Below are 72,089 nucleotides of genomic sequence, written 5' to 3'. Positions count from 1 at the left end.
AGGCTTCATTCATTGCAGTCATGCAACACGGTGGGGCAAAACAAGTTACGAAAACTGGAACTTATAAAACGAGGTTGAACTATTCACCCGTTTCTCTAACGCAGCGGGGTCCCAGAGTGGAGCCTGGGATCGTTGGAGAGGGTGCAAGGAGTCACTCGGCAAAATTAAGAATAATTTCATTTCATTGTCTTGTCAGGACAGTGACAATTATGATTGCCTATGGCTTCACTTCCTATACATATATAGATATATAGATATATAGGACATTGATATGAATCCTGTTATGGGACTCAAAGTCCAGCTCTTAATCCAATAGGTCTAATATCAGAAACATCAAAATTATAGCTCACAGAACTTGGGCAGGGATATGATTACCGTGGACTGAAAACTTTGTTTCTCTTCTTAGTGCATATGTCATATTTCTGCTGCAGTGATATGACACATTGTTATTGACAAATCAGTGTGAAATACTGTCTATGTGGTTCTGATGGACACATTGCTGGTTATAGTGAGGGCCTTTTCACTCTAGGTGACATGCTGTTGTTCTTGTGGGTCGGCAGGTGAAGGGAAACTCACTTCTGAGCAGTGTTACAGATATATGACTGCACTGAGGATTACTTGGCAGTGCAGACTAACTTAAGTGCAATGTAATGCACCTGTATAAACCTGAAGTCCACATCTACATTTCTAAATAAACACCTGCCACTGTATTCAGCATCTAAAGTGATTCTGATTCACACTGTTCAAACTTCATTGCGTTTTCAGGTGTTGTTTGCTGAGTGGGATTGTGCTCCCCATGGGTGAAATTGAACCTGATTAAAGATGATCGTGACTGTGATTGTGTTGACCGCCTGAAGCGAGAGCTGCATTCTCAGTGAGTGCTCAGGCTGCAGGAGTTTGTGTCAGATCACAACGGGTGAGCAGCATTCACAGCTTGAGACGGAGCAACTGTAAATGTCACACGGCCTGGGCTGAGAACTGTACCTCACATTTTAAATTCACATTCGGGGTACTCAGCAACTAATCTTCTCATCAGCCAATCCAGCCAAAGTCAATTTCTAGATAACTAACCTGACTCAAGCAACAAAAAAAGGCAGGTCAAAGAACAGAAAAAAAAAGTCTGATAGGGATTCTTTCTTTCTAGATAAACTAGGGGAGCAGAAGAAAAAGGATGTAGAAGCCCGGATGTGAGTCAGTGGGGAGATTCTGTGGTGAGGTAGTCTACTAACTTCTTAAAACGATTAAAGAGATTACAGGCTACTACAGGAAGCAAAGAGCAGTGCTACTGTATAGATCCAAAGCCTTGTGTGGAGTTGACCACAGGTAAAGCAGTGGCGGGTCATGTCAGGATGCACAGGATGAGCTGGAATGCGGAGCTGGGCACTGGCCTGGAGGTGTGTGGTGTTAGTGTTTGCCCATGTCCATTTCACAGAACTGAGAAGGAAAAAAAAAAAAAAAAAAAAAAAAACAGGAAAAAAATGTTTTGCCCTGAGCCATATACCTCTTAAAGAATTCTTGGACATAAAAGCTGGTGTAATGACTGTGAAGGTTGTTAGTTTCTACTCACGCAAAGGCTGTCACGCACCTTCAGAGCAGGTGTGTTCCTCCACTCCAGTGTGTGAATATCTTTCTTTGCATACCGGTGCTGTCAGGAGCTTGTTTTTTTTCTTTGTGGTGGTTTTCATGATTTAGAATCAGATGAAGAATGAATGCACCTTTATGGTTGTCATAAAGCTATGAAATCTTTTCACAATATTTAGATAGAATTCAAAAACGTACTGTGGCCAAACCAAAAAGCCAAAAGATGCTCACAGTATGTTGTAGCATTTTACATAGCCAGTGTTCCGCCTTTAATGCTTAAACACATATCCGTACTTTCGATGTATCTTTTTAGGAAATCAAAAAATAAAGAACTATCTAGATGTAAATGTACTCTTAATCCAGCTCAACATAGGGGTTTCTTCAAACTAACTTCAAGCAATACTTCTTTAAAACCCCAGAGCCTGGCCTAGAGCTCTGATAAACAGCCACCCTGTTGAAATGTTCCAGAACAAGACAGTTAGATTTTTATTTTTTTCCAGCACTGATGAGCTGTGAACTTCAAGGAAGTGGTTAAAAAAAAATTTTTTTAAAAAAAAGTAATTTCCCTTTTAATGATCTGTCACATATCGCATTAAATTCTCACATTGCTCCTCCAACTTGGACCAGTGTCTGTTGTAAGAAATGGCAACAAGCCACGTGGCTTTACTGTTGGTTACCTGTAACTTGGATGACATAGGAATTAATGGGGTACTCCAGCAAATTAGTATTACTCGATAAAAATGGGGGACTAACGAGCAGTGTTGAGCAAGTTACTCAAATATGTAAACCAATGACTAATTGAAAAAGTAATTACAGTACTCTCCTGAGTACTCAAAAGGTAAAAATAATGAATTACATTACTTGTGACTTTACTTCCGTTACTCAGCATGTCAAAGTTGCCTTCAAACAACTTCAAACCCGCACGGAGTATAAAAGCTCCAAACCTTGTCTCGCCATGACTCCGCATCAACTCATGCCCTTGTGACCGTTTCTGCACAAAGCATAATCGTTCCTCCACTGGGATTAGTAACTGTAACGTAATTGCTGAATTTCAAATTGTAATCCCAATTACTGCCAAACACTGCTCACTAAAGCCAGTTAAAAAACGATTTGTCAAACCTGAAGCAGCAAAGGCTGAGATATCCTAACTCTTAGTCCTTACTAGGGGTCAAGCTCTCGGGCCCTACATTTCCGATAATGCAGCTCAGTATATTCTTTAACAAAACCCTGCCTGCTTCACCACCAGGGCTATTTTTCAAACTTTGGAAAGCTCCCTCCAGAGCCCCAGGAGACATTATACAGCTGTTGTCACAGTAGTACTCCTCGTGATGAATAAACTGAGCCTGTGTAAAATCAGTGGAGTGCCCCCTCAGCGCTTACTCTACTATTACATGAACTGTAAATTCAAAAGCTAAACCTTTCTGTAACATAAATGTAATGACACATACAGTTGGTTTACTATCAAAGAGAACAATGGCTTAACTAGTAGGACATCAGTGAACAGGCTCCTGCCCTTGCGTGTGCTCGATCGAGCAAACTTTAATAGGATTATTTTGGACTGCAGGTCATGACACCTCACATGAATGTTGCCTGTGACCTAATACAAACTTACAGAATATCCAATTCACTGCTTTATGGGGAAGAAATAATATGGAGCTCAAATGGGTATGACTGTGTTGGACATTCAAACGATGCACATCGGTTAAGTTTTGACATTATCTCACACTCTGCTAAACTACATTTTGCTGCTTTCTAGTACGCATTGTTATGTTATGTGCTGCATGCAATATGTTCTCAATAATGTTCAATAAGTACTCAGTTTGACAGTAAAAGAATATTCAACTCCTTACTGAATGCAGGTTGTAACAGTTCTTGTTTCATTAGGTCGTGGCTACAGCTTACAGCGCACCACTATTCAAGTGCTGTCTGGTGCTTGAATACCTGTCGAGTGATGTACACGGTTTATGCGTGCAGTAATACTGATTAAATCTTACCTTATAGCTTAGCTACAGTCTTGACATAATTCTCTTTCTTCTGTTCAAAATCTCTCTCTTTTTAGTCTTAACCCCAGGTTGCTGTGAAACATTTCAGTGTGATTTTCCATCTTATTTTAAGGGGAAGTGTATCATAAAACCTGTGACTGGACCAGTGATTGGAAAAGTATTCAATGGGAATCATTCACATAAGTAAAAATAGCAAAACCACATTGTAAAAACACACCTTTATAGCTACAAGTCCTGCATAAAAATTTTACTTAAGAAAATGTACTACTGGAGCTACTTTTAACTGCTCGATTTACTGTTGTGAAGTTTAATCTTAAACAATGCATCATGTTTCATGAGATGATCATTTATTTTGCAAATGAAATCTTAATCTGAAAAAGAACCATTTACTATAGCTGTTAAAAATGTAGTGAAGCTAAAAAGTAGGTATTTCCCTCTGAAATGTAGTGCGGTAGAAGTATAAGGCAGGATATAATGTACTTGGTTACTTTCCACCACTGGAAGAGTCAAGTTTGGTCACCAAGCCTTCAAAGAGCAGTCATTCCTGGAAATACCTGGAAGATGCTTTTCGTTCTCCTGTCGTACTCCATCATTAACAAATGATGGTGGGTTTCTTGTAATAGGAGAAATTGGACTCAAACAACGCCAAATAACATCATTACCTTTGTCACCAGTTGAACTGTGAATCAATAAACTGAAATAAACAGGTCAGCGAGGGAATAGTGGCGGTGAAGCCATCCACTGTCATTGCGGGATACATTGAGTAATACACTGTGGAGCACATGGTGCACACGCAGAAGCTGTCGATACTATCTTGTCATTACAAAAAAGTCCATTTGAGAATGGCATATGCGTTCCCTGCTGCTGCAGAATCAAGCTTTCATCCAGTGATGCCTGAAAAACCTGTATACATAATGCTGAATTTGAACTTTTTTGTGCAATGTCACGGTCTTTTAAGGTGCACAACTGGGGCTCTTGATGTTGTGATATTGTCCTTTTAATTTTTATTTTGCTGTGTGGAAATAATCTGATATTACAGTAAAGGTTACTCATGATGAGTAACCTTTACTGTTGTTTTTTTTTCAAGCTAATCAGTAATGGTTGCTAATGATGAAGTTATAAGGTTCAGTGTTTTAAGAATCAAAAAGAAATAAAGAGAAATTTTTCTGTAAACATTTGGTGGGCTACTAGATGTTCATTCTCTTTTGAACCGATCTCAGGATAAATAAGACACGACAAGACTGTGGTTTATCAGCAGAGCAATGGCAACAGGTGACTGCACTTGTTTAGAGGACAGAGTCAAATGGGTCTCACATCAGTTTAGGCCAGAAACAGAAGTCGCAGTCAAAAGATAACAGGGTCACGGTGGGTCGCCACGTAAGCGCCGAAATCAGCTGAATGTGCTGGCTCGTCTTTACACGCAAACGTGAACGCAACACGTAGGCGGCGCAGCGTACTCCCTTGGGAGAAAAAAGAAAAAGAAACTTCACATAGTGTGTGTGCTCGCACGGCGGGGGAGAGGACGACTTCGTGTGTGTGAGTGTATGGGTGGGGGGTGCTGGATCACCTTCCCTTCCTGACCAGGCGTGAATACCAGATTAGTAACTGAGCTAATGCCCCCCCCTCCCTCGTCTGTCCTAACGCCAGTAGTAGCCCGCCGCGGCAATAACAATAGTTGCGTGCGGGAATATCTCGGTCATCCATCTTTCTGTCACCTCTCCCTCTCTGGAGAAGCACGAAGGTGTCATAGCTGAGCGTAAATAGGCAGGGCCAAGGAGGGCGAGGTCATCGAGGGGAACCCCTGAAGTTGCGTGTCTCTGGAGAGTCATGACCCACACTGCAAAAAAAAAAAAAAAAAAGAAAGAAAGAAAGAAAGAAAGAAAAAGACCAAAAAACGTACAAACACACACACACACACACACACACACACACACATATATACAGAGACAAGTCCCAGAGGACTTTACCACTCACCTGGAAAAGACGTGTCAGACTTTTCGAGCCCACTAAAAAAATATATATAAATATATATATATATATATACACACACACACACACACACACACACACACACACACACACACATATATACACACACACACACACACACATATATATATATATATATATATATATATATATATATATATATATATATATATATATATATATTCTCATATATATATATATATATATATATTCTCATATATATATATTCTCATGCCCTCTAGTGGCTAAATGATGACTAATGCAGTTTTAAAGGTGCCTTGTGAGGTGTTCTTGTAAACAAACAAAAGTTATATTTACATTAAGTTTTACCCACCAAAATGAAGTGTGTTCATCGTTGAGGTCCAACTAATGTGTTGAATGTGTTTACTTCTTCATAAACCATTTGCAGAGCTAATTTTCCAGGTATTTTAAATCCTGTATTGTTTACAAACCTGTTTCGATAGCTTGCAGGCTTCTTCTTCCGGCCTTTACCGACACATCCTGGCATGTTACCGCCACCTGTAGATTAGGGAAATTGTTTGAAATCTTGGCAGGAGTGTGCACCTAATCACCCGCATGCATGCATATGCATGCGCACCGGACAAATAAACTGCTGACCCTCTTATTGGAAAAACCGCTCCATAGTGCTACTAAAAGTCAAGACCTTCACAGGTAACCTTTAAACATATGTACGATTCAAAATGTAAAAACATCTCGAAAAAGCAGTTCCACGTGGATATGGGCATTCATTTTATTTGTAGTTTCGAAGTTTATTTCCCTCTGTTATCAACAGGCTAGCTGCACTTCCTCTATAATATTAGCAGGGAATCACTACTGACTGCGTCAGTTGCGTAATTTCCTATGTATTATCTATAGGATACTATACTATACTAGTGTATACTTTTGCTCATTTCCTATTGGGAAATTAGATATGGATAAGCTTGGCACGCAAAACAAGTCATGCATGACACATATTAACCCCTCCTGCCCCCTACACACATGCACACACACACACACACACACACACACACACACACACACACACACACACACACACACACACACACACACACATTGCCCCCACCACAACCTTCATTCTCTTTGCTATGCAAACCAGCGGGCCGTCAACCAGCCTATCATCTACGGGTTAATCCACAGAGACTGATATCAGAAAGGAGGTCTTACTTTGACCCGTTATTTGGGAACTATAAGGAATGGGCCAAGGTAATTGCTTGCACTGGATTGCCACCAATGGGAAAATTAGCATAATCGGTTGTTGTAGATAGCCTCCATTGAAATCCTCCCAAACTGTCATTTTGGGTTTCAAGATAGAAGACTGTTGGCAAGATGACATAGAGTGAAAGATACTCTAAGAAAATGCTAAATCTAAAGCCACAGATGGTAGATTCAGCAACAGCATAAACCATGAATAAATGCTAGAAAAAATAAGCAGCAGTTTTGAAACACATTTCTACCCACTCATAGGAACAAACTTTAACATTCACATGCACATTTTTGGTACTTTGAAGAAACATCAAACACCTGATTTGCATTTATTTTTCCCAGTGTGGTCAGAAATGAAAACAAACATGGACACAATAAAACAAAATGTTCACACCAAATACACAGCACTCTGTTCTCTGTTGGAGAACTGCTTGTTGGCCTGTAAAGCCAACTACAAGTGTGATGGATGTGTTAATTTAGCTTGCAAATTGTTTCTACCACCAACCGACCAAGTGATACTGTTGTCAGGTGTAGTTGCACTGGCAACATGTACAATCCCATTTTCCCGGTAAAATCCATGTCGAGATTTCTTGGAAGCGCTTTTAAATGGTAGGCTACTTCCTGTTGGGAAAATATTAGAGACAACTGTATGCACAAATGAACAGCGAGACAGGAATTCAGTGTGCATGATGTGGCCAGACATCTGGGCCAATTTTTTCGCCTGCCGAGTGACGCCTCCCGCCATAGACGATCTGCGGGTTAATCATTGTGCATTGCGTGCAGACTGTGTTTGCTCGGACAGAGCCAAGGGTCGGGAGGTTGTGTACAGAAAGAGCTGAGGGAGGTATCGGTCACCCTTTTCTATCAAAACAATCAGCGGCCGTTTTTTTAGACAGCACGCTAAGTTGTGTAAAAAAAAAAAAAAAAAAAAAAAAAAGAAAAAGAAAGAAAAATTGCATTTATGCATTTCTAGGCCAACTGTGCATTTGTACTGTATCAGCTGGGCCGGTTGGATGTGCTTCACAGCCTACAGCTTTTCTCTAGATGAGTCCCTCACAAGTTAAAGAAGCAGGTTTCCAGGCTGACTTGTGTTTTTCTATCGTCAGTTTTCTGGGATAATGCACGACACTTCAAAGAAAAAAAAAAAAGCTTGAAACAAAGCTATGGAATAAGTGAAAGCCTCTCACTCTACATACATCAGGTGCTCATAGGGAAATGTCTAAGCAAGCTGTAGCTTATTAGTGCAAAATATAACGACCCATATCGACATTTTCTGAGGTGCCACCCCATTATTAAGGAATGAGGTTTTAGGAAACAAAACAATCGGTGAAGGTTCAGGAACAGTTGTGGACATGACGAAACAAACCAGAGTCGACTGGATCCGCAGCACCCAGTCCTGCTTTCCCAGTCGAAAATGAACGCTGTACACCCATCCAATATATTTGCTGTACTGTAAGAACTTCATACTACTTCCTGCATTTGAACTGAGCGGATCATAGGTTCTTTTAGACTGCTGGAACAAACAACTAATACAAAAACCGAAAGAAACTAAAGAAAAAGGAAGTTTCCTGACAGACAAACGGAAGGTAACTATTTTGTTGTTCAGACTACAGAGAGCTTGATGAGATTGAAGTCTTGCTATGCTCACATTAGCCAAAACCAACAGAGAACAGTGGTGTGCACAAAGACTTTCGGGGTCAGGGGGGGGAAAAAGGGAAAAACAAAGGCTCTCTGGTGCGAACTTGTGAATATGAGAGGAATTACATTATGTGCACGAATGTACCCTGGTTATCTTGGTTTCAGAAACCTAGAAAAGCCTTCACAATGGTTTTGAGAGTCCCAAATCTGCTAGCTGGAGTTTTCCAACAGAAAGCAGGATTGCGTGGCATGTTTGTTCATGTCTACGAGTGCTGTCTGCTATTTGTGTGTTTTCAGCCTTAATAAGTAGAAAAAAAATGCACCGATGATCTATACATTCAACTGACAGCCGAAGACCGGACTGGATTCATCCGCCTCTGCTGTCAAGGACAGATGTGCATGCAGTGACGCAGTGATCAGAAACCTGGACAGTGTTAGAATCATGTTTACAGGGAGATGATTAACCATCTTACTTATATTCTAGTATATACACTATAAAATTTTGGGGGCCAGAGTATACCTGGAATAGAGACATTTGTCCCTCTCTTTTGGACGTCTGAAGGAACAGTATCCTTTTGTAGTAGCCACTGAGTCTCTCAGGAGAGGGCACCTGTTTGCAATGGAGACATCACAACCGACTTCCTCACCACTCTGGTTAACAAGAGCAAAACCAGCAAGCATTGCAGTTGTAGATTTACGTCCATCCAATCTATTAGAATACAGGGACTTTGCCAAATCTGATAGTACTATCAGAGGCTGTGCTGCCAACTGTGGGGACAGACACTAGAAAAGCACTAGTATACTTTCTTAGATGTGTTGTACACAGTACGTCCTTTTCCTTGCAAGAAAGATGATGCCTCACTGGTTGGAACGGGAGATCGAGGCTCCGAAGTCTCCCTCTGGTCACATTTGACTCCCCAGGGGATCTTTCGTGCCTTTTTTCGGGAAGATAGCCTTAGCATTCAACCACCACCAAGCTGTAATACGCACCATCATATTTAGCCTGCTGTATAATGATACTGGTGACTCTGCAACATAATAATGAAGGAATATTATTCCATATCAAAAGAAGCTGGTCTGGACTCTCCTCTCTGTTACCAAACTTACTTTGTGCAACAGAGAGCTCAGCTTTTTGAGGAGATGAGAGAAGCCCGTGTGAATGTCAGTGATTATTACCAGGCGAGAACAGGCCCACTGATAATATATGGTAATGGATTCCTCCGAAACCTACCTCGTTTCCATGTGGCCCTCAGGTGCACAATACATCTCAAGCCACAGAACTACTAGAAGTGGGCTGCACATTGTTGCAGTCCACTTGACTGCGGTTTATGCCCTGTCCCTTGAGTCACCAAAGTCACTTTTTACTGGCATTCCCAGGTTTGGTCTGAAGTACTTACAGTGAGCGCAGATGTATGCATGGCATATCACAGCGCAGAGTTTTTATTGCTTTTACTACTTCTTTGCCAAAGAATTTCAACTTTTAACTTTCTGCAACTCTCAGTCTCCTTCAATAGTTTAATTTTCCCTCCGGGTGACCTAAACTTTTCCCTGACTTGCTGCAGATTATAGTTAGTTCCCTACTGTCATTGAATTCTAAGGTAACAAACGATCACAGGACTCAAGATGCGACATTGTAAAGTTAGTAAAGATTTATATACTTTTTCTGTCTTCTCCATTCAACAAACTTGGGTATAGAGGGTGTAAGAATCCAAAAGAATGATTGGCAGAGATGAATAATTCCCTCGCGTGAGGAAGCTCTGGTTATGCAGGTACACGTGGAGCACTGAGGCTTTTGTGTGCCAAGCTTTATCTCCTTAATCAGTTCTCTTTGCCACCAGTTAATCATTTGTGCATGCCAGGGCTCAGACACATTGGATTCATTACAGGCAGTGGGAGAACAGAGGCAGGATGACGACACCGTGGCTGATAATGCTGACTTAGCTGCCGGACAGTGGTGTAAATTACACAGTCACCGGTCCTCCTTTTGTACGAGTGGGAGTCGATTTAATCGTGTGCATTGTGAAGCACTCCAACATCTGATCCCTCTGTGTCTCAACATGCTCTTTTATGCAACACAGTGAGTGACACTGAGGAAAAAAACGTACGAGGGCTAGCAAATCTTGCCACTAGACTTGTGTGTGTGTGTGTGTGCGTGTGTGTCTGTGTGCAAGGATGCATGCGTGTCTTTGGATTTTTGTGTGTGTGTGACAGGGCCTACGTTTACTTTCGCTTGTGTATTTTTTTGCAGTTTCGGCTTATTATTAGATGACACATGTCCCTATTTGAGCAATAGCAAAACATAAAGGAAAAGGAAAAGTGAGCTACACGCTTCAGCAAAACACTTTTATGTACTTATAAACGCATGTAATATAAAGCATATCCAGGCAGAGGCAGATAAAAAGTGAAGGATTCAGTTAACACTGCTGGCTGCTGTGTGCCGTGCTGGCATGTGTGATAAGCAAAGGCAGTAATCCAGAAGCTTGTTAGCTCGCAGGCCCTCACACAGCAGGAGATTAAAGATGGTGATCATGATACAGGAATGTTAAAGAGACACGACACAAGCCGCTGATGGAACTGCCACACCTTACAAACGTATATGTTGCAATGCTACCCGGTGTGTGTGCATGTTCGCTGCTGTAGGTCTGTGTAGAGGTATGAGTATGTGTAAGCAGTAGACATGAGTGTGACAGAGAGGAGAGTCTAGTTGTTTGTTTCCAATGGGTGTGACCTGTCTTAAATAAATTTTGATCCCTGCAGGGCAGCACTGCTTGTCATCCGCCCATCTCTGGGATGTGAGCATCTTGCAAACATCACAGCAAATATTTCTCCTTGTCTCCCTTTCTACTCCTTCTCCTTTGCGTTTACAGAGACACACAACACCCTCGTCCGTCCACGCTCTGGGGGTATTCTGCATTCAAACGAGCAGGCTTCATATAAACTGAGAGCTGATGAGCGAGGTGGAAATCCCCTTTGATGACACAGTTTAAATTGAGGAAGAAAAGACCACTTCACGAGGGAAAGCTGCTGATGTCATGTCACATGCGGTGACAGGACGCAGCGTTCACCCTGTCTGCCCTCCAGTGCCACATCAAATGAGGTTACAAACAGAGCTGCCAACAGTCCATTACCCTGCCTGTCAAGTGGGAAATTATTCTGATCTGATCTCAAGCCAGTTCTCAGCTTCCAAATTATAATTTATGAGCAATCATAATTGTAGCAGTTACAAAAAAAAATGTTACTGCTTGGCCTCAGGTGAATGTACCGTAGCTTTTTAATGGCGGACTCAGTGTCTTTGATGTTTATATTCTCTACTCAGTAATACTCCGAGATCATTCCGGATACCTCCACAAGCTCCCTTGCTACCTTTAAATGATACAGTACATCATCTAAACTCTTACATATAGTACTTAGGTTTGCTCGGAGATCATTAGTCGACTTTCACTTCGATCAATGCTTTCCTTGTGATGTTATATAAATCATTTAATTCGTAAAGAGGTTTTAGTATCAGCTGTTGAGCGTCATTTAATGTGTCAAATAAACACCCTGGCCTGTAATTGTAAAGTTAGCAGGTACGTAGATAAGTCACCAGCACCAGTCTCTGTAAATATTTGCTTGAAGTCGAGACTGCGTATCCTGTTTTGGTGCAAGCTCCTAGCCATTTCTGGCAAACTTGACGGTCAAAATTCACCTTTCTTCAAATGACCTCAGTCAGCAAATAGGAGTAATATTGTCCTGGTGCATCTTGTGTTTGGAAATGCAGAAGTCATTATTTTAAGAGCATGCCATCTCCCAGTTTCGTTCAATATTACACTACCAGACTACATACACAGCATTTATCTCTCACATGGAAGCCAGGGCATCAACTCCATTTCACGCTGAGGGCAGGACAATTTCTGTTACAGTGAAGGTGTCATTTTCCAGACAGATTTTGTTCACGAAAGTGAATAAGTTACCAAAATTTCGAGCTATACCTCGAAAGGATAATTTTGGTTCTGCCATGCTTCCAAATCGCAGCAATTACTTTGGTGATCACAGTGTTATCATAACTGAAACGATGGCCAGAGCTACGAAAATAAGACCTACGTTGTACTAAACTGGAATAATCCCCTTAAGTTTGTATGTTGATAACATATTAAATGGCTTGGAGATAGGTAAACTAGGCTTTGACACCTGTAAAAGAGTTATCCTTAAAATCATATGAAATATTTGTGATTGGAATACAAAATATCCCAAAAACAGGCTTGTAAATATATGCAGTGTGTATAAACAGGGAAGTAAAGGAAGGGAATAAAGAGGAAAGATGTTCATGCACGGGTGTGGCACCAACTATGTCCTTGCTAGGCATATGACTCAGTTTCTTGTACAGTGTGTATGCACAGGCAAGTGAGTAAATGTGCAGGTACCCCTCTTTGCATTCCAGTTGCGACAGCGTGACTCATACGTTTGCTTTTGAGCAATCAGCATAAATGCTCCAGATTTGCATATGGTGTTTTCATGTCAGGGAGATACTTTTTTGTGAAGAGAGGTGGTAGTGGCGGAACAATAATTCTGTTAGATACTGCATGATAATCTGCATAGAGACAAATGATCTAGCTAACACAGATGGCAGACGTAGACCTGGAAAAATGGCCAATATGTTATCTCTGTTCATCGTATAAGTATTAAAATTGAATCAGATGCACAATATCAAAGTAAGAATTGAACAGAACGATCTGTGATCTGCAGTTTTGGTTTTGCAGGCTCCACAGTGAGCATGTAAACAGTCTTGGAGACGCTCCCAGGAACAGATGAATGAAAAAGTTTTTTGTGAATGACAGCAGCTGCTTGACAAAGAGTTCTCTCTGTCTGTCATTCAAGATCTTTCATACTGCGAACAGCCTGTTTTCTTTGGCAGTTGTAGGGCAGAGGAGAACTCTGGCAGCAAAGGCATGGGAGCTGTTTACCACTATTATTGTGTTAACCACTCCAGTGGCACAGTTCGACTGATTGTCTTGCACAAATAACAATAAAACCTGAGATGCCTGGGCTGCTCTTGGGAATGATGTAGTACCAATATCCTCAGATAAATGTCCATTTTGCTGATTATCAGAAGAGAATAGAAAGTGGTAACACTTTAAAATACAGCCTGCAATTCGCCGTGTAACTATGTTTTACATAGTTACACATAGTTATAAACATTACTATAGGGATCAACAATTGGTCATTTTAGAGGAAAGGAGAAATAAATTACACTTTAAGTATTTTTTGTAAATGATGAGTACCTAAGGGGTAACAGTACTGGGCAACAAGACTGAAGTCTGGGGAAAATGGTGTTTTAAAAAAAAAAAAAAAGGTGTATTGAAACAGACAATGACCCTCGACGAGTGGTAACTAATGTAATTTGCTGACATTCTGTTTATGTTAGTGTTGAGGTACGTGCACTACGAAGCCTAAACACTAAACATACAGAGAACAGCTGACAGGCAATCAAAACGGAGACACCGAATAGGCCAAAAATAATCGAATGCATTATTTCACATAAGACATATTGACGTTTCAGCACCAGGATTCTAATTGCCTTACTGATTTACAACTTCTCTTCATTTTAGACTTTGGCAATCTGTAAAAACATCTGCCCGAAGTTCTTTCTGAACCTTTTACTGCAGTTGTTTGCACAACAGTGTTGTCCCTGCTTTTATCATTGTGAATTCACCCAGCAAATACTGAGTGTTTGCATGTTTGCCACGCACTGTGGCAACAAAAACACAATCTCTTATGGGCTTGCCACCCATAAAAACCTCCAGTTCTGCTCAGTGGAGCCGGAGGCACTGCAGACAGGACTGAACCCAGATCTTGCACAGCATTTTAAAAAAGTAACTCTAACACACTTGATTGAACAAGTCATGTCTATTCGGTGTGATTATCAGATGGGAAAAGTACAAGTGTGATCAAGAAGTGAGATCAATTTTCACTACAGGATTCAGATCTGGAAATTGATTGAAAGTTGACTGAGCCTGACAGATAAGGGTAATGAAAAATTGTTATACAATATTTCCAAAACAACTGCTCTGGTTTTCAGTGTTAAAATCAGAGGTGAATATCTGTGCTGTGAAGGAGAGAACTGAATATTTTGTACAGCTGTATTGAAGTATCGTCTGCCCCTATAAATGACTGTGTATGTATGTATGAATATTGCAAAAGGGAGAGGTGACACCCTTGTCAGAATCCAGTACCCATCCTCCACATGCACGACTTCCTGCCAAGAATGTAAACATACAGTAGCTCTTACTTCCAGCATACAGGAAATGAATGTCTTGCTGCAGCAACCCCCGCATACGCCAGTAGATCCCACCCTTCCACCACTGAAATATCTCAAAGATAGATGATTTAATATGATGATTTTCATGGCAATAGATGTATTGCCATGAAATTAGGTATGGATCTTTGTGTTGCCCAGAGGATGAATCCCAATGACCTTGGTGATCCCTTAACTTTTTATTCAGTGCCACCAGCACAGTTTCACAGTTAGTACTTGTCCTGTGAAATATCCTAACATCTACTGGATGGATTGGCACACATTTTGTTTTCTCTGTGCCCAACAAGCAAAACAGTCAACAGCAAGTGAATGAGTGTGTATGATTCACAGTTATGCAAGAGAGAAATGTGCGCACAATGATGAACGTAACCTATACAACAGTAACTGAAGGTTAAGTACAAAACATTAATACCATTGAGAGCAGTGCCAGGCTTAATTACATGGTCTTGTTTTATTAACAAACTTTCAAGACCCAGCAGGTACTGCTCTGTAGTTACCTTAACTATTATCAACAGAAAAACATGCTCTGTGTGTGTGTGTGTGCCTGTCTGTCTGTCATAGGCTACTTTTGGGGACAAGTTTCAGACTAAAGACCACTTAATCGGGGACAGCTTGTCCAACTGGAGACAAAAGCCATGTCCCCAATTGGGAAAAAGCCAATTTGTGGTCAGCGGTTATCGTTAGGGTTCGGGCAAGTCTCCAGAAGATTAATGCAAATCTATGTAATGTCTCCAAAAGTGACCAAGGTCAAAATAAGTGTGTGTGTGTGATTTTCTTTCTGAGTATGTGTGAATCCATACGTGAATAAATACTAATTCTGTAGACAGAGTCAGATGTATATTTGGCCTAGTATTAACAAGAAAGACAGAAAGAAAGAAAAGGAAGAAAGAAAGAAGGAAAGAAAGAAAGTCCCTAGCTGTCTTGGAAACAACCTCTTTGGTATTGCTGTAGCAAAAACATTAACATCTAATAGAATGACAGCATTGATTTACTTTCGTTTACTCGTTTACTTTAAATTTGTTTCATGAGTCAAACATTTCATTGATCAAACTGCAGAGGAAATGCCAATGTGCCCCCAGGAAGAATCCATCAAAGAGACACGATGAGACCCGCAGCCTGTTGATGCTGCCTGATTTCCATGATGGACTGTAAATCAAAAGTCCTTTTCAACTGTCTGTCAAACGTTTTTATAAGAGGAAAGTGTCCTGCCTTACTCTCCACCTAGACGAGCTGTGTTCCACCTTCATTCTGCACACTTGTTGATGGACGCACTTTAGCACCCATGCACACATACCGGCACATATACACATTACAAATTCACATAAAGAAAACAAGGAGTGTTTGCCTCACATTAGTAGATCTTAGGCTCATGGTACTTTCACCTGAACATGAAAGAACTGAGGCTGTCATCTTAATAGACTATGCCTTTTTTTTTTTTTTTTTTTTTTTTAGCTTCTCCAGGGCTGAGTGAATAAAGTGTTATGTTTTTATTTTCAATATCATGAATTAATGATCTATATATTTTTTCCTTTTTTGTGTTCTTTAGTCAGCCCAGACTGTGATACAGTGGTTTTTAGCCTGTTGAGCTATATCTTAAATTTATATTAAAAATTTATATTGAAAAAAAACCATGGCATTTTATTATTAGTATATGTAAAACTAATGCTATAGTTATTTACCTTTTGTATGATATGATGCAAATATTTGTGTTTTTTTTGTTTATTATTTAATTAGTGGTCTCACTTAGGTTTAGTTTTCTGTCTAGATTGGCTTGTTGCTCAGTTTGGATACTAATAGAAAAGAGAACCAACCAGAGTAGTCCATGAACCTGCTCCATATGTTAGCATACATTCTCCTGAGTGTAGGAAAGCTAAACTGAAATGCAGGACAGAAGTGTTAAAAATATTTTTTTTCTTTTGTTGAGTCATGCATTTCAAGAAAAGTGCTTCCCATTACATCTAAAAAGTTAAAAGAATTTCAGTTAAGCATCACAATTTCCGCTTGACTCTGATTTTCTGCTGTATACAATAAAACATTATCAATTTTAAAAATATTGAAAAAACCCTCATACAGATGCTCATCTTGCACATGTAGATTCCTATCGAAGCCACATGGTGCTGGCGACTTGTCTGGAGCCCTCGGAGTTGGTTGTGGAGAGGAGGATGCTGCATAAACTGTTGAATAGCGGGACTCTTTGAGTCGGAGACTTCTTCAGCTCGACTGTGACAAGGATCTATCTGTCCTATAGTAGCTGGTTGAGTTGGCTGTTACATATTTGGTGTTCTTTCCGGTCAATAGACTGTGAAATTGTAAGAAATAATAAAAAATTGTAAGAAAAAAAAAATTGTAGTAGTGTTGATAACAATTTAACAGTGCCTGACATGTAACCAGATACCATTTGGGCTTTTCAAAACATGCTGTTAGTAATGCATTGTCTATATTTGTAGACACAGAAATGTGTTGGCATATATTTAGATAAAACTGGAGGTGAGTATGTTGAATTTTTTTGCCTCTCTTACTGATGGCATTTTGTTGCCATTAAATGGTTATGGTGGTCTCTGTTAATCACATGACAGCACTGCTTTTTTCTCCAAGGAGCTGTCAAATTTACATTATCCCCCAGTTGTGTGAATGCCTGCTGCTGGATAAATAACAGTTCACGAAAGGGCACTAGCCAGTCTCCATGCCCCTCTCCAGCCAGTTCCAGGCAACTGCTGTCTAAGCAAGACCTTTGTTATGGTGGGAGTCATTTCGTAATGCCACTGGTGTCTGCACATTGTTTGCCAAGCTCAAATTGAATTATCAGCCTGTTTTCCAAAGGAGGCCACTTGGAAATTCCACTATTATAGATACCATTATCATGCCAGAAACCTCAGTCCTGGGCCAAAAACAACAGTTTGTGATGCTGCACTGTGCGTGTGTGTCTGTATGTGTGCGTTTGTGCCCATTTGTCTGCACTGGTGTCAACAGAATAAGTGGCTGTGCATGTATCAGGCTTGACAATCAAAGCGATTTGTACCAAGATTGAATGCTTCAGGTGTCTTAAACAGATTTTTTTGCCCACATGAGTGCCATCGGTTGATTTAGTGGTTCGCTGGCATGCCATCACACTTATCCAGCTGTGGTTTGGCCCAAAAATATCAACAAGTCCTCATTTTCACACAACAAGTCACTGGGAAGCAGACATAGAAGATTAACTGCCATTTGAAAGCCAAACACTATTGACAGGAGATGTTACAACTTGCATCTGTTTTGAAGAATGTGAAAACTGTAGGAACACACGTCATTAAAGTAATATTGTTATTTACTTCAATCATAAAAGCTAGTGTAAAATACTCTTATTATACTGCTGACAGGGAAATGACTGACAGAGTGACATTGTGCAAAGAGTGGCTGCTGTGAGAACAAAGTCAATTTCCAAATATAAATAAGTGTTCATCATGTGCACATGCCGCAGGTGACATTGTGAAATAGGCTAAAAGATGTTTTGATGACTTGAAGTGGAAGCACAGCAAGTATTCAAGTAACTAATTTACCAATAGCTGATATTTGAATATAGGAAATTACATTTATCTGCATCTAACATACACGAGAAAACAGTTAATCGAAGAGTGCTAATGTGAACTAGGTAAAGGCCTCCCTCATAGGAAGCATTCGTTTAGTGACCTTCAGATTGCATTATGTAACAATCTCTCTATCCAAGAGGCCACATATAGCCACAGTCGCTCAAGTCAGGTCCTGACCTAATGAACCCTCTATCCCCAGTTACCTCCCTCTATTTGTGTACTGTATGTACAATGTTGCCTCCAAACTCCCAAATTCTTGGGATTTTTGGTGCCCCCCTTCGGCACCTGGGGCAGTAGCCTATTTGCCCAGTTGGTAATCCAACCCTGCAGCACAGAACACATACAGTATGTACTGAGGACTAGTGCTGTCTAAATCAACAACATTACACAATGAAGAACATCTAATAGACTGGCAGCATTGATTTACTTTCGTTTACTCAAATTTGTTTCATGAGTCAAACATTTCATTGATCAAACTGTAGAGGAAATGCCAATGTGCCCCCAGGAAGAATCCATCAAAGAGACACGATGAGACCCGCAGCCTGTTGATGCTGCCTGATTTCCATGATGGACTGTAAATCAAAGTCCTTTTCAACTGTCTGTCAAACATTTTTATAAGAGGAAAGTGTCCTGCCTTACTCTCCACCCAGACAAGCTGTGTTCCACCTTCAATCTGCACACCTGCTGATGGAGGATGCTTACCATGACGTCTAAGAAGTTAAAAATTTCAGTTAAGCATCACAATTTCCACTTGACACTGATTTTCTGCTGTATACAATAAAACATTATCAGTTGAAAAAATATTGAAAAAACCCTCATACAGATGCTCATCTTGCACATATAGATTCCTATCGAAGCCACATGGTGCTGGCGACTTGTCTGGAGTTGGTTGTGGAGAGGAGGATGCTGCATAAACTGTTGAATATCACAGAGAACATCTCGCATCCCCTCCACAACCTGATGGTCAAACAGCGGGACTCTTTCAGTCGGAGACTTCTTCAGCTCGACTGTGACAAGGATCTATCTGTCCTATTTGGGGACAGTTGGTAATCCAACCTTGCAGCACAGGTCGCATTGATACAGTATGTACTAATGACTAGTGCTGTCTAAATCAACAACATTAAGGTGGAACAACTTAAAATTACGTAACATTAGATGCTTAGTCATCTTTGCTATACTTTGAACTCAGACTGACACGGTTCCAATCTGTGCTGAGATTGAGCAATGTTACATTTCTGTAGGTCACACATTTCATATTACACAATTATAATGACAAATCAGTCCTGTAGGTAAAATCTGTAGGTAACTGCCTGTTGCAACTACAAGTGACCCCCAACATGTAGGTAATGTATACTCCTGCACATGCCTCTTGCTTAAAATCTACTAAGATCTACTTCATGTAAAGCTGAAATCTCAAATGACAACAAAGGTAACTTTTTGAATTTTTTGATTAAAAGCACAGAAAAAAAGCAGTTTCAATAGATTTTTTGACACTTGATGGAACAGAACACTCTATAAACACAACAGAGACATACTGTCACCTTATAAAGTTGTTATAGCTAACACGTTAACATACAATGACCATCTTACTACATGTCCAGTGGACATGTAGCAGGATTAAAATTAATTTGGAGTTGAGTTTGGTTCACCTGATGAATGTAAAACAACTCTCCTTGCAGCTCTGTTTTGGTCTGTTTCAACTTCTGTGAAAAAAATCTGGCTCTTTAGTTGCTAAATGCACAATTATGTTCACCATCTAGCCACTCAGTTTGTCTGTCTTCAGTGGATTTAAATGAGTTTTTTAGCTTAAAATGGCTGCCTATTGCATCTGAGATCGACACTAATGAGAGTGGTGAGAGAGAATCAAAACATTAATATTGTGGGCCATAAAATCAAAACAATGAGCTGAGAGACACTAAAAATCTCTGTAGAGCTGAGGGGAACAGCAGACTTGATGGGTAATTAGTTTTGGGTTTGACATCATAAGCAACACCTTTCACTTTACTCATTTTTTGCCATTGTTAATCTAAAAATATAGATTAGTGCATCGACACAGGCCAGGTTCTTTTGGTAAATGAGTAGTGTCTTCAAAAATCGTTCCTACTTTTTTGTAGCTAACATCCGCATTACTTTTCAAATATGAAAGACTTTCCTCAACCCTAATTTCTGTTAGGGTCCCAGGGTCTACATTACTTAAGTGTGTACTTAAGTCGTTACCAGATTTCCACCAAGTCGAGGCACTGGCTACATCAACTAACACTACCAGGGTTAGAGGTTTTGTTGCATGGGTTGCTGCTCACATTGCCAAAATGCATCTGTCATGGTAAGATGCTCCAAATAGTTGGTCACTGGACTACATAAATGTTTACACCTGTCAATGAGAATTTGTATACCTCAAGCATGTAAGCATGTAAAAAGAAAAAAGCAAGTTGTAAAAGTGCTGCTGCCACAGGCCAGGTCAGGAGGTTGATAGGACTAAAAAGATGAAGCTGTTGTCCTCACGCAAGGCATCTCTGCAACCAGAGGCAATGCTCTCTTTTTCCCTAAAAAGACAAGAGAGCTGTGGACTTGCTCATCCGGTTTTTCACACACTTGGCTCTGCTACGTGCATGCAAAAGGCTTGTAAATGACAGAGGAAGCCAAGGTGTATAAAGACCAAGTGCCTCAGGCCAGGGGAGTTTACACAGCGTGTTGCCATTAATCCGCCCTCTCAGATTGTCTCTATTCAATTCTGCCATAACATTGCCCATCAAGTGCAGCTTTTCTGTGAAGCTAGGTAAAAGCTTTTGGCAACTTTTTGATGTGCATTCTTGACAGATATGAAATTGTATCTATGTTAAATCTGCCAAGAGGAATTATGGTGGAGAACCAATTCATGTGTATGTCATTCACATGGTGAATAAATCTGGCTTTTCTAACTGTGAGAAAATATAGAAATCTAGTGGTCTTGCAGCCATGGTCATATACATTTTTACATGAAATCATTCTTTGTGTTTTAACTATTTATTTTTACACTGTTCTCGGGTGAGCTTGCAGTTGTGCCTCAGAGGGACCTGCAAAGAAATTCTCCAAGACACCAGAACCAATTACAGTGTGTAGACAGCAGCCTCTGACAAAATGTCAAATTAGCCACTACTGTTTTAATGTCAGGTCTTGATTGAGGGATCAGTGCTTCTGAAAGAGCCTCATCCATTGGCTTCTCAAACAGACACCTGCAGGACAACAGATAATACATACTGATCATGGGATTGGTGGCAGGCTTTTGACACAGCTAATAAGTCCATTACTCCCCAGACAAGCTCCACTTCTCAAGTCAGTCTACAATCGGAAGAGGGTGTGCCCACAGACAAGGACTGGAAGAGGAACAGGCTTCAGAGAGTAAACTAGGGTTCTGAGCACTCGGCCTCAGGCACGTAACTCAGATTTAAGAATGAGTTAGCGTGTCAAGATAGCGTGTCTCGGAGCAGACCACGCCTGCACCTGTCAGGTGTTCTGTGGCATGCCTGTGTTTCGTGTGGGAGATCATGTGTGCGTGCATGGCAGCATGTTAGATAGGAAGACATGTTTATATATGTGTGTGCTCCGTTTTCTTGTTGCACGCAGCTGCATACCCCAGCGATGATGGATACCTGTGATTTACCTAACGCCTGCAACAGCTACGGATCCCTGGAAACACCTACATATTTTTTTTAAGATTTGCAGTGGCTAAATATTTCACTATGCTCACTCTCTACAGGAGCTGTTAACTAGTTGCTAGTTGTCCCTCTGCCACTTGGTGCTGGGCACGTAGCGTAAACAGTGGGTGTATCGTGGGGGGGGGCTGAAAACAGCTGCTAGCTGCCAGTGGTTGAAAACAGGTTTGATGAGTATGCTGAGACTGAATCAAAACAATAAATTAGTGCTAAGGCAAATCTAAACAATGCGCTTAAAGAAGCTATAAAGCTGCAGATTCCAGTGATAAATCTTCATGGGTTCGTCACTATGAGCCACGCCTTTAACATTACACATTGCGAACCATTGCTAATATCGCTTTAAAGTTTGTGTCCCATGCTCATAATACTTTATATACTTTTTTACTAATAATTTGTATTTCAATATCAGGTTTTTGTTTAGTGGACAAAATTTCCTGCCAATCTCGGTAACTGGCACAGGAATTTCATTTGGGTAAAGAGGATGAATCCAAGGGGTCTCAGTATAAAGTGTAAACCATTGTCACACGTAAGAAGGTCCTGGGTTCAAACCCAACTCAGTTGAAGATTCTCCAAATGTCTGAGTAGGTTTCCTCTTTTTTCCCACATGCAGATTAGATAAAAGGTCAAATCTAATATACCCATAGTTGTGATTGTCTGTCTCTGTGTGCAAGACCTCTGATGAATTGTGGAGGACCAAACTAGTTATTGAAGAATAATGTTTGTGTTAAGTGTTTGGATTACCTCTTCTAGAAGCTGATGGTCCTGGCTGTCCCTTGACATCTGTTTTCCATAAAGGAATCACATCCAATATTTCCTGAAGCTTCTACAAATATGAAAAAAATCCTGTTTTCTATGGTGGCAATATAGCAACTGGTGTTCTCTGTCAGTTTCTAAATGACTGCATTTAGTGATCATCCTCGCTGAATGATGTCCATCATTGAGAAGAAGATCCAACAGCTTCAGTCGCCATCATTACCGTCATCATATGTTGTTATCTGTGTAGACATGCCAGTCTGTACATGTTATAGCCCACTTACTACACAGTACACAAAACTTACATTAACATTAACATTTAGCAAAGCATATTGCGTATCATTTATAAGACCTTGTTTTTATATAATTATTTGTTGGGCATTATACAATCAAAAGTGGAGATTATTTTTCCCACTTTCGAGGCAGGACAACCATTTTCCAGAGGCTTGAAGCAGGTAATCATTGCACTGTAATGTGTAAATTGTAAAGTGGTCCTTTAATAGCAGCTGGGGCATAGTGACTTGGAGACTGTCTCTGACTCTTTCTGATCTGTTGATTTTTCCCTGAGCTAGAAAACAGAATAATATACAATTTCTTATTCTATAACTGAGGGCAGCAAGAAAACAAAAGACTTTTAAACATATCAACAGAGGAGCTCATAACTGCACTAATTGACCTGAATGTGCATGTAAATAGACACATTTGCAGTTCCAAAAACAAATACAATACTGTTTATACACGCTCCCCTTACACAAATACAGACACACAGACATGCACACTCGCTCACTCTCATAAGCTCCCTCACACGTAAACACACACACGCACACACGCACACACACACGGAGGCCCAGACTGTCTGAAGTGACAGCTCTGTCGTGCATGAGGTGTATTTATGGATGGCCATAGTGTGCCAGGACGGAAATGCCTCTCATACTAGGAAACATCTGGACATATTTTATCAGTTGTATCTTTATTCTCATCTAAAGATGCCGGCAAATAGTTACACAACTCTCCTCACAGTACAACATCAATGGAGTCATCCCAACCTGTGTATTTCGATATGTCATTGATACATAACTATGACTGTATGAGGAGTTTTAAAATGAGATATACTGGATATATATTTTTTTAAATCTGTGACGTAAGTGTTTTATCATTCAGTGTTGCCAATGAAAAACAGAACTCGATTGTATAAGCTGACACGAGCTATACGTTGTAAATTTAAGATATTAAAATGTGAGATAATTAAATGTTTGTATAATTAACAATACAGTTTCTGCTCCTATTGCTGATCTTCTTATGATGGACAGATCAATTGTCGCAGGTGGTATGTGAACTTTTTGCTTCGACGAGCACGCCGTTGACCTCCGCCGTCCCCTACAGGCTGAGAGGAAAGCCTCCAGTTGCATGACAAGTGGTGAAGGAAATAAGATAATCTCTTTCACTCTCCTGCCTTTCTCTCACTGACATGGTTCTTAAATTGTTTCATGTTGTTTTTCCTGATCCTGGTTGCCCTGGCAACAACTGTACTGTGAGCAGTGACCGCACGACAGGGGGCGGAGCTGTTAGGTGAAAAGCATGTCAAGTAAAACACACACACACACACACACACACACACACACACACCCACACACACACACACACGAACACGCGCACAGCACATTTTACTGAGATCTGTTGATCAGGATCAAAGAATCAAACACACCAAAAAGGCCAGAAAGAGTGAACTCAACCACAGAAAATCAAACGTGAAGTGTGTTCTTTTTCTTTACTGAACACACTCTCCTTGGTGGTGGGTACGAGCCCAGACAAGCCCCCTTCTGAAAGCCTGCGGTCTATAATTATCCCTCCAGCTGTTTATACACAGGCATTTGACCTCTGACCTCTGATACTTACACTTTTCATAATGACACCCAGCCACGCTACAGTTCAACGGTCAGTGCTGAGGATAATGAGTGGGGGCATGTGCTTCGCACATAAATGCTGGGATGATTTACTAATTTTCCATAACTTGCATGGTTGGGAATATTTGAATATTTATGGGTAGTAATTATATGAGGATGTAGTGCTGTGAAAACTCACTGAGACTTTGGTTTCTCACCTTGCTCGTATCCACTGAGATGCAATCTTGAGGCTGAATTTCATAGGGGGGTTTTCTGTGACTTAGTACCCTCTGCTGGTTGCACTGAGTAAAATGTCATTTAGGAGCATGAAAACCTGGTGGTCGGAAAATCTCCTCGAACAAATAGGGCTGCAAATCTCTGCTCAGTGGCACAGTAGCTGTTGAGGAAGAGTGTTGCTTATTCACTTTCCACAAACAAATCTTCCGAGCTTGTCTTTGATTTTGAAGCTATGATCTTCATTCTTTGGGGATCTGTTTCATGCTTATGACATTCACGGTTTAAATTCTCATGCTTCTTTCAAAAATTTGGGCAGGAGGAGAAACACGCAATTATTATCACTGCCTATTCAGCCACCATCAAAATTTCCTTGATCAAGAAATAAGAGCCCCAGCTGATGTAATCGAACTGTTCATTGCTACCGCTGTAATATCAGATTTATGTTGCACACTTCAGTTGAACTGTACACTGAGGAACCATCAATGCCCGTACAGTGAGTACGGTTTATGTGTCCATTGGACATACAAACAGATAGGGAGCTGCTGATCCTGGCTGAATGCTCCATAATCCCCAAACTGCAATACATGTGTGCAGCTAATTGAACAATCGTAACTTTAATCACTCTGTGCAGATTAAACAAACAAACCTGAAACAAACTTTGCTGTCTAGCCAAAAGTTAGATGAGAAGATTGGCACCACTATGCCTGTAAAATAAATATAATACTACCGCCAGTGGCTGGTTAGCTTAGCTTATCATTAGAATAAAGACTGGAAACATCTAGCCTGGCTAGCCTGTCTCTGCAAATGCAAAACATTTGCCTACCAGCTCCTCTGAAGTTGCCTTATGAACACATTATATCTTGTTTGTGTAGTGTAGCTTCCCTTCTTTTTCCAGTCTTTATGCTAAGCTTGGATAGGTGGCAGGTGGTGGTAGCTTCATATTTAATTGACTCACATGAGAGTGGTTTTAATCTTCTCATCTAACTCTTTTTAAGAAAGTGAATAATCATATTTCCCAAACTGTTCCTATCATATTTCCTATCTTATCATATTTTGCTAGCAATTCAATACTGAAATGCATGATACAAGAGTCACTCATTTGATGATACATCAACAACAGCTGCAAACATTATTTTTTGATGCGCTCACCCTTGCCTTTGTCAGATCTGTAATGTTGATCCTTTGATATTTGACGACCCTTTGGCAAAAAATCGAAATTAAAAAAGCTCAAATCTAGATTTAAACAAACCTTTATTGAGCAAAGAGTTAACCCTCCTCGGGAGCTGCTTCACAGTAAAAAACTTTCAAGCTGCCTTCCTTCTTCATGAAAACGTGTGCAACACTTCCCAGGAAACTACTCCCGTTGGACCATATATCTAATAAAGAATATGTTTACAGTCAACTCGCCTGATAATATATGGGTTATAAAAGTTTACAAAATTATTTTTTAGATTCACTTTTTCAAATTGACATTTACCATTGCATAAACTCATTTTATCCTTTTAATTTTAAGTTTTTATGGTCTACAATCCTTTATGCATATTATTTCTAAGCTACCAGCAGATTCTACTTATTAAAAATGAACTGTCAAAGGATTGGATGTCTTGTATATGTAATATGTCTTTTAGATTATATTTAATGGACATATTGCTGCAGTAAATGTTTTTTTTATTAATATACTTGAACTTGAGATGTTTAATTGTAAAATTTCAACAATACATCAGGCATTACTGTTTTTGTCCAACTGTACAACATTGGAGTTGTCTGTACTCATGAATCTCATGAATTAGTTTCTGAAGATGCCTCAGAGTAAAAAGTAGCTGCAGAGCTCAGATTTGAGGGCTGTATACTGCAGACAGGTGCAGGGGAGGCTCACAGTGCGGGTCCTGGGTCTTTGTACCAACGCCCTGCAGGCAAACTGTCAGTGGCTGCAGAGCCACCATGGACAGACTCAGGAACAGGAAGAGATGTAGACGATAAAGTTCGTCGTTTGAAGTGGTTCAGCTCAGAGGCACAGCTCAGAGACTCAGACATAACGGCTCACACTGTGTCTCTCTTACTCTAAATCCTGCACGCACATCCCTCAGTCACACCACAGCATATGAGCGGCAGCAGAACAGCGCTTGCAGAGAGACTGTGGTCCGATTTTCTGATTTTGCAGTCCTTGTATCTCTTTTTTCCAGTCTGTGGCAATGTTGAGAGTGTAACCAAGGCTTGCCCAGTTCATCCCAGATGTGATTTTAGGAATTATTTACATGTTGGCACCACCACCATCCTTTAACAGTGAAGAAAAGACTCAAGTTTGGTGATTTTTTTGCTGGGTTTCAGTGTCTGTTACTGTGACCGGAAAGTCAAAACTCAAGTATTGAGCATGAGATCTCCTTGTCCAGAGCCCCACTCCACAAAATCCACTTCCCCGCTGGATTGAGGACTGTCCAGAGAGATACCTCGCCGCTCCCCAAACACCTTCTCCTGCAGTTCAATTATGTCATTGCGGATGTCGGCCATCATTAGCAGTAGGAAGTCAAAGGAGCCGGGTGGTCCCTGGAGACAGATGGGACGTTGAGGAATTGATTAAGATGCCAGCATTTAATTTTTCACTATCGGTTGGATAGTCAGTAAACACATTCGAAGGTAACACTGATTACACCCACTTCATGAAAAAAAATAAGAATAAAAAAAATATAACAATGTAAAAACTTGAAATCCAATAATCAATAAATAAACCATAGATAAGAGATATATTAGGCATATGGTGGATAGGTGATATGTGTTTAGGTGACTTTTAATAGACTAGCAGATGCAGTCATTAGATTAAAAATTAACAGTACAATTTCAAGGTATACTTAGATACAATGTATATTTTTGGCAGTCTACATTCTCATATAGGTGTATAAAGTGTCTACATTTACATTATAGAATAAATACAAAATTTAAACGAAGATATGGAGGCATTTCAAAAACAAACCTAATCCCAGGTATAAATGAGTTGACATTTGGAAATTTGTAAAGAATGTTGCGTTTCTTTGCTTAAAGAACATCCACGGGTATATATTTTACTTTAAAATATGAATATATAGTATGTGTAAAATCCATAAAGTAAACTTACAGGTGGACCTCTGGGACCTGGAGCTCCTCTGTCACCCTGTAGATGAGAAGCAGCACAAATGAACACAGTTTCAACATGTGCAGACTTCCAAGACAATAAAACTAAAGTTACATAAAGTGTAGCATCATGTACATGCACAGAGCACCAGCAGTGAGTCTGAGTGGCAGAATGATTCAGATGCAATCAGAACACAAGAACAGGCACTGAACTTGCAGTCCATTCATTGACTAACAACTGAATTGTCCTGAACACAGTAACATTATACCAAGCGGGTTCAAATAAACACTATTGGACTAACAGTGTTTGTACAATAAAATATAATCTTTGTCAATGTAGCTTCCAGGAGAGAAGAAGGAAAGAAACAAGAACCATGGCATAATTAGCATTATGGAACCGCTCATAGCTTGATATGTAATCCAGTGCAATCCGAGCTGGGAGTGTAGCCGCTTCAGTGGAGTCTATTCACTCAATGACACATGTTTAAAGGTTTTGCAGACACTAGATGGCAACAGTGTAGCTCCAAACAAGCACACACAGACACAAATACAGGCGAGAAGTTCAAACTCATATGTAGAAAAATAAAGATACAGTATGTTATATTGACCTTTATTCCATCTCTTCCTGCTGCCCCAGGTGGTCCCTGTATAAAAGATAAGAGATGGGTATAAGAGTTTGTGAGAACTAAACTTTGTGATAACTAAATTATGGAGCTGGGTATTTTTTTTCTTACCACTGGCCCCCTGCGGCCTCTTTTGATATGCTTCAAGTCAGGCTCCGGACCCATGGGTCCCATGTCTCCCCGGGGACCCCGAGGGCCAGGTGGGCCCCTCTCCCCTAGGTCCCCTCTCTTTCCTGGTTCTCCTGGGTGTCCTGGTGAGGACAGATGGTTAAAACGATAAAGAAAACTTTTAAAACTGGAGAGTGATTAATATCAGACTAATACGTGTCACAACAGCAACATCATAACAGAAAACAGAGCAATATCTCTACCAAGCTCCTCAGATGGCTCATTGAAAACCCTGCTCACCTTAAAATGTTGGTTTTGGAAATCAGTAGAATCTAAAATTAAGATTGAAGGTGATTCACCTGTGATGAGTTTTAATTTACTTGCCTTTAAGTTTGCTGGTACTAACGTATGCTTGCTTTCACTTTAATCTTCATACCATCTGTTTTAAATTATTTTGTGTATGGCATTTTCTTTAATTAGATTTTTTTCTAGTGCACTATTTAAAAAAGCACCTGACCGTGCAAGTTGTCTTTTTTCTTCCTCTTTCTCTTTCTTTTTATTTTAACTTGGTGACATGGTCATTGTAACAAATGCTGAGTGCATTAATCAGCAACTCTTCCTGCACGTATCTGGAACCAGTGGTGGAATTGATTCAGTGTCTAACATTCGAGTTATCTCGACATTACCTGGGACCCCAGGTGCTCCTGGAGGGCCGGGTAGACCAGGAAGACAAGGGCTATCGGGACTTTTTCCTGCCCTCCCCAGAGACAGCTTGTCACTCCTGTTAGCCAGGGCAGGTACCTACAAACACAAAGAGGAAAGACTAAGCAGAATAAATACAGAGATAAGGTTTGTGGTTCTACGCATTTTGACACTTAGGATGTCTCTGCTCTTAGCACTTTGACCCCAATCTCAAAATGAACTTTTTGGAAATGTAAAGCATCATAATTTACATAAAACTGTAACTGCTGTGTTGAAAGGCACAGAGTTTAGTTTTACAAGATGTATAAGCACAGGCTTCCTGGCTAAGACTATTTAATTGCTCTAAAGTAAACATGTTACCTGGTTCGGTGACTGTGTGTTGCCCAGCCTCAGTTTAAGCTGTAGCAAACTGTTCTTCATGTTCATAAAATCCTGACAGGTGAATGAGCAAGTACCAGCACTCATTGAGGTGTCTGACTTCCCCGATGAACTCACTGCAAGACAAAACATTTACATGTAAAATTCTTCACATATAAAATCAGGCAGGGCCTCAATTGCTATTCTTTGCCTTATCCAATCTACACATACATTTATAAACACAAGATTCCCAGTCACCGCTTGACAATTAAACTGAAAAAACATAAATCACATGAATTAAAATTTAAAAGCTGATTTATAACATATTCATCTTTGTTTTGATATATCATAGTTTGTCCTCCACTGATACTGATATTAGCTACAAATTTCGACTGACTTTAGGCAGGTGGAAGGAAAAGGATAAATTCATCAAGCTCATAATTTATTTCATGCATCTTATCATGTCTAGGCCTTACACAGAACAACGAACCGATGTATGACTAGGCGGTGAGTCTAACTCGAACTGATAGCTTCCTATCCAGACCTATAAACCTGGACATATTCAGTGACCAACACAGAACATAGAAACTTACAGTTGTGTATGGGAATGCAGGAGTGCTGGTCCGGTGCAAGTATGTAGCCACTGCGACAGCGACAATGGAAGCTGCCCACTGTGTTCACACACTCATGGTCACACACACTGCTGCCTGAGTGCTCACACTCATCGATGTCTGTATGAGATGATCGATGAAATCAAAATCTAAGTTTCGGAGGTTACTCTCAAATGAATGCTATTCATGCAATGACACAAAGTGAAATGAAAGACAAACAGAAAGTGAGGAAGGTCTAAAGATTAAGGATGCTACAGCATATGTATCATATTGACATTAACACATAAACACAGATTAGTTCTGACATATCATTGGACATAGGCCTAGGATTCTCTTAATTTATTCCCTTTAAGCCCTTTAAGCTATGTATAATAACCTTGCAGAGACCACACGTTGGTATAACTGCATGTACTTAGCATCTTACATCATGTGCCACTGGGGTACAAATATGGTAAGAAATCTGCTCAATTGTTTTATGGCAATGAGGGAAAATGCTTTGATGTACAAAACAGAAGGAGGTCGTTGTTTTCCAGTTTAGAACAATGCTGAAAAATCGCTTCCAACAAGTTATTTGTTTGAAGAACCTCTTTTAAAGTTTACCAGTAATAGCCGTGCTAGCTAACTGTATTTAACTGAGAGATGATGATGGGGGTTTGGTGAGGTACTTACCCAGACAGTAAGGAGATTTGTGGTTGCGGTGTCTTTCTCGGTCAAAGCGATAGCCGGGGTAACATGTGCAGACGACTCGTCCAAAGTTATCAGTGCACTGCTGCTCGCAGGGCGATGCAGCACACACATCTACGCCTACAGAGAGAGAGAAGGCAGACAGTGTGTGGACTGAGCTAGTTAAAGTTATTCAGGATGGCTGTCTGAAAACCAAAACACCACTCAAATCCCCCATGAACACTATTGCTCCTTATTACCCCCTCCCTCCATTCATAAAGTTCCACGTCCACAACTGGGAACTGACCAGTTCAGCCTCTGCTGCCCTTTGACGTGCCACAGTAGAAGAAGCACAAATATAAATAATAAAACAAATGGCTGAATTCCATTCAGCTGCTTCAGTGTGAGAGTGTCCTGGGTCCTGGGTTTACTCTATAGTGAGCAGTGAATTGAGATGTCTGATACTTATGAATCATCATCACTTTGCACCACCACTGACAGGTTTCGGCTCGCACAAGTGTAATTTTTGCATTTAAAAAATGCAATGCATTACACTGTGGGATTTTTAGCAGAAAGCTGTCTGTACCCATGGCCACAACTAGACATTGGTTAGGTTTCACGCTCTTTTCGGACACTCAAATAAAATGACAGAGGGTAAACATAGTGCGCTACATAGCAATACATAACCAACATATCTGCTGTGAAATAGGCCTGTTATAATGACTTTTTTTTCCATCAAATGCCACAATTCATTTTACAGTTTAATTATGTTTGGTAAAAAACTTAATGGTCTTGCATCAAACTACATTAGACTTGGTTGTGTGTTATGAGACCACAAGAATCGAGGGCTTTTATGCCTCAATTACAGCCTCTGGCTTGGGATATGAAAAGTGCCACAGCTAAAGCTTTTTAAATTACAGAAAATGGGAAACACAGATCAGTAGTGAGGCCTTTTCACTATATGTGATACATACAGCGATCAGCCCCAATCCATAGGGCATGAATGGTTCAGTGTATATGCTCCGTGGATTAACAGTGTTTACATTATACCTTGTTGCATTAAAGATTCTTTAGATAAAAGTTTGGCAAATGTATTGATAGAAAACAGCACGCACTGCTGCTGTTAATGATAAGTAAACCTATAAAATCAAGTAACACATTGATCTCAAGACATTGTGGAACATCAGACTGTGTAGTAAACCGGTGTGGTTCACATTTGAGTCATTTTATCATTCTTATCAATATGAGTTTCGGGCTCAAACGCCCCCACTGACTCTGTTTTTGTACATCCATCCTTACAGGGTGTTACGTTCATTGGGGAACAGTGTCCTCTAGTGGCCAGTGTAAGTCGCTGTTACTCGATGGAGGCATACTATAGTGTGTGTTCCAAGTATTGATGCTAAAGGCACTACACTTTTATTAGGACTGTTCAGCAGTGTTCCTGATAGTGGTTATGTAACTCCACTTTCACAATAACCAGATATTTTATGTGGATGACCACAACAAAATGTGGCAGATGTCTCTGCCAAAACCATGGGCAGTTCCTTTTTTGGCATTTTATGTTGTTTGTCCCAGTTATTCACTGCAATGTGCAAGTTATCTGAAAGGACTCCTTAAATATAATGATTCCAAACTGACAAAGGACAGCCATAATAACAGCATTATCTGGACTTGTTTGGAGGTCCACATGGACAAATGCGATCTCCAGATCACATTTTGTGCAGCTTGTTCCAGCCTATAAAGTGCTGTAGCGAGGAAACTAGATCACATTATGACTGTGTGACGTTCATGAATCAAACTTAGAGGACAGTGTGTATGGTTTACCTACTTTCAGGTATGCACTGGCCCATCACAAACCGGAAACCTTCACAGCATTTCCTCCTGAAAAAAAAGAGAGACAGTAATCATTTTCAAATCAGCGGGGCCAGCCCTTCAGCCTCTAATCATTAAAGGAATGCTTTGACATTTTGGACATATGCTCATTTGCTCCCTTGCCAAGAGGTAGATGAGAAGATTGACATCAATCTTATAACTGTCTAAAGACAGTTATAGACTGATAAATCTTGCTTGTTTAATCCATATAAAAACTGAAGAGAAAAATTCATCATCAAACACACTATACACCAGGCACTGGCAACCTGTGGCATCCATGCCAGCAGCGCAGGTGCTGTAACCAGTAACCACCTGGATAAAGGAGACCACTCCGCATTAATCTGCACACAACATGGGGAGCAAATCTGGCGGACGTTTCCAGATCAGTTGGACAATGTAGTTGGGGTGTGTTCCATGAGGAGACTGAACCATATGAGCATTTTGCTGTGTAAAATGTAAATAATTATTTTAAAATTAAGAATGGGAAAGACTTCACACATGAGTCAAGTTAAGCTGAGTCAATCAGGAGGACAGTGTCAAAATATGCTAAGGGAAGAAACACACTCTGTAAAAAAAATAAAATCAGGCTAAGAAAGGCAGCTCTAAAATTTCTGAGTCTTTGCCTAAAAATATGGGAAACCATTCACATAAACATAAAGGAGGCTTATGTCAACAATGAAGAGGTTTTGCTTGATGGGCTGTTGAATAAAGACACCATCATATCCAGGATTTAAAACCTGCCTCTGTCCGCAATAACTGCTGAGAGCTGTGTTGCTGAAATGTTGGAAAGTGTACACATCCAGCAAACTGTTGCACTGACATATGTTGCGGTGTTCAGTGCGGAACAATGACATCCCATGTCTGTCGGGTGACGACAGGTCAATAAGAGACATGTGTGCAGCTGAGAGAATCAGCATACAGACCAGAGCTGGAGAAGCAGCAAAAGGCAGAGACAGTGATCACAGTGGTCGCTAAGCCCAGATAATATTTTACTTATTTGTACCCTATATCACAATAAGGTAACTGAGAGAGGAGATCCAGCGCAAACTGTAGGCCTGCTAAGCTGTTGTTATAATAAACAAGGTCAAACTTCCGTGACAGTGTAACTGACTATGGTTACAGTGCATGAGATGAAAATAAATTTGATGCTATCAAATCTTTTTTTTTTTTTGTGATCATTCTGTTGCCATTTCTGCATCATAGCCAGTTTATACAGTTACTGCAAACATGTATAAACTTCAAACATTCCAGCAGATTGTCACTCCAGCTGTCTGACGGCTTCTGGTCTGTTCTCCCATTTTCACTCCAAAGTTAAAAAAAAAAAAAAAAAAAGGAGTTTAGGCACAACTTATTCTGATCAGGCTTGATTCTGTTTTTGCTCCCTGTACAGTACTTGAACTCTGACCAAATAAACAACAAAAAACTATTACGTAAAACTCAAGTTTCTGACTCCTTTACCGTCTCTGTGTTTGTGATGTAAGCTCAGAGCAGTTTGGTGGATGAAGCGTTTTTGAAGCACAGCGTTGGGCAATGAATAATGGGCAACGATTTCTCCCAAAATTGATTTATGGTGTTTGGCAATGACTCTTGTCCAGCCATCCCACAACAATCCACCACATGTTACAGACATTACAGTTGGAAAAACAGAGAGGAAATAGCTCAGAAACTGGAGCAGCAAAGCCACGCAACAAGTATCACACACACACACACACACACACACACACACACACAAACAACCTTGAAGAAAAAGGGGAAGAATTGAAAATGTCCGAAAAACTGCATGCTGTTACATGCTGCCTCACTCATGGCCCCCTCCAGACAACAAGTTGCTTTTATTCTCCTACAGCCTCCATGCAATGCAACCCTAAATCAGTCTGAGATCCCCCTCTTCCTCCTGAATGAAGAATAACCTATTAAACGGTGAGGCTGGCCTAAACTGATGAGATCCAGATGACAGCAGCTTTAATCTGCAGCCTGTAGCTGCGAGTGTTGAGAGGGAAGGATAAATCCGGGCTTGGAGCTGAGGTGGAGACAGGAGAGTGAATACTCAGATGAACATCGTCACTCATTCAGTCTGTCAGTCAGACAGTCAATCCATCGATCAATCAGTCAGTCACCTAAATTGGGATAATGCGTTGCAGATGCAGTCTGTCCTGGAGAGGAACTCCATAAGTTTATACCTTTGCCACCAGATTGATAGAGGTGCTGATACTTACCTTATTAAGTTAACTGGGTATCAGCTATGATGTGATTTGTTTCTTTGTCAATGATATTATCAAATCGAGTGTTTTCTCTGTCAGTGATAGATAAGCTCAATTTTCAGTGCCACAGCAAACTCTGGACACATGTTACCTTTCATAAAAATGATTTCAACAAGTCCAGCAAGTACCGAAAGAGTAAACTTGTTTTGTGTTATTGATAAATTTAAAAGAAGAAATAGATTTAATAATCTGTACAGTGCACGTGACTTAACAAGACTACAGGTGCCAGCATGCTTCACCAAAACTGTTTCTCAAATTGTCAAACAGACTCGTAAACCCCCCTGTCCACACCACTCCAACGTGAGAATAGACAGAGCTGTGTCCCACAAGTAAGCCCACATAATGCAATGACTGGTGAGGTGTGCTTGGGTGAGGGAACTATTTCTGTCACTTCTCATGTGAACGGCTGATGCACTACCATGAATGCCCTCCATAAGAGACTGAAAATGTGTGCCAATATTGAACCAAAATCGCATTTCCTCCCCTATGTATGACAGCTGTTTTTTCACCCCATCGTCAAGTGTGGCCTTTCCAAACAGCTTTGAGCGCTTTTGCCCTCAGACATGGTCACACAACATGATGTATGAATTTATTCTTTTCTAGCATAACCCACCCCTAAGAGTCTACAGCCACGCTAGCAGTTTATTACAGTTCATCCCGAATCCCATTAATATCTCTCAACACAAAATGTAAACCTGGTGGCACTCTAGAAAACATCAGGGGATCATCAAAGTCAAAGGGATTCATCCTCTGGGCACCATTAAAATGTACTAAATTTCATGGCAGTCCATTCAATAGTTTTTAAGATATTTCAGTCTGGCCTGAAGTCCAGATGTTTCCATCACTTAAGTTTGGCTGCCAGCGTGGCTTAAAACCCTCACACCAGAAACAGAGAACAACTGACAATCCAGGACACTGCTGCAGAGGGTAACAGTATCTAAATAACAGAGCAGAACCAGGACAGCGGCAGTGAAAGCCTTGTTATCTCACTACAATAACCTACACATCCACATATATCGACAGGCCGTCTGTCAGTCAGAAATGCAGGAGCCTCAGCAGCTCTCCCCTGGGTCTTTCTGACGGACAGGACAGGGGAGGCCAGGGTGTCTGGACAAGCGGATGAGGTTGAAGGGAGAGGTGACCCGTGTGTTTTTGTTTTGGAATGAGAAAGCATGTTGGTCAGACAGGCAACAGGCTCGGTCAACATGACTCCAAAACACGGACCATTGCACTTAGGGGAACCTAAAACGAGTGTGTGTGTGTGTGTGTGTGTGTGTGTGTGTGTGTGTGTGTGTGTGTGTGTGTGTGTAGACACCACAAATCGTCTGGTGGGAGTGCACATCTGCTTCTTTTGTCACTATGTGTAAATAGCTTTAGAAGTTGTAGTGGTGTTATTACGGCATGGAAATGGGTTAAAAAAAAAGAAAAAAGAAAAAGATATGGGCAAAAAATATTGGCTTGATTAAAAAATATTCATAACCTGCCTGGGTGTGTGTTCATGTGTGTGAGAGTACATCTGTACATACAGTATGTGTGTACGTGAGATCCTGTGTGAGTGCTGGGATAGCATCCAGTAATTGAGTACAGCCTTTTAATGTCAGTCAGGGTTTATTAGTGAGAGCGATCCATGACGCTAGCAATCTCCCTATCCTCCTCTCTCTTGTCCTCTGTGTGCACTTTACTTCACTTGCCCTATGTTGTGCCTGTGATTTGAAACATGTCAATTTATATTCAGGCTCTTTTATCAGCCTCTTGTTTCACAGTGTACTCCACTGGTTCACTAGTTGTTGACATAATCTGTCTCTCTCTCTTCTCCTCAGACTGACATGTTATTGGCCTTGATGTTGCCCCCCGTCCAGGAAACTCGATGAGGTGTCTGCCTCCTTTTCCATTTTTATTTCATTCAGAGGAATATTTTTCTGTCCTCTTAAGATTTGCTGAGGCCAGGAATGCTCAAAGCCTGCAACACCCACTTTTACACTACAGAACTAAAAAGGACTATCTGTTTGCTAGTCTTCAAATGTTGATGCCCCAGGATCAAAAGCTCTTTCTTTGTTTTACAATTGCTGTAATAAAATTTGGCTGAGGGACAGCAATCGCTACCTGTACAAGTTCCCTTGATGCCACACTGTTGCAAAGTCACATTTTGTGTCATGCGTGATGTCTACACGTTCCCCAGAGGGCAAATTTTTATAACTTCGATCCCCTGACCCTACATCTAATGCCATCAACCGGTCAAAATTTCAATTTGGTTTATGACAAAATACCTGCACACCAGCCTCAGCTGTACTTTCTGTTAAGGGCTAATTAGCAAATGTTGGCAAACATTGTACCTGCTAAAACACAGGTATCTTAGCAGTGTCATTGTGAGCATGTTAGCATGCTGATGTGAGCGTTTAGCCTCACAGAATTCCTTGCATGGCTGCAGATTCTTAGACCCAGTTATACTGTGGATACCTCAAGCTGTCTCGCTTTAGTTTTCCTGAATTCGTTACTGCATGAAAGTGATTGTAGCTAATCAATTCTTTCTGCTGCTGGAGTGCAGGGTTAGGCCAGTTAGCAAAGCACTCCTGGAGCACACAGGACTTCAGCTGTAAGGCCATATGGGGAGCTGAAGACTGGGCCTTTGCTGACCTCACTAACCAACATGGATGCAATGATTCATATAAAGATCAGACAAGCACAGCATTGCAGTGTTCAATGGACTTTGACCAAAATGACTAGTGAAATTTTGAGTTCATCACAATTATTGTACTGAATGGAGAGCCTTGTACTGAATGGTGGACATGATACAGGATATTTATCTTATATTGCTGGCAGGTTATCTGTTCTGCCTTGTGCTTATGGTCACTTTATGTCAGATTCCTCCGGTAGCAGGTATGTGCTGCTTTGTATAGGCTGGCCTGCAGTATTGACTTTCCTGGCTTGTAAACCCACATTAAAATTCACATATTCAGAAATTTGCTTTAGTTTGCACATTTCACCACTGATTAGCTCTTCGTTAGGAAAATACATGGATGATAGAAAGGTTTGGACAGGCTTTGGACAGCCTCTCTTAGCCTTTGCTAACACACTGCCAATGTGGACATCATTAATTGTGACTGCTGGCTGCTATTTTTGACAGCTTATGTACTCAGAGTGAGATAAATTATAATAAACAAAAAACTGGAAATGGATTGGACATTGCATAGCACATAGTGATCCATTAAAATTGCGTTGATTGGCTCTATTACAGATCCTGCTGAGGACTTTGCTTAACTTCTGATAACCGCTGAACTGTCTTTAGCTTCCACTCTCTCCACTGATTGCTTACTTAAAAATAATTTGTCAGCAGCAAAATGGCTTGTGGAGATTTCTGGTGGGAGAAAATAAGCAAGATAAAACATGAGTCACACTTGGCAGGGTCCTGACATGGAACAGTGTTCTTAAATTTGGCTGTGGCTCAGAAGGTAGAGTGGGTCATCCACTACCCAGAAGGTCCGTGGTTCGGTCCCCGGCTCCTCCAATCTGCATGTCGCAGTGTCCTTGGGCAAGATACTGAATCCCGAATGAACTCTGATGTATCATCGGTCTGTGTATATCAAAAAGCACTGTTTGTATGGAAAAAGCGCTTTGTGAATGGGTGAATGTGGCAGTAGTGTAAAGTGCTTTGAGTTGTCAATAGGACTAGAAAAGTGCTACATAAGTGCAGTACATTTTTAAATGTAATTCTGACTGATTATACCATGTGTCAAATCCATCATGTCATAACTACTCAACACTGAATCTACATGCAGCACTGGCCTGAACCCCTTCAAAGCATCCTAAACTTCCCCCGTCATCCTACTCTTTGGGTACCAATTTTCTCCTACCAGTCACTTGTCTTGGTGGTGGCTGACCCAGCAGCTACCTGCCCAGTGAGGGGTGCAGGTAGGCCCACATACGACGCCAGTCTGCTCCTGCAGCTGCTGCTAAAATCAGCATAGAGGCACTGGAGGAAACACCGAGACAGGATCCAGAGGCAGGCCTGGGCCTGGATCACTTTACACTGAAGATTATGTACTTTAGCAAGGGGTCTCCTTACAGAGGGGGACTGCTCACTGTTATGGCTTTCCATCCTTTGATTTATTTGTACATTCGCGGGCAGGAATGCGCTACAAAGACAGGATATTCATTATAGCACCCCAAGAAAACCCCACTGCCTCCCCAGTCCCCAACGTAGACAGTGGAGGGGTCCGGAGAGCAGTTCAAAGCATGGATGATGTTTTCATAGATGATGCTGCAGTCACTCTACATTATGAGTCCCATTCACATTATAGTGTTGTTCCCCCAGTTTGTATATAGAGTTTCGATATGTGAGGAACATCATAAGAAACTTCAGTATTGGTCTCTTTCGATAACTTTTGAAATAAATCCCATCTCTTATCTGTGTATCGCCTTTAACCGCAAACATTTGGGACGCTCTGAAGTGGATGAAGGAGGAGGAAATGCCACGAGTAAGAAATGATGGGAGGACATTGACAGGAGGATGAGGAGGATGGTCAAAAGACAGGGATGAAGGTTGTTGTCAGCTTAGAGTGTTCCCTCTTGGGACTCTGGTGGAAAGAACACAGGAAGTGGAGCCCAATGGAGGTCAATGGCCTTTTGACACACCCGGACGGGACGCTGGCCATGTGTGTGTATATCCTGTCATTTTGATGGATGCTTCTTACTTCTTACTACAACCGCAGCATGTTGTATTCATCAACCAAGCTGTAATTGATTTATTTGCTCTGCAAAGCTCAGTCACAAGCGATTCAAAAACTTGGCCGGTTCGTGTGGTGTATGAATGTGTGATGATAGATCATACTGAAAAACATTAGTATGATGCGACAAACAATAAAAACAGGGCTGTTTCAGGTTTTTGGCGGACTGCCATGTTCATTCTTTTGGGAGTAAGTTCTGTTCATATCTGATGTTAGGCTTTTTTATTTCTGTCTTTTCAATTTGTTGCAAATTTTTATCTGGTGCTAATTGGTGGTAGTTTTACACTTTTTTTAATAAAGCGTTCTTCCCCTTGTGGGCTTTTTAAATCCTCAGTGAAAGCACATTTGTATGACTTCATATATAAGCTAAACTATTTTGTACTTTCCGTCCATTTATCCCATAATACAACCAAGACAAGCAGTAAATTCAAACTTGTCCTAATATCCTAAATCCAAAATGTCGTAAACTCCAAAAATCCACACAATACGACCGTGTACGTCAGCTTCCTCGTAAAGGTGTGAAGGTGTTGTGCACAGCCGCATGTTAAGCTCTTTGCGTGTTAGCATATAATTGCGTGTGTGTGTATTCTCTTTAACTTGTGTGAGTATACATATGTAAAGGTGTTAGTTTGGCGAGTGTGAGCACCTCCTCCCTGTTTATTTGCTCTGCCAGCCCACTTCCAGGACCTGGGTCTCAGGGGAAACATCAGAGCTCTGGCCTAACAGAGAAAGCTTTGACTGGGAGCACAAGAGGTTTGAACCACTTCCACCAGAAAAAGGGCTGACCTGCACTCCTCCTGCTCCTCTATGTTATGCCTCACCTCTCTCCGCTTGCCTCATCTTTCCATCATTTCTCCTACCATTCTCCCACCCTGATCCCCTCTTCAGAAACACCCTTTAACCTTTCCATCCCTCCCTCTACATTCCTCACTGTCATAATTCCAGGATCATAGGAATATTTTGATACAACCATTCAACATCTGAACACACACACTCAACTTTTATGTTGAGTGTGTGTGTTCAGTGAGAACACTGAGGTGAACTGATTTTATTTGATGAATATTTTCTCTGGGTGTCTGGTAACTGCTTTTGTGAATGCACTCCCTCTCTATCTCCCACCCACTGGCCCCTTGCTGCCTTTGCCCTTACAGCTAATGAGCGGCTGAGGTTTTTGGACATGCAACACTACTTAAAGGAGCCCGGTGAACAGCAATTAATGTGACAGAATGCAGCATTTTCCTCCTTCACCATCTCTCCTTCTCTCTCACTTCATCTGAAGCTGTCAAAGGAGTAGTTTGATATTTTAGGATACGCAACATTCATTTTCTTGCCAAGAGTTAAGTGTGAATATTGATACCACTCTCATACCTCTACACAAAGTATGGAGCTGGAGCCAGGAGGTGATTATCTTAATTTAGCAGTAGTAAACGACTAGCCTGACTCACTACAAAGTTCAAAAGAAGTCTGCCTGCCTACACCTCTAATACTCACGAATCACCACGTTATATCACCTTTGTTTAATCTGTACACAAACAAAAGTGTAAAGACAACAATTTGTGGTTTTATGAGGAGTTACATTTTCTAATATTTTTTTGGCCAGGTTCATCTCTCTAGCTGTAAAATAACCAAATATAATTGTTAAAAAGTGTTTGGTTTGTCAAAAAACAAGCCTGTGTTATATCTCAAAATTGTATTTAAATCATTTAGAATTTTCCTATTTGCTAAGATTATAATTCTAATTATAATTTTTCTTCTTATCCAGTACATTGGGGTTTTTTTTAAAGATTATTTAAAGGACTAGTTCAGCATTTTAGGAAATACGCTTATCTTAGAGGGAATTACATGTTACAGCTATTCTTGACGAACAAAAGTTTATCCATCTGTCCAGCACTTCCCTCCAGCACTCTTGCTATAGTGCCAGTAGCCAGGTACAGTTTTGTTATAGGTTTACTCTGTACAGGCATAATGGTACCAAACCTATCAACCTCACGTGATGATAAGACTTCAGGTTGCTGGATATACAGTAGTCCCTGTGCCCAGCTGTTGTTTGTCAGAAATATTTTGGAAAGCAGAGCTGGAGTCCGGATGTTTTGGCAATTTCTTTAAAAGCTAGTCAAATCCGTAAAATAATATGAATAGCAAAGAAAATATTTGGAATCATATCATTAGAATGGTTATTAAAAGTGAATGCGTGAGATCAGACCTCTTTCTTCCTGCTTGTCTGTTGTTCCATCACACAGAAAAACCTAAGACACCACAGACCAGATTTCCGACTAAACCTTATGATGGAGAATGATGCAGCATCTCACCACTTCATTGCGACATTTTGTAAACCCTATATTGTTTCATCATGCATGATTTCCCAGCAGCTACTGAGCAGATGTTAAATTAAATGGAAGTGAATCATTTTCACACTGCATGCGAGGTTTTCAAAGTGGCTTGAAAATACTATGGTTTTAAGTCAAAACTAAAGGGGTTTGTAAGTGCTCTGCCATTATGAAACACAAACATTTACTGGACAACATGTTTATTGTTGCCTGATTTTCACTTGTTTAAAGAAGATTAATAGGAAGATTTCATAATTGTGATGAACATGTCTTGATGTGTGTGTGTCTCAGGGCTGACAGAGCTCTCCCAATGGTCTCTGGCCTCTGTGACCCGTCCAGGCTCAGTGTCACTGCAGGAATGTGGCATCTCTGACCCTCTGAGCTGCTTTCTGTGACACCCACACACCCACACACACACACACACACACACACACACACACACACACACACACACACACACACACACACACAAAGACGTGATCGGCTCTGTCCAAGTCTACTGGGATTTGGAAGTTTGGTATCCTACCTGAAAGCAAAGAACGATTGGATGGAAAAGATGATGAGGAGGACATGGGGAGAATCGGATACAGAAGCTATGTTTTCAACTATATTTCTAAGTAGAGAGCTGGGAGTAAATTTTTCAAATATTACCAAAAATAAAATGTGAATTAGTCTAGTTTCCATCAGCATTAACTGCCTAATCAGAAAACACATCCACCTCATTGTGAATTTTTTTCTAGTGATCAGTATTGATCTGTCATGTCTGCTAAACACACTCTTTTTGACAGACTTTTGTGGCTGTATGCGCTGTAATTTTGTAAGCCACACAGACTTTGATTTACTCACTGGCCCACTGATACCAGATGTTAATGTCTCCTGCTCACATTGTGAGTGTATCTGGGCAGCCACGGGAAATATATATTAACCAGACCAATGTGTTTTCATAAAATATTAAAATATTATAATACATAAAATATTGCCATAAAAATGAGTGGATGAAAACCCAGCAATGGACTGGCAGAATGTATCACATCCATCTGTTGGTGTTTGACAGAGAGACTTATTTTTATTTGGATGCTTGGATAATGCTTTTACATACACACACACACACACACACACACAAACACACACACACACACACACACACACACACACACACACACACACACACACACACACACACACGAACACACTCGTTTTAGGTTCCCACACACACACATATATATATATATATATATATATATATATATATATATATATATATATAAACACTCAACTGAATGAATTGTGCAGGAGACAGTGACTGATGGTCCAATATGGAGATAAGGGTACATAGTGGAGGGTAAAGAGGGACCGAAGAGGGATGGGTAAGTGCTAGATAACAGTGAGCGAAAGTAGCTAAGCAGTACAGTCAAGGTAATGGCAGATCCCTCATAATGATATGTCTGGTTAGGTTTTCACGCCAGACAGGAAAGTTGTTTTAAAAGAGAACCTTTTACTCAAAATCCCACTAGAGACTGTAACTGAGGCTCAAAGTAATGGACCGATATGACCAAGAAGATATTCCAAGTCCTCTAAATGGCTTTGTAACTGCCTTGATGTTGAAAAATCCTGGAGGTATTGAGAGATTTATAACTGTTTTGAGTTGGAACTCCCAAGCTGTTAGACTCCACACCTCCTCTATTCACAGTTTGCAGTTTTGTTACATGAGAGCTTCATACATGCAGGCACATGCCCTCGCCAGCCTTGTCGACTTCAAACAACAGTAAAACAACAATGTCATTCCAGTCTGTTATCAATTGCCCAGTGATTTGTTTTGCTGAAGCAATAACAGTGATAGTGCAGCCATAAAAGGGGCTGAAAAAACACTAATCTAGAGCAGATTGTACGCAGTAAAACAGCCATTGTGATTGTCAGGTGTGCACTAATCAGAAAAAGATGGAAGATGATGACTGGAATTTTCTTGGAGGTACAACTCAAGTCTACAGCTCTATGAAGACGATTATACTTTCATTAAATACAGGAAGCGTAACACAAAGGCCTTGTAAAAGTTGTGTCTGAAAATGGAGGGGACTGCATGAAGTGCTTCACAGTGTAAATAGACAGCAAAACCGAAAGTGGTATAGCTTTGCTGAAAGAACCTTGTGTCAGCTCCAAATCTGAGAAGAATGAACAGGTCACTGTTCCCACAGCTTGGGATTTGTTGATCACCATCCAAAGTATACAGAGAGAAAACACTAAAGGGAGAAAGGAGAGTGATACTTTGAATAGGATGCCCCTGTGGACTTCTGGGTGCAATACAAACAATCCGTAAGCAGATCGAGTTCAGTCCGAATGTGCCGCACTTATGTGTGAGTCGTCTATTTGTTTCCACTTTGCGAGAGCAGAGATTTCACCAAGCATTTTAACGATCTGAGCTCACGAGCTGAAGGCAAAAAAATGACTCTATCCACTGTGCTAATGATGAGGACTGAACTGAAGACAGAGTTGTCAGTGACTCACCAAAATCCTCTTTGGATGAACAGTAGACTGCAGTAAATTTAAACACCAGAACACACAAACACACACACACACACACACACACACACACACACACACACACACACACACACACACACACACACACACACACACAGACACACACACACACACACACACACACACACGCGTATAATGTGTATATACCATATTTGTATGCTCACACATGTTTACAGTTTATCAAATTGTGTCCCCCTCAATAACACAAGATGTCTACAAAGTGAGGCAGCATTGGCAGGGTTTACCCTTGCAAACACACACACACACACACACACACACACACACACACACACACACACACACACACACACACACACACACACACACACACACACATATATGCCTACAAGCATAATGGATGATCTCATTTATGTGCACCTGTGCACACACACTAAAAGACAGACACACACATAATAGTATCAAATGTAGTGATATTCAGTCCAGATGTCGACAAAGTATAACAACGTACACATGGACACATGCACAAACATATTCATGTACTACTCATAAATATATGTCCAAACACATGACACACAGTGATGGAAGCATCTGGTCCTTGTTACCTGTTTCAGAGCAAATCAAAATCACCTCCTTCTATTCTTCAGTCAGAGGCTTCCTGCTGTTTGACATTACAGGCTTTAGCACCTAATTTCAATGTTTGTCCATTTCTGTATTTACCCTATCACTGGAGCACAAGCCTACTTGGCTGACTAGTGAAATGTAAAATCAGCGAGTTATATTATAATTGAGAATTGATAACATGTTCGAACAGAAAATTTTTCATGAAGGGAAGGGATAAATACAATAAGGTTTTTCTAATATGGTCTTCAAGGACTGTGGGAGATCATGAAATTCACTCAATATGTAGATGACAGTGCATCTTTTATTTAAAGTCAGAAAAGCTAAAATATCATACTTGCAACAGCAGCGTTATAATGGCTTTTTTTATGGCTAGTAAGACGGGGACTTCTGACTGCAGCAGGTGATGTGATGCATTCTGCCTTTTTCACTCTTCCTCACTAGATCTGTCTGTTACACACAGCATCTGCAGAACTGCCTCTGACACTACACAGTAGTGCCCTCTGCATGCACACTACTCTCTGCTAATAATTGTGGAATAATACACATACATGGACGTACATTTCAGTGATGACACAAAAGTAAAGATGATCTCAATTTACTGCTCTATATAGTGTAAACTCCGTGTATATTATAGAGGGAGTAGTGAATGAGTGAAAAGGGAGTGATTTTGGATATAGCCTTGGTATACCTGATATTGTGGGTTTCCTACTATGACAACTTAAAATGTCTGCAGTTAAAAAGGCTCATTGGCTGCCCCCTGGGTAATGTAGTTTAGTTAGGGCAATCATGAATTGCTCAGAAAAACTGACTGGGAGAGGCCGGAAAAGAGCACCAAGGAGGAGGAGGGTCAGTTTGCAAGAAATTGTCATGGTAAACCAAGGATTAAAATGTGCTGTTTACTGACCCAGTTCGAGCTCTGGTAATAGCAAACAAGCAGTAAGTCTTGCTAACCTTCTCTGGACAAACATGTCAGTCAGTCACTGTCATTTTAAAAATGCTACCTTACGGTTATTGTCAAATAGACAGTTTAATGTGTCAAAGCAGGAAAAGAACAGGTGTAAATAATAGTGCTAAATTCTACTGAAGTGTCTTTGTAAGCCGTGACAGTGACCTAGCATGCTAAACACCAGAGAACCTGAACTGAACACTTAAATGTAATTTAGCCATTGTTAATGGTACAAGTGCACCTGTGCCCCACCTGCCATGGCACGTTAAAATGACTGCTGGGGAAAAACTCAGTTGTTTTCAAGTTGTCAAAAAGACAGTATGGATAGATAAAACCGAAACAGTACAACACAAATAGACATTAGTCCTCTCTCCCTCTTTTGCTTTGGACTGTATGCATGTACAGTTGTGTCAGACTCTACACCTGGTAGCTAGTTAGACTGAACAGCATTGATACACAAGGACAGTACAATATATTTGTGTGTGTATGTGTGTGTGGAGCAGGTGCTCTGTATTTCATGTCATTCGGTTTCAATTACCTTGGCAACATCCCTGGTGCATGCAGATATACTTCTGATGTTTCTGATCCAAAGGGGAAGACAAAGATGATGGGGATGTGAGAGGAGGAGACGACAGAGAGACACACAAGGAAGAGTGAAGATGAAAGCGAAGGAGAGAGAGAAAAAGAGAAAGAGACGTAAGACGAGAAAAAGATGTAAAAACAGAAGTTGAAGAAAGGAAGAAAGACAGACAGAGAAAAAAGCAAGAAAGAATTCGCAGGATGGGTAGAAACTGACAGTAATTGATGCAGAAAGAAAAGACTGGGAGGAGAGAATCTGAGCGGGGCTGAAAGAGGGAGTGTAAAGTGAATGTCATGTCAATGTCTACTGAGCAGAGTTGCTGTTCCCCTGCTGAACTTCTGATTCATTGACAGCATCAGTCAGGGGAGCTTCAGTCAGCATCCTACCATATCTACTCATCCAGCTTGGAAGCCAATCATAGTAGAGAGAGAAAAACACTCAGAAGCTATTCTGATTTCCCTACTTGCTCTTTTTATAGACCTTTACATGGTTTTCCAGGCAAATCCCTACTGGGGAGAGCACTCAGCCACAGTGCAGCTTTATTTCGTTTGGATTTTAAAAAAAAATATACCTCTACTTTGCTTTACTTTATTTCTTGGCCACTGTCCTGTAGTTCTCCCTGCTGTGCATATTTTTGCATCTATGATTATAATTTTGTAATATTATCCTTGTTAAAATTTAGAGAAAGAGCTTCCGATAACAGTGAGGTTTAAGATCTGATTTAAAACATGCAACAGAGTTCGTTAGCGTGAAGACATGCTGAGGGGCATGAACCAAAAAGGCCAAGTCACCTCCGGTCACAAAATGGAATAAGTGATTTTTAAATAGACTTTAAACCTATTTAATTCATATTTTTACACAAAAGACTGTATATTAAGCAAGTATCACCTCTTAAGTGTAAGATATCTCCTAAATCTCGTCTGCGTATGACCCTACATAAGCATCTCAACCAATGGTTGCAAAACTGTCATTTTTGACAACATTGCGTATCATCAAGCCAAAATGGGCAGTGCAAAGAGTGTCTGGGATCAGGACTGTGTTAAAAGAGTTAGTCTTTCATCCATCCCTCTTGCTGTTTCCCCAGTTTCTGGTGTTTTCCATGTTTCAAGTGTCAGATTATGAGTAGATTCAGCTTTTCTGTTTGTGAGTGACAGACATTGCCTCAGTTTTTGAATTGCTCAAATAACTCTCATCCTGTGCACAATCTTAGTGAGGTAAATTAGTAATTAGTTGGTGAATGCATGAATAATAAACATGGTGTCTGTGGATGAGCATCTCTTTATCTAACCTTTTTACTCTAGATGTGTCTAGTTAGCCTCAATCACTGTCATGACAGTGTTTTCTTGGCTGGATAACTCATTACCACAGTTAATTTTATATCCATTTTGCTGTGTTGTTTGCTCGGGACTGATGATGATTTTTGTGCTCTTTTCTATACTTTTTTTCTCATTGAGCTCTTAGTTGGCCTGTTTTACCTTCTTTCACACTGAGTAATGTGAAAGCTTGACCGAGTGTGTAAGGATGTGTATGTGTGTGAGTGTGTGGGGGAAGGTTAGTATCTTTGAAAGTATGTGCAGAGACCACGTAGGATCCAGAGCTGAGAAGAGAGCCAAGTCTAATGCCATAAATCCAGAGGGAAAGAATGGAGAAGAGAGGGAGCTTAAGACTCTGAGATATCACTACTTTATCTGTAGTTCTATATTGAAGGTGTCAAGGAGCAAAGTTCACAATATACGCTTGGATCCCAGCGAACAGCTTTCAGTAAGTTAATAAATCACCCCAGCCAGTCAATCAGTCAGTCAGCAGTTTGTTCAGTCATTTAGATGTTCAATCCTCCAGTCTGTAAGAGTTTGAAGCCAGGGTGTCATTCACCCTGTAAGCAGACTCTGTGTCGCCCAGCTCAGTGTTATTCTAGAGTTTTAACTGCCGAAAGTCTGCACGTCCCCATCTCTCAGAGGGACCATGACACCAGTGATGATCCCCATGTGGTCTCATCCTTCCCCATCCCAGGGCACCACATTCCCAAGTAGTGGCTGCTTGTCTTGCTGCGGGTCAAATCAAGACTGACTAAAGTGTTTCCTTTCTGACTTATTTCTTTTGACCTGAAGTGATCAGATATGATCATTTTTGACGCGGACAAGGACAGGATCAATTTCTCAAAACTAACCTCACTTATCTGGCTAGAACAAAGCTGTCAAAGTTCTGTAATTACGTGCTCTTCAAAACAACATTTAACATGTATGAAGCTTGTTGTTTAGCACATTTGACCTGACCTCAACCCCAGCATTAATGCTCTAGCTACTAGACAGAGGCCTGGCTTCTGTCTCTGCAGAGCAAAATACCAACAGGCTTCGCTGAACTAGAAAGAAGGAAGCTGTAGAGTGGAGATGGAGATGGAGTCCAGGCCTGGAGCTGAGTCTGTCTCAGTCAGGTCTCAGTAATGAACACCTTAAATGTTTCTTGTTGACACACAGCGCAACCCTGATGGGGGGGGGGGGGTTGTACTTGGACTCGGTGCTCGTGAGGGAATCTATGCCTGTTGACCATTTTCACTGTATGAGTTTTCAAATGTGTTAACAAGGTCTTTTACATTTTCAACTCATCTTTCCTGATCAAAAAAAAAAAAAAAGAAACATGCTGAACCTTTGTTTGGCAGGGCATTAAATTTATGCTATAAATATACACTGCCGTGACTTTCAAAACCACTGGTATCCACTTTCCACGCATTTTGTGACAGGCCTTCATGTCCATGAATATGATTACATGCAGTGTCATGGTCTGTATAAGGAAGACTTTTAGGTCTTGAATGAAGAAAGGGAACAAGTGGTGTATAGAAATCAGTAAACAAATTGCTAACCTTCAGTAACTCCTTTGAGGAAGTCATGGAGATTGCATAAAACACAAAGCAAAGTCCAAAGCTGTGGATCACTAACTCAACCCAATGAAGACCCACCTTGCGGTCCACTTAATGAAATAAGGAAATCCCAGCTGTGCACTTCAACAACTCAAACCAGCAAAGATTTTAACTCTTTGAGTCAAGCCAACAAGAGAGTTCACAGACTGAAATCGACCAAATGAAAAACTCAATCTTACAGTGTATGTGGTCTTTAAAGAGTCATGGCTTCTTACTTCTGGGTATTTCACACAAAAAACAAGGAATATGGATTGGTAAGAGTTAACATGCTTCAGATTCACCTTATGTTGTTATTATGCAAATCACATTTTCTTTTTTGTCATTTTTTCCAATGAAATTATGTACATTTTAAAAATTGCAAATAATAAATCCAAATAAGTGTTCCTTTTTTTTGGTGGAACCTGTTAGGGACAACATTTGGGGCAGATTTTGCCTTGATTGTTAAATTGTTCAGAATGAAAAGTGATTTCACTCCACCATGGCTTGTAAAAATGGTTCTTAACTAGACGTTTTTATGTGTGTAGGAAATGGCATGGCAATGCATCCAATAGTTGTCAAAACATTCCAGTCAAAACCACAAATGTCAACCTCATTAGGGTTCTTGGTCTGCGAACCAAGGATTGGCACAAAAGTTTGTACTGTCTGTACAAACTTTTGTGCCAATCCTTCAAGTGGAAGATGAGGTATTTCACTGGATAAGTGAAGACTTTGACCTGTTGTTGGCGCTCAATGAACGGTCAGGGGATCACCAGTATCAGTACGATAAATCCTCTGGGGACCATGAATTAAATGCCAAATTTCATGGATGATCAATCTGATAATTGTTGAGAAATTTCAGTCTGGACCAGGATTCGTTGCCAATTGACAGACCAAATCTCCCATCCCTCGAACCACGCAGCTAGTGTGGCTAAAAACAAATTGGATGGATCTTTATTATAATAAAATGGATTTTTGGGATACAGATGTTTTGATTTAAAGTATGGAAGTCACAGGAGAACTCTTGTCCAAACTGCGTTTTGGTAAAAGGAAGAGGAAAGTGATGCAGCTACAATATATCTGATAAGAACACAATCCACATGATAGATGCATATGAATGCCAGGTGTAAAGAGGCCTTCCTGCCTTCTGACCAGCAGTCACTTGCAATCACACGTCCACAGAGGCAAACCCTAAGTTAGTAGTATAATGAGTCGAGACAGGAAGCGATTGTGGTTAAAAGGTTGACTAAAACTAAACCTCACATTATTAAAGCTTGCATTATATCTTTGAATACTGGGGCTCTTTTGTAATATATAGCACAGTTGTTAGCATTAGACACAGCATGTATTGGGATGAGTTACTAAATTTTCTGGCTTGCTGTTTAATCCCTCATGCCAACAATGAAGTGTCTATGTCAATTGATGACAAAAGGTAAAGATGTAGTCAGGTCAAGCACAGCTGTTTGCATGCTGTCTGTGTGGGCAGCAAGTAAATGAGTATCTCTGTGGAAGTTTTTCAGACAAATAAAACAGCAAAAATGTGTGGAAGGGGCCAACAGTGTAATGATATCAGAGACCCCCACAAAGATAATTCAGAGGCAAAAATTCAGCCAAATGACCAAAGTGTCTGTGACTCAGCCTTGAGATATTTCTGCAGGCAAAGTCCAGAAACACTGATTGTAAGCAGTCCCTTTTTTTCTCTCTCAAATACAGCGGGAGTTGCGCTGTTTTCTTCCAACCACATGCTCTTTGATTTGTTGTAATGTAGTTGTGTGTTTGTGAAAGAGAGTGAGATAGGAATTAATGGGAAGATGAAGGGAAGAAGTTGGACACATGATGCCAATTCCTCTCTTTTCCTCACTTAGTTCCTCACACTTGTAGTCATGATCCTTTCATCTTCACGTTGTGTCAGAGCTATATTAAGTTACTGCCAATGCAAACTGAACATCCTACTGCTGCTGATCACATTAAATCCTTATGTAGAAGTTCAGTGTTGAGATATTAGTGTAACAGACCATAATATAGATTTCCAGCAAAAGAAATATAACTTTTTCCAGCAGAATATTTAAAGAGTGGACTTTTTATTGTTTGTTTTTGGTATGACAAACTCCTGTGCTCTTATGTGAGTGTTTTTCCCTCAGGAAATCCCTTGCCTACTCAAACACAGTATTAAGTATAGGTGTGTGAATCACTAAAAATTCAAACATGACTCAGCTTGATCGTGGTGCTGAACACTGAAGACACTGGTATTCTCAGTGAGTGCTGCCGTCCAGTGCAGAAACCAGCATAATCAGTGGGTTCCCCTGCAGAGTATGTGGAGGTGCTGCAGTTGAACGCTTGGCTGTGAGTTACAGTGTGCTGTTTGTTTGGTCTGGCGTAAATTACACATTTTCAGCTCTAGCCATTTTCACTACCTCACTATACTAGCAAAAATCAATTTGGATACCCTGCCCTCTGTGAGATGATACTGTAGAGACAGAAGATGATCATTACTTATGAACATCTAGGATGCTGATGCTAATGATGCCACTGGGAGAGATGGATCATTGTGGCGACAAAAAGTAACATGTTTCCAAGTACGGAAACAACAAAATGAATCATGTTTCCATGACATTTATCATCATTCCTTACTTAATCAGAGTAGAAGCCTGAGCTCACATACCGTAGCGTGACGTTATAGGTGTAATGTGGTGCAGTAACAAGCCATGCAGGGACTTTTAAGCAGAACAACATGCCAGTCAAGTGAAAGGATGGTTTATAGTTTATTGGAGCCAATCAGTCCTGTAAGAGTTGGACTCCAAAGCTCAGACTGTTTAGAGAGCAAGGGCTCGGAAAGGAGTAGAAAATTAAGTGCTGTAACTGCCAGTACAGACAATACAGAGACATTTCATACAGACTCATACATTAACATGCAAGCTCACATACACACACATCACTCAGAAACTGGGTACAAACCATGTATATTTGGCTTGGCATTGATTGAAATCTGACCTCCAGCGAAGGCCGAATAAGAGCACAAAACTGGCAAAACAATAGAAATGTAGAAATGGAATTGATTCACCCTCATCGCTGTGAGAACCACAGCAGCGGAGGAGGAGACCTGCGGCTAGCCAGTCTTTGTTTAGATGGTGAGATCAGGAAGGGTTTACATCTGCGCAACACCGCAAAACCCTCTGAGACAGACACAGTCATTTACATTTTAGACATTTAGAAAACACTCTTATCCACAGCAACGCACTCTAAGTGGCGATGAAGAAGATGACGAGGAGATCGGGAAGATCAGCAACAGTAAAAGCAACCATGTGAATAGTCATAGTGTGCTGACAACAGATTGGAGAAATCTGTATTCATTTAATAATGGTAGTTTCTATTTGGACTAATAAATCTTCATAAGAAATTGTTCAATATTTCTTAAATGTGACTGTTAGATTTGTCTTAAGCATCAAAAGATCCTTTTCATAAAATCTCACTTACTAAACAGCCTCATGTTAAGTGCTACCATAGTTTAAGTACCATAAGTACCATAATTTGCTACACTGTTTTGATAGTAACTAAGCCCACTTTCTTTGGGAAGGTGTGGATTTTTCCAAATGGTTAACATGCCATCTTTAATCATAACTCTAGAAATAATACTTTTTCCCAGATTATTTGAATATGAGAACATAGCGCCAGGTGAAGAAATAAGAGACGAAAACCAGAAATTATTGGAAAATGTGCAACCTGTCTGGACATGGCAGAGCTGTGGGTTGAGATCCGACTGTTAGATTGACAGGGTCTGGGTCAAATAAAGTTTACAAAGTTAAACTGTCCAGTCACAGCTAAGCAACCGTAAGCAGGTACTGCAGCCCTTTCAAGCTTTGGATTTCTCCCCCTGTGTTGCGGTGCATGTGGGGATGTAGGAAAAACAATTCTCAGTATTTAAGGATTTTGAAGGATACTGTTTTTGGTTTTTTTAATCTTCTCTCCAAAACCAAATAAAAGGAAAAAAAGCAAATACAAACTGCATGTTTATCTGCATTAGATGCAATTGTTAGCCTGTCTGGCTATGTAGCATACTACTTGTAATTAACGTTATTTCTACGGCCAAGGACCACATCATTAACTGTGGAGTTACAAGTTACGTTAAAAAAAAAGCTCTGTTCCTGACCACCACATTCACTGTGTAGTAAATCTCCTCTGTCTTGACACAGGCCATGGATGTGATCAGAGCTTAGGCTAACATTGGTAGCTCCGCTTTATTGGATTTGGGGAAGTTTACAATTCAACAACCCCAGCCAACCTAATTCTAGATAGAGTTACATTAAACGAAGAACATAAAAATATTAAAAATCTGGCTGGAGACAGCATTTTCAACCGACTCATGAAACTAATCTTGGATAGTTAGATGGCTAGTGACAGGTGATCAAATCTGACAGCGACTGTTGTCATTTTAGCCACAGAAACTGATGGTCACCGACTAAAAATGAGAAGCCTGCTTTTGTATACCTCTGCCTGAAATGAAGGAACAATTTTTTAAAAATAACAAAGAAACAATGGCTTACAGACAAGGATGAGTTGTCTAGAGAATTTTGCTGAGTAAAACCTACAACAAAATGGACAGTAAAACAGTACATTCAGATAACTCAGTAAACTTTGTTCGTGAAACAGGCCTCAGACCTACAGTAAGAAGTACGCATCCATCCAGACAAACTACAACTTAAACTTTCAATCCATCCAAACAAATGAAAATATGTGAGGGCCTCCTCACTTGCCCTGTCTGGTTAAACATGCTGCCCTCACTGAAACTGAATTCAAAGTAATCTATATGGACGGGTATAATGGATCAATCTGGCTGCCCCTGAAGTTATTTGCAAAAATATATTTAATCCAGGTCTGTGCTGAACTGCCTTGAGAAACACTGAAAGGAAAATACAACCTCATCTGATCCACCTTCTCCAGCACCACACATCTCTTGTAGAGCCAGGAATTAAACAAGACACAGAGCCTGTTACAGTCTAACCTTGACAGTAAACAGATCAGATGGTCTGGCCTCACACCAGACCTGGTGCCTCATTTATTAAAGGATCTTCTTACGCCAACAACCAAATCCAAGCCAAAGTTTGGCTTCAGAAGAGAGTTATGTAAGTGTCAAAATGAGCCATTTACAGTGATGTATCATGAGCTAAAGTCTTACAACCTGCCATAATGTCTGCATTGGATTCATTTATTTCCTTTAACCTATGTACCAAGATGCTCATATGATATGATATTGAGGCACATTGTCATAAATTATACTCCTTGAACCTGTAATAAGAGAAAGAAGAGCAAGAAAGGAGCCAATTTCTTCAAGTAATATGTGATACCTTTCAAACAATGCCCGATATTACCCTCTTATACTGTCTTGTAGGTATATGCCCTTGTTTAAATTACAAAGACACTTCTCCATTCACTTTTGAGTCTATGGCTAAACCAAATGTGTTGTTGGTAATCACTATAAGGAGTCTGCTGTCCCTGTCTTCCTCTGAATGGTTACAGTGCAATAAAAATAACTGATCACATCCTCTCCTGTCAAACTGCTTCTACTTTTTAGGTTACAATGCAGGCCCAAATTCCCCAATTGCCTTCCCTAAATGTTTTAGCTCTGGACCCAAGCTGAGAAAGTTCAAATTCAAGTTCTGTTTTACTTTCACAGAGCCAGGTGGAATTCAGCTCATTGCAGATGGAAACTGCAGTACAAGGAAAGGAACAACAATTTTCTTTAAAAAGGTGACTAACCAAACTAAAAAATTGAGTTAGAATAAATGATGGTACAATGAATCTGTTTTTTGCCACACCAGACTGTGGTTTAGTTATTAAAAAGACCGGGGAAAACAAGGTAAGAAAAAAAAAAGAGTAGCTGTGTTTGATTGACAAATTATGACACTTTTACTGAATGCATCTTCGTTCTATTAGCAATTGCCTTCAGAAAAAATATTATTTTTCTCTCTCAAATGCATATATTGAGTTTCCAAAAGGAGGATATACAGTGTGGAGTTCTGGGAATGACATGGCAGGGTGGTTTAGTGGTTACAGAAACCGTTCCATAACCCCAGGCACTTTCAGGTTCAATTCTCCCTACAGGCATCGGCAGCCAATTGTCCTGTCAAAGTATCCTTGAGCATATCACTGTTCTGGGAAAGACAGTCAGCTCAATACCAATATAATACAGTAAATATAAATATACAGTGAATATATAATGTGCAGTAACTCCTGTTGTTTCATTCAGTGGTTCAGGCTTATTAGACCCAAGCAGAACTGGCGCCTTACCTGAAACAAGTGCTGTTCTTTCCCCCTGCTCTGACACAAGGATACTCCACTGTCAAGATCTTACTATCTGGACACTCCGTTCTGAGAAAAGAAAGACACATGGAAACAAATGTAACTGTAAAGTGACACTTTTTACACTGTTTGTCATCAGGGCTTGGCTACATACTCATGAAAGAGAGGGAGGGAGAGATGGGGAATGATATCCAACAAAGGTCCAGGGTTGGACATAAACAGGAGACGTAGCAATCCATGGTCACCGCCTCAACCCCTAATCCAGCAGGGCTCCCCCCTATTCATAGTTTTAAACAGATAAACCTAGTTCGTAGCTATTGCCTCATGGAGTTAAAGGGGCTATATGTAAGTTTTCTCTGCCAACGAACGTGGTTTCTTGTCGGGAACAGGTTGTTTTGGTGGTGCAAATGGTTGCTTACCAAGAGCTTCAGACTTCTTTGCGATTACAATACAAGAGGTTAGAATATGCCCTCTGGGCAGCGCTACTTCTTCATCCTCTCATGTTGGACTGAGGGCAGACCGGCCTCTACAGTGACTCACTATCGGAAAGAGAGCTAGCTGGTTAGCATGCAAAACAAGCATTAACATTGGCTTTGCTGTCCACCGCTGGAGACATCTCTTGGTGAGTAAAGGACAGAAATTTGATGCTGAACTCGTAACATTTCTAAACAGCTGTTAATTCTAATGCTGGATATGTAGTGATAGCAAAACATACAAAAAGCGCCTTTAAACCTCAACAGTACCTTGACCTAAAATGTCTCTATTTTGACTGTACATTGCACATTATTTTACACACATGACTTTATACTGGAGCCTGGCCGATACTTAAATTTTCAGGCCAATAATGAAATTGATATTGAAGAAATGACATTTTTTCCGCATAAACACATTATAGCTGAAATGATGATTTGATTAATTGATTCACTGATCAGCGGAAAAAAAATCTGCAACTTTTTTCGATAATCAATTAATTGTTCATGCAGTTTTTTAAGGAAAAGATGTCATTTCTATTTTCTATTTCTCTTTAATATTCGATTTGCTGCTTTTCTCTGTTTTATACCTTTGCAAATTTAATATCATAAATTGCATATGGGTTTTGGACTGTTTGTTGAACAACGCAAGTAATTTGATGACTTTACCTTGGCCTCTGCAAAATTGTGCCATTTTCTGACATTTTATGGGCCAAATGGTTAATTGATTCTTAGGGGAAATAATCAATAATGAAAATAATCGTTAGTTATCGTTATTTTTGATAAGGATTCCTTAAATTTGGTTATGAAGGAATCAAGACCAAGATATCCTGTGAGGGACATTTTACCGCTGAAGAACTGCTCAAAGCGAGTCAGTGCTCACTGAAGGACAAATTATGCAATGGTTACTAAATTACCTCAAAATCTTTGGCATTTCTATAATGTGTTATCAATTTATAGGCAATAAGATAGTAGTGGCCAATATACTACCCTGGCTGATCTGGTTCTAAATCATAAAGAAAGAAATGCAATGAAAATGACATTAAATTCACATTGTGAATTTCAAGATGTAAAACCAAACTAACAACATATATACCAGCTACTAGTATTAATGTACACATTTTATATTTTCTACATTCTACCAATCCATGTACAGGTTCTTAAAGGTATTAACTATGTGTTTATTTAACTGGGGTCATCAATCACAGCAGAAGATGTTTTCCTCCCATTGTAACAGAGTCCAATGAGTTCACAATGAACCTTTAAAACAGAAATCTGAAGGTATGAGGTTGCTGGTCATTTTAGACGAGCTGAAAAGAATGACGATATTAATAAAAAAAAAAAATCATGGTGTTGATTTATTATCTGGGCTTCAGGCTGTTGCGCAGCAGTTTGCTCCTCAGTGGTTCCTTCCTTCTCAGAATATTGGGCGCATGTGCTCCACTCACATCCTCTCCTCGCCTCCTGACCTACTCTCCCTGGGCACGTTAATAGCATCTGTCATGTTTTGTCTGAGCACAAGTAACATTTGGCTCTCTGCACCGCGACCGATTCCAACCATTTGGAGTTCCCCATTGCGTTCTGCAAGTCCTTCAAAATCACATTAGATTAGACGCGCTACAGCGGTTCATCCAGGGGTCTCCTATTTGACAGCCTGCTCACACAGTACGTCGTGAAAAGCAGCAACCAATACAACATAGCCTAAACTCTATTATGGCTTTTGGCACTGTGTGCTAATCTGACAGGGAAGTCCTTGTTTTGAGTTTAAATTAAATGCCGACGCAAACTTGGTAATGTGAGTGGAGTAGATGTTGCCAAGAAGTTTACAGAGCTTTACTGTCACATTAATCCTAAAAAACACTGTATATCCCACCACAAGTCAACTGTACTTCATCTGTCGTGGCTCAAGTTGAGAAACCTAAAAATTAATGTTGTTTCTGAAACGTTTTGTTTCGGCTTTTAGTACATTTTTTGCGTCGTGAGTAGAAACCGACATCATCCCTGATTAAATTTACGGATGAGGCTGACGTGCAGCATCAGCATAATGCCGCTCATTCACAAAACGTAAAGATATTTTTAGGATCCAACCGTCAAGTCCGTGAAACTCACCTCGAGGTGTTCACCGCAAGCGTCGTCCTGATAGAGCTGGCACCAGATTCCCACAGGAAAACAACCCAGATAGCGCCAAATGGTAAAAGAGTCGCACCATAAAGTTTACCCATGTCCCCTCTGCGCTCCGGGACAGATGATCTGTTCAAGGAAAACGCCTTCACATCAACAGAGCGCCACTGTTTTCATCTGTCAGTGACCCTCGAGAGTGGCGGTATCAAAATATCAGAAATCCTTGTCAAGTGTCCCGCAGAGGTGACAAACATGGAGCCTGTGGGATAGTAAGTGCTGCGCGGTGCATCCGGAGCCCCGTCCCAGCTTTACGCACTGAGGCAGAGACCCCTTGGAGAGCTGCTGAAGGGTTTACAGCTCAGTGTGTTCTCACTAATCCCTCTGGATTTACATTCCAGCCTCTCAAGAACTTCAATTCAGTATACAGCCTCACTGCCCGTTGATGGTGAGGACGTATACCCCAACAACAACAACAACAACAACAACATCAACATCAACATTAATAATAATAATAATGAATTGAGTAGCGCTCTTAATCCCAAAATCACCACGGAGCTCATACTGCTGATATTTTTAAAGTCAAAACACATGTCCAAATTGAGTTTCATCAACCTGAGCTGGGGCCAAATTCAGGCATTGGGGGCGCTATTAGACACTGTGACGTGAAAAATGAGGTCAATGAGGTTAAAATGTCCAATTTGGAATAAAAATCTATCAGTTATAAAGAATAGACAGAAGCTACCAACAGTAGACTGTAGAATGGCAAAAATACTCTATGGAGTCAAAAAATCAAGGTGCTTTACTCGATACACTTACAATAAAACAGCAGGCTAAACAAATGAAAATAAAGCAGAACGCGGCAAGCAAGTGCTTTTTTAGCTCTGATTCAAACATTATAAAAGTTGAGTTAAGTCCCAGATCTTCTAGAAGTTCCATATATGTGCAGCGGAGCAGCTAAAAGCAGTTTCACCATGTTTTGAGAACAACTGGTAGACCCGTGCCAGGCTCTGAGGTCTAGTGTATTAATGATGTAGCAGAAGTTGCAAGACGTATTTCAGCCCCAAAAAACTTTGTGATTTATAAAGGAGCAGGAATTTGAAATCAGTTCTTTGACAGACAGAAATTCGCGACAACGATTTTATAGTTGGAGTGGATTAGTCCTTGTTACAACTCGAACAGCCATCAGTAAGCTGCAGCAGTCTGTTTAAAAAAGCTCATGATAAATATACTAGAGATAAAAGCATGGATTAACTCCTCTAAATCTTATCTGATCATGAATTCTGACAGCTCTTTAAATTTAGATCCGCATCCATTATGATTCAGTGACAGAGATTTAAGATGAGCACCAACTTTTAGTCCAAATGTATTATTTTAGTTCATCAGTTTTGATTGTAGGAGATTTTGGCCCTCTTTTAAATTGGTCACTGCATTTAATCAGGCAGTCTATGAGACAATACTCATTTGATTATACAGATATGTAAACATGAGTGTCATCGGCATAATCATGAAAGGGAAGTTTTTTTTGTTTTTTCTGTATTTTGTTGTAGAAGCGGTCAACAGGGTATAAACAGCTTGAGTGCCACGATGCTATTTTGTTTTTTTTAAACCCAGCTTTGTCTCAAATTTCAAGAAAGACTGGAACAACTGGTCTCTGATCTTTGCAAAAGATCTGTTGGCTGTTCCCCCAAGAGGCGCTCAGTGCAGGTGTTTTCAATCTCACAGCCAATTAAAAGGCAGATAATTTACTGTATGTTGCTGTCTCGTGATCTGCTATGTTTCACGCACATTAGATAAATATAACATGACACTTTTATACAAGTAAATATACATTTTGTTTGTGATTAGACCGAGTCTCTAATTGAAGTTTCATAATGCGAATACATGAAAAAATGCAAGTTTTGAAATAAACAAGATAAACTTTATCCAAAAACAGTTATCTGGTAAGTTGTAAGTGGTTTGGAAAATAGGCTAAAGGCGGAGGGAGAAGGACTTAAAAACAGAGGGAGAAAGAAGAAAGGGCCTCCACATCGAGGTCAGATAATTAAATAATAATTATCCCCTCATTATTAGGTTGTTTTTTTAATCATACTTGCAATCACAGCCTGATTGCTTGAGCTGTAAATTCGCCATTGGCTTTAAGAGTTGGACTGCCCATACGGCTATCTGATTAACCCAGCGCACTGTGTACAGAATTTGTGTTTTCATATTATTATGCTAAACTGAAACATCCACATTAAGATCAAGAAACAAGGACATTACCTCACGTGGGTCCTGTTAACTATATATTTTAGTTTCTTTTTGTCAGTGTTCATATTACTGTAAAACATAAGCCGAAGAGATGCTGTATCTTTATTCCACTGCTTGACATATAGTTCATATAGAACAACATTAATACAAATTACAACCTTTCCTAGATGAGTAATTGAATGAAACCAGAGCCAAATCGTAGCATATTGCTCAACATTTTCTGCTCACAGAACCTTATAAGAAAAAAAAAAGAACTACAGAAATCCTGTAATAAATTTTATTGGCATATTATAAACACACCACTACAAATCTGTAAGTGTATTAAGTAATTTACAGTATACTAATGTCATAAAAAAAGATTTAAAAAATTTGTCATAAAGTAGTATAAGGTCATCATAATTTCACACTGAATATCACACACCCACAACATAAGTCTCTGTTCGAATAAAAACACTGTAGGGAATTTTGTCATCCCTGAATATGATATGAATGTTGTAGTGAGTTTTTATTCAGGGTGACTTGGTTGCCAGTCGCATCACTTGTGTTTCCCTGAACGAAATAAAGGGTTGTTCCATCTGACCAATAGTCCCCTCAGTGGAAAGCACAGCAGCATGGTCAGTGGATGGTCAGGCAATGTTAGGTAACTCTGTACTCAGTGGTCTCTTACACCGTCTATTCCCCTTGGTGCATGGAGTTCTTGGCCACTGTTCAACAGAAACAGCTGGTTTTATTCACCACAAATGAATCATGCTAGAAATACACATGCACTCACTTACACACATACCGTATACACGCATGCACACAGTAACCTGGTCTAGCACATCAAATTAAACTCTACAGTCTCCTTTGGCTCCATTCCCTCCTGAATCAAATAAATTCATAAAATATATAAAGACACATTATTAAAGAACCACAGGAAAAGGCAGCTGCTGAAATGGCGGTCTCCGCTTCGTTATTACGACCACACAGGCCATGGTTTCTCTTGTTCCCACGAAGGATAGTCCTCTTTCTCGGTTTACTTTGGTTGTGGTTTTTATTTGGTGTTCGTCTATCTGTGTAGTATTAGCAGGCTGGAAGAAATGTGTTTTTCATTGAGGGCTGGGGCCACATTCTACATTGTTACCAACTTCTTGTCATTCATGGGAAAAAGTGTCCAGTTGGGAAACACATAAAAACAATATCCTTAACTTCCAAAAGGAGTTAGAGGGGATTTTAAACTTGTGGCATCAAACGGACATATTTTGTTGCTCATCACCTTTAGCCACTGCTAATTAAATGATTATATTTACATGCACACAAATAAAAAAAATGCACTGCTACTAACTAAGCTACAGATAACATTTCAGTGACCTGGTCTGAAATGTGCATTTCCTCTAATTAGCTTGTCTGCACAAGGTTTAAAGGTCTAAAAAAAACAAACGAAAGTTTCAACTAAATTTCCGAGCACTTTCTTCATATAAACACTCTGTTTTAATGAAGAAAAACTGACCTGACAAAGGCATTTGCTCATGCCAGTTGCTGAACCACTAAGCAGAAAAGTATGTATGTGTCTAATTTATACACTTGATACACTTATACTGATAGGGACTTACATCACAGGTACCCTGCGGAGTTTTTGACCACTAGCGCAGCAGCGGAATGTTTTGATGAGTGGGTCCCTGTTTTGTTTGTATTTCGCGCAGGTATGAGGAAGACTACAAACTCAAAGAGACATGGAGTGCATATTCCAAATTTTTCACAGAAACCAGCTTTCAAAATGTTTTATGAGGAAGGAAATGTATTCAACAAGTTCGTTAGGCCCCAAGGATGTATACGATGCATTTTGGTGAATAACACTGAAGGTAAACCAAACTTGGTTTAGAAGGAAGCTCCACAGGGCAACTTTAAAATATAACAGTTAAAAAGTGACCATTTTCTTTAGCATTTTGCCAAAAATAGACTTTCTTTACATAACCTTTCTTAGGGGACAATCCTCTAATGATTTGGACAAGTGTGGTGTCCATGAAGTTCCAGGGGCAAATCAGCGAAGATCAGTTCAGACAAGTTTCTTTCGCCTACAGTATAACACAACAATATTCTTGTAGAGGTGTGGACTTAAATGCATATATGATCCAATTCTTTCAGCTTTTCAACATCAATTTTCTTTACAATTACCTTGATTAGTGCCTGCCAGTCGTTACAGCAGTGCCGGCTCATTCCAGCAAGGCATTTGAAAGAGCTGACAACACAACACTGTTGTTGCGTTTTTGTGATACAGTCTCAGACTTTTGAGTACCTCCATGGCAAGATCCAATGAGTTCTCATCAACAACACACCATCACTGGACTCAAATGACATCAGGAGTACCTCAAGGATGCATGTCCTTCCATACAGTAGTTCAAGGGGCACAGTCCTTCATATGATACTATCTCTGTTTTGTATGAGGGGGACATTAGCCTCTCTAGACGCCTTGTCTTTAAGTCTCTTCTTTCAGACAAGTCCATGCAAGTGGAGGCTCAGCATCTGAACATGGATATAGGAGTTACAGATTCCTCACGAGACACATCCTTCTGATGTGTCTTTATCTGGATGGAGAGCCCGAGTATTGTTCCAGTTGCTCATTATCCATGTTGGCACTTAGACTCCGCTCTTACTTGCAAGTCCAGTACATGGTGGAGAAGGCATACAAGCTCCTTCATCAGCTAAGAGTACTGACCCACACTATTATGTCTGTGGACGAACCACTGCTGGTTTTGGTGAAAGTTTAGATCATTTCTAAACAGGGGAATAACCCAGCGGAACAACGCTACAACCTCTGATGATTAATCCATCCCACCCACTGCCACATGACCACCACTTGTACGGAATTAAGAAAGTATTCTCCACACCAGAACAAAGCATGTCCAGAAGTCCTTTTTTTTTAAAAAGAAGCTTTTAGGGTTTTATTCTTTCTTTATGTAAGGAAGACTGTATATTACACTTAAATTTGCAAAATGCTGTCTTGAATAAACTCTCAAACTGTCTTGCAAACACCCTCCCAGACAACCATCACGACTTTCGATTTTGTGTCATTTTATGAGCTAGTGTCTGTTTTCGTGAAGTAAGGAAAAAAGTCTTATACACTGCTGACACTGCACCATCTTAAGAGAAAAGATACAGCACATACAGTACTTTTGCTTTTTTTTTTTGCCTTTAACTGATATTTGATCGGGTGAAATACCCTATATATCAGACCTGAAATAATAGTGAACATCAGAGACTCATTTGTAATCTTTTGTAAGTACAAAAGCGGTCAAAGTTAGAAAAATACTGAGACCAGGTCCATTTTCTCATAATACTTTTTGTCCTTACAGTCCATCATGATATTCACACTGAACAAGTAACATTTTCCAGTCTCTGTGTTGGCAAAAAAACTTAAAATCTCCCTTGCCATGAAAACATAGCACGTATCATGACCTCATGTCACAGGGCTGCACAGAGATAACTCATTTCTACTTGTCTGCTCAGAAGACAAATGGATCTTTTTAACCTCTCTGCATGTAGTACATCCGACTCTTCATCTGTCTGTTTGATTTATTCATAACTGCCATTAGCAATAGCACCATTGAATGTTGCTTGTCATAGAATACTGACAAGGAGACGTATGAAGCAAACCTGGCATCAGTTTTCAGGGTTTCCAATTTGATATGTTGCTGCAATTTTGTTTTTACTGTAGTTCTGTTGCTTGGAAACTGAGGGCGTTTCAGAAATATGAGTGTTGCATGTCTCTCTTATCGTGGTAAACACCTGACTGTTCAAGCCAAATGACACAGCAGCGATCCATCAGTGTCAGGTCATGTGGAAGGAAAGTCTCTTTTGTAATATGACTTACATTGCACAATGTTGCGGTGTTGGGTTGTGTTTAGCAGAGACAAAAGTTAATAAATTGACATTTTTAGCTGACCTTTGGACAAATGCTTTGGTTTGCTTTTTTTGTTTCTTTCCTTCATTATTTTTGGCAATTTGTTGGATTTATTACAGCAGCAATGACTTTAGCAGAACCAACCACAGGCTACTCCTTTTAAATGTGTCTTTTCGGGTCTCATTGTTACATTTCGGTTGGGGTAAGGTTGTCACAGAGCACATGCCTTTTTCTACTGGTCTCACATTAATATGGACCTGGGGCCTTTGCTCCACTGGGACAAAGTATGAAGTTGTAAAAACACAGCGGTATCACCTCTTATTGTTTCATGAAATTCAAACTGAAAAAGTAGGTCTCTCTCCTGCTTATAAAAAGCTCTAGAAATGTGGCACAGCCAATGGAAAATGATTTTTTGGTTTACTGTACAAGGTCTTGTCCTCCCACTGTCTAATTGCTGTTCAACATATGACTTTGAGCTTGAGAACCCGCTCTCTCTTTTGGAAAATGTATTTCTTTATACTTCTTTACAGCATGTTTGCTGTGTTGAATAAAGGTGAAATTCATGGATGAATCATTTTCACAAATTTCCTAGAACTGTCAAACTGCTCAAATTTCCCATTTGTCTGCAGTATATCAAGCAGTTCAAACAATAAAATCCTGTCCCCCTGTATTATTTTACATCATCCTTGCAGATATAAATTGGGGTTATCAATAGATGGGTCTCCCGGTGACATTATTGTGCGATGTGCTAACAGTTGCAGTTGCTTTTATGCCACGAATAACAAAAACCAAAAATGCTTAGTATGCCGAGCAGGAAAACGTCCAAATTAGCTATGGGCATGTATTCATCTAGATCCTAATAAGGGGTGGACAGTTTTGCACAAAAAATGACGAGGAATAAAAGCCTGTTTAATCTTAAAAACAGCCCACACTGCTACTGCATGTTTATGGCTGTACAATGAATAGTGCAAGCATGTGTCAGGCTCTGTTGTCAATGTTTTGGTGATCAGTTTTAGTATGCATGTTGGTGACAGCTGACAGAAGTGCATACTTTTGGCTTTGGATGGAAATGCATCATGCTGTTAGGCCCGTAGTATTTCAGAGGAAAAACAAAACAAACAAGAGTGCAGAGTCTGTCTTCTTGATCCTGTGAGGCTGATAAATGGTATATATTAAATCTCATATTGACAGTTTCTTATGAGTGAAACTTTACCTGTATGCAGGCATCTGGGTTCTTGTATATATTCCTTGTCTGGTACATTGTGATAGTAAACAGCAAAGTAAATTCATGCTAACGTTACCTTTTTTTAACTTTAAAGTTAGCAGTGTGAGGCCCCGGGGGCTTCAGATGGTTTGGGACACAAACACTGTCACTACCTGTAAAAGCTAACTTTGTGCATGTTCAGTTAGCATTATCAATGCTAGCATCCATTTTTCACTGGGCTTTTATGTTTCATGTCAGCTAACCAGAGCAAACAGATGTCTATCAGCATGTGGTGTACAGTAAAAAAAAAAAACAAAAGCTTTGGAAATGTGAGGATGAGTATATACAAATTAATTGCATAATTAATAATTGCAAATTAATTATTACATACAAAACTAAAAAGTAATTCTATTGGTTCCCAGCAAGTTGCTTAATTTCTAAATCCTGAAAATGTCGATATATATGAGCAGACCTATATATATGTTGTACCCCTGTATTTAGCTCACTTCATTTGATTGTGTATTCAATGTGCAATTGCCTATAATCCCAGGCAAAATAATGAAATGCTCATTTCAACATAATGGTTGGGAAATTGTATAAATTCACGCTGCTGTTGTCTTAACCTCTACACAAATCATCTTGTCTTTCAGAACAAATTGCAATAATCAAAAGCTGGTTTCTGGCTAAAGGTTTTGTTTAAAGTTGAATTTTTACCGCCATTTCACCCCCTTTGAGTTCTGCCACCCCCACTGTACCTGCACAGGCTCCTATGATTTATAGTTAGTAGAAACCTTTGAAGGGAAGAGTTTCTTTTGCTCTCACAGGTGCACCCAGCAGTCAGCAGCTGAAAACACAGACTGTTTCAAGCAAGTCTGGCTTTGACGTGACTCAGACCTTAACACATGTCACCCTGCACAGCAAAGCGGCCATGTGCTGAAGCTGTGTCAACTGTGATAGATTTGGCTCAGCTTGCCGGATGATAAAGTAGCCTAAATAAGGAGAAACAAACAACAAAAGAACAGATGTAATAAAGAAGAAAATAAATAAGAAAAATAAACAAAAGAAGAACAGTTTGGGAAATATGCTTTTTTGATGTCTTTCTGAGTGTTAGATGAGCAGATCAATACCACTTTCATATCTCTCCACTAAATATTAAGTTAAAGCCAGCAGATGCTTAGCTTAGCATAGTTTAGCATAAAGACTGGAAATAGGGAAAAAACATGGCCTGGCACTGTCCAACGGAAACATAATCCACCTACCAGCACCTATAAAACTCCCAAATTAACCCATTATACCAATTAAATCCATAAAGTAAAAATTTCAAGTTGTAGTTTTATGGGCAGTTATGTGCCAGACTACTTCTTGGAGGGGAGCATGAAACTTCCTAGTCACGGTTATCATGGATACGATATAACTGAGATGCTGGAAGGCAGATTTTGTTACCTTCCAACAGGGCTAGGCTTGTGCTTTCCAGTCTCTACGTTAAGCTAAGCTAACCAGCTGCTGGCTGTGGCTTCATACAGTATTAAGCATACAGACATGAGAGGCATCAATCTTCTCATTTGAATCTTGCAAAAAATAAATACACAGATTTCCCAAAAAGTCAAACTATTCCCTGACACATGAGCAATAGCAATATCTACCTTACCTGAATAAACAAATGAAAAGAGCACTAACTGCAGTAACTCAAACCTTATCAATGCAATATTTAAGGTAAAACATGTTACAATTTTCTCCATGACGTGAAGTGCAGAAACACAGCAGCAATGACTACAGTCAGAAAAACAAGGAATTAAAAGAGTAAAACTATGAAATACACCCTGATGAGTAGGCCCTATTAGTTCTTCTTTTGAAATTGGAGGAGAATTTATCTTTTACTTTTACTAAAAATAAATCCCAGTCCCATGTGTGACCTTCATTGGTCATGACAGTGGTACTTAGGTCTACTGTAAGTGTCAGGGTTGACGGTGGCTTAGTAGGAAAGTGTATTTTGATCTATGAAAAGCTATGTAAACTGGTTTAGGTGGGTTAAGGTTCAACTACATCCTAATGAGTAGCATCGTGGCCCAGCCAGACGAAGAGAGCTCACACTTTGCGTGTGTTCAGTGATCGGTTTAATGGTGTAGAACTGGTGGCTATGTCTGGAATGCCTCCCAACGAGGCCATGACCTCCTCGGACGGGAGGGATTACAAACTGTGGGAGAGGATCCTGCGGTCAGACCTGCAGATTAGCAACATCACAGGGCTGCAAAGGAAAAGGGTCTGTGACTTGTAGGTGCTGCTCTCAACAATTTTTCTGCCCATGCAGGCCTTAGAAGTTTACAAGGTTGACAATGAACCCCTGAGTGACTGTAGTCTGACTAACAGTACAAATGCAGTAGATTAGGAAGGAAGAAAAACACTCTAGATTTTAGTTCTTTGCATCAGGATCTCTATAACGTAGTCCCCTATAGCACTACAGGACTTTCCAAAAACCATACTAACATACTGTATTTCCTTCCAGCATACACAATCACAGTAGGAATCAGAGCCCTGCGTCTGGCAGTGATCTATCCCTTTAACTAAATGGGACCACATGCAGACAAAAGTCAGATAAATGACAGCGAAAAAGTGTGTATACTTGGAACTCTATTCCCCTGGCGGACTTTTAATTTACGCCCTGCCAGCATGAAGTGGGGAACAGAATGGGGAAAATGTGTAAATCTCCTCAGTGAAACTGCGAATGAAACAGTTCTGAAGAGATAATGTGAAACCCTTGTCATGAATCAGGCAGCGCAGTCAGGCTGCACCATACCTAGTACAGCTGTGTGGCCTGGGACAAACATTCCTGCACACAGTAAGTCACACGCAGAGGTGGAGGTAGAACACACACAATGGAAAAGACGGGATTATTCATCAATCCATTCACACTCAAGGGAAATATTTTATGACTGAACTGACTTTGGAGGTGACGCTGCCCCAGAGGGAACAGAGACTGGGTGACTAATGGGCCCCGGGCCCATTTTTCTCTCAGTAATGACACACTAAGCCAAAGCTGAGGTCTGCTCACTGTCCACCCAGCGCCAAGCTTCCCAAGCTAATCGCCTCACTTTAATTAAATGGACATTGTGCTTCCTAGGGACCCAGAGCTAATCAGATCGACTGGATGAATAATGATGACAGACAATTCTAATTAGAGCTGCACACTACATCTTATCACCCTGTCCGTGAGGTCTTGCTACCGCACAATGTCATGACGTGCTCTCTATGTGTATGTTTATGAGACAAACGAGGCCTATAATACCCACAGGCACAACAACAAATTCCTTCTATAAGTATTAGGTCAAGACAAAGGCATTTTTATTACTCATAATAACTGTCACTATTTCAAAGGTTTCCCACAATCACAAGGATTGAATCAAAACAAAAAGAAAGTGAAAAAAGAAAACCAAACACCAGGGTGATGATGCGGCTCAACAGTGGTGGAAAGGGAGTGAGTTGTTCTTGAGTGCTGTACTAAAGTACAATGTCGTGACACTAGTAATATACTTGAGAATTTCCATTTTATACTTCCTTAAACTTCTGCTCCCCTACATTTCAAAGGGAACTTATTGTACTTTTTACTCCACAGCATTTATCGGACAGATAGGTATAGGTATTTTACAGATTAAGATTTTCCATAAAAAATGTGATCATGGCAACACGCTTATGATTGTGATATGCATTTTTCTGCCCAAATCCATTGCCTGCCAGTTCTAACCTGCTCTGTCGTTGGCCATTTTCACAGTAGACACATAGTAGGAAAAGCACAGGAGTGAGTAATTTCATTTCAATCACTCATTTTATTTTTTACACCACCTGTGCTTTTCATACTTCTATGGAAAAGGCCTATTTCAAATCCTGTCACTCCAGCCCTACCTAATTCTCTTCAGTACCTGTCCACATGCTCTAATCCTCTGCCAGATTGTCTATTGTGCCTCGGTAGTCATAATATTCCAGTAACTTTCCTTGATGCTCTGCCTGCTAGTTCATAATGCTTGTTTATGACACTTTATATCCCTGACCATATGTCTTCTTACAAGATACTACAGCGTTGTAATGATGTCGTGCTACACTCACCTTTGCCTCTGAGAGAGGAAAATCTTTTTTTTTGCACTAACTCAAGACTTATCTCAGAAGTTTCCACAGACCAGGAAACAGGACAGAAACTGAAATCTCAGCAGAAACCTGAAGTGTAGTTCAGTGAAGAAGCTATATCCCATCTGGAATATTGCGAAACTAGAGGTGAGAGACGACGGTAAGATTAATCATATTTCATGCTTATACAGAAAGACATTAGCTGGAACTGCCTCTCTAATCACAACGGGGTGGCTGATCTAAATGGGGATTACCAAACCACATTAAAACAACACAGGTTTTGTGGTTACCACAAGACTTTGCATGACAGCCACTTTCTTGTTTATAAAGCAACACTAGCTCTGTTCATGAGCAATTATCAGTATGACTGGAGCACGTCCTTAGCTAATCAAGCTGTTTGGTTGAAACTACCTGTTGTTTTACAGTTTCCTTTTACTTGCCTTGCTAACAGAATACACGCTGAAAATTTAGGACAGACCTGCACTGTTCCCATGGTCACTGACCCAAATAAAAAGCCCCCTCCCATAATTTCCTTTATGAGGACGACTACGCACTTGTCCCTGCAGATTTACAGGTCAAAGCTTTGAGACCCAACGTAGATATGTTAGATGCAATATAAACAAATGCCGAACAAATTGGACTTCAGGCAACAAATAAATTCTGCAGTCTTTAACAAGGTGGGCCTTATTCTACAGAACAGGCAGCTTGGAAATGTTTGGGAAGTGCTGATTTTAAAACTGTAAAGGTACCAGTAAACGGGAGCAGATGGGGACAGTGGACAAACCTCTGGTGGTACAGACCTCAAATTGCTCTGCGTAAATGTTTGGTTTTATTATTCGGTTACTGTTCACTGTAAATTTGGATTTTTATGAAAGTCGTCAGCATAGTAAAACGCAGAATGCAAGTACCAAGAAAGTTGTGTCATTATCGAAACAATAATCTAAACAAGTGGGAATGAATTAGAAGCATTCGATCTTGTTAATCTAAAACATCTGGTGTTGAACAACAGTCGGTCTACTGTGAAAGGGAGAGTGCTGTGATTGTGAAGACATGACTATTGCATGTTGAAAGCTGAAAGTAGAGGTCTGTAACACAGTATAATTGTCTTTCTGACTCATACCTTTGAAGTTAGATAGGCAAGAAAAACATGACTACTCCCTTGAATACGCCTACACTGTAGGATACCATCAAGTCATGATATTCAATAAATTATAAATCCTATAAAGTTCGTTTTATTGTATTGAAAATTGCCTGGTACGCTATTCTGTTATTCTGTAGTGATGCTTTCCCAAGGGAATAGAAATGCAGTTGTTTTCCTTGTGTATATTTAAGAAATGCATTAAAAGAATACATGCCTATTAGTGACAATTATACCCACAGTGTGTTTAAACTGGAGATTTAGAGAGTTAATGCTCAGGGGAGATTCAGCAGCAGTTGCTGAGAAAGTAGAAAAATATACTCATTTCTGTTACCTTCAGTTAGAAAAATCACCAGCTGTTTCAACCATCAGGCCGTCGCTGGTTTCTCGAGTTATTACCTGCCTTACAAGAAGGTTCTCCATGCCAAATGGCAGAGAAAGAGAGAGAACAAGAGATTTTCCGGCTCTTTCAAACTGAGAAATTAATTCACACGTGTAGATTAATGTTGTGAGAAGTTAATTATATAAACACACTTTCACAGAAAGCGATGTTCTTGAGAGTTTGGCGCCTCTTATGAGAAACAGGCAGCCGCATGTGTGTGTGTGTTTTTGTGTGTGTGTGTGTGTGTGTGTGTGTGTGTGTGTGTGTGTGTGTGTGTGTGTGTGTGTGTGTGTGTGTGTGTGTGTGTGTGTGTGCGTGCGTGTGTGTGTGTGTGTGTGGTACAGCACTGTAAATGAATAGGCACATCTGTGTGGTCTATATCCCTGTGAAGCCTGACGCTCACCTCCCACCGTGATACAGAGCAAAGGCAGAGAATGGAAGGGGTTAATAAGGAACGAAGGGGTTAATAGGATCTGGGACAGGC

The 72,089-nt window shown here is 40.2% G+C and overlaps 1 protein-coding gene across 1 annotated transcript; it reads right to left on the bottom strand.

The window, feature by feature from the left end:
• Positions 1-25,997: 25,997 nt before the first annotated feature.
• LOC120801486 (collagen and calcium-binding EGF domain-containing protein 1-like) lies at positions 25,998-58,979 on the bottom strand. The gene is made up of 11 exons (XM_040148601.1): positions 58,627-58,979; positions 56,036-56,116; positions 32,859-32,911; positions 31,037-31,171; positions 30,350-30,487; positions 29,760-29,893; positions 29,384-29,498; positions 28,701-28,840; positions 28,575-28,610; positions 27,971-28,006; positions 25,998-27,405 (listed from the first exon to the last, which is right to left on the bottom strand). The coding sequence occupies exons 1-11, from the start codon at positions 58,737-58,739 to the stop codon at positions 27,220-27,222; spliced, it is 1,167 nt and encodes a 388-aa protein (XP_040004535.1). The 5' UTR covers positions 58,740-58,979; the 3' UTR covers positions 25,998-27,219.
• Between the last annotated feature and the right edge of the window lie 13,110 nt (positions 58,980-72,089).

This window comes from Xiphias gladius, chromosome 1, assembly GCF_016859285.1.
Source record: "Xiphias gladius isolate SHS-SW01 ecotype Sanya breed wild chromosome 1, ASM1685928v1, whole genome shotgun sequence".
Taxonomy (NCBI): Eukaryota; Metazoa; Chordata; class Actinopteri; order Istiophoriformes; family Xiphiidae; genus Xiphias; species Xiphias gladius.
Note: the sequence above shows the minus strand (reverse complement) of the source record. Positions and strands in the feature narration are given on the sequence as shown.

What these genes read in the sequence shown, in the direction of transcription:
- LOC120801486 (XM_040148601.1), bottom strand. Translation starts at nt 58,739, where the DNA reads ATGGGTAAACTTTATGGTGCGACTCTTTTACCATTTGGCGCTATCTGG. An exon ending in ACACACAGTCACCGAACCAG is followed by an intron (nt 29,499 to 29,759) that starts GTAACATGTTTA and finishes TTGTGTTTGTAG; the next exon opens with GTACCTGCCCTGGCTAACAG. An exon ending in CAGGTCCCAGAGGTCCACCT is followed by an intron (nt 27,406 to 27,970) that starts GTAAGTTTACTT and finishes ATCTGTCTCCAG; the next exon opens with GGACCACCCGGCTCCTTTGA.